The 71,669-nt window shown below is 46.1% G+C and overlaps 4 protein-coding genes across 6 annotated transcripts in view; all 4 read left to right on the top strand.

Moving 5' to 3' along the window:
* Window positions 1-13,079: 13,079 nt before the first annotated feature.
* On the top strand, window positions 13,080-27,797 carry LOC119448156 (alpha-tocopherol transfer protein-like). Its single transcript, XM_037711614.2, has 5 exons — window positions 13,080-13,332; window positions 13,779-14,030; window positions 23,187-23,380; window positions 25,869-25,979; window positions 27,545-27,797. Exons 1-5 carry the CDS (start codon window positions 13,200-13,202, stop codon window positions 27,734-27,736), a joined length of 882 nt encoding a protein of 293 aa, XP_037567542.1. The 5' UTR covers window positions 13,080-13,199; the 3' UTR covers window positions 27,737-27,797.
* A 5,805-nt stretch (window positions 27,798-33,602) lies between these two features.
* Window positions 33,603-49,035, top strand: LOC119450163 (alpha-tocopherol transfer protein-like). Its single transcript, XM_049665670.1, has 6 exons — window positions 33,603-33,636; window positions 36,644-36,777; window positions 37,336-37,587; window positions 43,654-43,847; window positions 46,849-46,959; window positions 47,856-49,035. The coding sequence occupies exons 2-6, from the start codon at window positions 36,648-36,650 to the stop codon at window positions 48,084-48,086; spliced, it is 918 nt and encodes a 305-aa protein (XP_049521627.1). The 5' UTR covers window positions 33,603-33,636; window positions 36,644-36,647; the 3' UTR covers window positions 48,087-49,035.
* Window positions 49,036-53,457: 4,422 nt separating this feature from the next.
* On the top strand, window positions 53,458-63,367 carry LOC125939690 (alpha-tocopherol transfer protein-like). Of its 2 annotated transcripts, none has more exons than XM_049665674.1 (6): window positions 53,458-53,624; window positions 55,453-55,547; window positions 56,547-56,798; window positions 58,879-59,072; window positions 62,270-62,380; window positions 63,119-63,367. In XM_049665674.1, exons 2-6 carry the CDS (start codon window positions 55,475-55,477, stop codon window positions 63,305-63,307), a joined length of 819 nt encoding a protein of 272 aa, XP_049521631.1. In that variant the 5' UTR covers window positions 53,458-53,624; window positions 55,453-55,474; the 3' UTR covers window positions 63,308-63,367. The 2 variants fall into 2 exon arrangements, with proteins under 2 accessions (XP_049521631.1, XP_037569465.1); XM_037713537.2 differs by having other exon boundaries at window positions 55,443-55,547.
* Window positions 63,368-68,570: 5,203 nt separating this feature from the next.
* Window positions 68,571-71,669, top strand: part of LOC119450162 (alpha-tocopherol transfer protein-like) — a 20,985-nt gene continuing 17,886 nt past the window's right edge. The window contains exon 1 of one of the 2 annotated variants that reach the window (XM_037713536.2): window positions 68,571-68,714. The gene's annotated coding sequence lies outside the window, so the exon portion shown is untranslated. Of the gene's footprint in view, window positions 68,715-69,314; window positions 69,593-71,669 lie in introns of those variants that run through there. The other variant, XM_049665672.1, reaches the window with a different exon arrangement.

The raw sequence follows: 71,669 nt of genomic DNA, 5'->3' as shown, positions 1-71,669 counted from the left end.
AAGAAGTGGACAACACAGGGCTTGTCTTGACTGCTTCATTGTTGTACGTTCCCATGTTTGTTGGACTTTTTTGTTCGTAAGCAAGAGTAAAATTAAATTATACGGTTTTACGTGCCAAAACCATGATCTAATTATGAGGCACGCCGTAGCGGGGGACTCCGGAAATTTGGACCACCTGGGTTCTTTAACGTGCACCTAAACATAAGTACACGGGTGTTTGCGCATTTCGCCCCCATCGAAATGCAGCCGCCATTACCGGGATTCGATCCCGCGACCTCGGGCTCAGCAGCCCAAGTAAGCAAAAGTATCTTTGCATACACAGATTTATCTATAAATTCCATCGTGCACAGTGTTTACACTGTCCTGCTCACGAGAGCGTTTAGGTGTTTTGCCGAAACAGCGTATACCGCTAATCCATATGAGTTCTTGTTTATATATTATGGGAACTCTGCTGTACCTGCTCCAGCTAATGTAAAACATTATGCCTTCGAATGAGAAATTCGGTGGGAAGGGCTTAAAAAGAGCTGACCAGATTTACAACGGTTACTCTCCGCCTTAAACAGTTCCTTCCTTTCAGTGGGTGGCACATTTGCCATGATCTCGCCTGCTCACGACTGGCTGAAGAAAGCTTCAAAAGTAGTGTATTAGAGACATCGTTTTCGTTTACAAGCGCTGATTTTTTAACACAATATAAAGCGCACAGAACAATCGCTACACACAAGTCACTGTTTTTATTCAGAGCCATCAGATCGTTTCCATATTCCCATGGTTTCACCCCGCGAAGCCTAAACACTGTCCCAACCCTATCAATGTAAATTATAAAGCTTGATCACCCCAATTTCTGATAATGAAGAGTACAGTCGTACCAAAAATAAAAGCACGATACTTATGTTATTTCAATGAAAATTATTTTGAAAGTAATTACTTAATTTCTTGACTACCCACAATTGAAACTTTGCTCGAGCGCATCAATAAGATTAACATGGACTTAACGTTAAAGGAACTCTGAAGGAAAATATTAAGTCGAATACGATTGAAAGATTAAGCTTCGGTAACAACGTGTTCGTCATTCAGAGCGAGAAGATAGCTTTTTTAAGAAACAAACATGGTGAAAATATAAAATCTGATTAGCGCCGTCTGTTGTGGACGTGGTACATCTCATGTGACGTCAGCACTTGCTGATTGACTGAGTGCTCTAAAGAAGCGTCTCGTGGAAATGACGTCAACATGTACGTAAAGACCGTCCGTTGTACCTGTCTTCTTTTTGTCCTCGTGTCTTGCGCTGCTTTTTTCTTTTTTCAAGTATATTGCCCCAACTCGCCCGCATCAAGCTCCTGCTGGTTCAAATTTAGGAGCATCATGAAGACAAAGGGATATATCGGCACAGAGATAACAATGACAGTTCATATTTAAAACAGCGCCAAAAAACACGGACAAGAGAGAACACAGGACGAGCGCTGACTGCCAACACCTTTATTGAAGCCTGCGCAAATATATACAATTCGAAAACTTCTGGACGAATAGCGTGTTCTTTCGTATCCCTTTATATTTCCTGTTTATAAATCATAACTTTGAGTTATTAAATTCAGGTATCAAAAAGGATACGTTGAGCTCTGTGGTGTCAATAAAATAAGCCGAAGCTTTGCATCGTGCCATTTTGTTATTCCGTTACATGGAATTCAATGTGTGTATAAAATTACTGTAACGTTCTTCCCACGTTCAGCTTTCCTTTTTCAGCTGTCTTTCTATTCCAGATTAAATATATTTTTTAGCAGCATACGTAATAAGGGGATTGAATACCAACTTCTTTTTATCGTAAAAATGACCAGTTAGCACAATTATACAGTCCATGCGTGCAGTATTTCTCAAAAGCTTGACCAATGCTTGTCAACAAAAGTCTTATGTCCTTTACCTTGAAATGTCCTGAATTGTATTACGGCAAACCTTTTACCGCTCCACGCTCTGTATTCCCAACACGTCTGTTCTATCTAATGTTTACTGCATGCAGGCATTCATTACGCAGTCGGTGCGCGCTCGTAGCGGAGTAATGTTTTCTTGGCGCTTATCGTGTTTATGTTTTCTCCATTTTTTGCTTTACCTGAAAAAACAGAAAAGTAAAGCGGAACCGCCTCTAGGAGCTGTTCTTGAACCCGAAAGAACATTGGCGTCTGCTTTCTTGGGAAAGACACACGCGACGTAATATGCTACGCCCCACTTAATATATATATATATATATATATATATATATATATATATATATATATATATATAGGTAATACCCAACGTATCATAAATGGTGCGCTGAGTTTGATACCGCGAGATTATGATATCCATGGTAAACTTAACGCTTAACTTATAGTAGCGTTCTTGGTATGCTGGAGCGAGTTTCCAGTGGTGCGGTCAGTTCAGCAAACCGATTACTAATTCAATTTTAACTCACACATTTCATTGTTCTTTTACAAATGCAGTCTCAATGGTAAGAAATAAAGACAAACAAATGGTTCTAACGTTTGTCGGTGTGGACCTGTGTTTAGGGTTTACAAAGTTAAAGATAGACGAATTCAGGAAAATAAACCAGTACAGAAAATCTTATTTCCTACTGGGAACTTGCGAATGAGGTAGGGGGAAACATAACTGCAAGAAATAAGCAGACGGCAAGGACAAGTTACATGCATAACGCACAGCCATTGTCACAGCTATCAGACAACAAAATAACCACCTGTACTGTAGTTTTTTTAAGCGAGGCAGTGCGTTTTTCACTCCCGTGCCACTGTGTCAAAAGGTAAGGTCGACATTTCAAGATGGTCGGTTTCGAAAGTGGTTGGCTATTGCGTACCGAATTCCGCAAGAACTTCGCGCAATGCAGGGATAATTAGGAACTGATGTCGGCCAAATGTGACAGCGCAGAATTAGTGAAGGCGGTCAGAAAATGACAGTTCTTACGTACGAAACATTTTGTGAATTCAGCTGATAATTCTCACGCAGTATCGAGAAAGTAGATCGTACGCTTAAACGCTCACTAAGAGAGGGTGCTGCGCAGTAGTAATAAGAAATATAGCATCAACAATGACGGCCAATCCTATGAGAAGTATATATCTCCAACATGCGCGAATTTTTTAGCAAATTTAACCCTTTCTTTTCCTATCAGCATGGTCGTGCTTTGCAACTTGCACGCAACGGGCGGAAGCAGCAAAGCGTGACGGGATTGAATTCGACTTATCCGTCGGTAGGAAAACAGCAGACACGCATGCATGTATTCTTGGTTTTCGTCATTCAGTGTATTGCAGACCTCACGCATGATGCGAAAGGCCAGTTGGGTAGATGTAAACAAGGCGGTCGTTCCTTGATTACCTCAAGTAAGCGAAAAAAATATGGATAGCTCAAGCTCTCTCTCTGAGCTTCACTTAGTAGCTCTACAGTTCTTTCACTGCTAAGGCATCCCCCTTCATAACTTGCTCGAAACCCGCTACTATAATCTACAACGGACACCAACAGCATACAGAGACATAACACTGTGTTTTACTATTTTCCTTGTCTTTCTTTAACGACTACGGTAAGGCCTTTCTTTTTTTTATTAAATGTAGTAAGAAGAGATTCGCGCCTCGTAGGGGCACCAGCTATACTCTCTTGCACCCTGGTGCATTAAAAAGATGGACCCTCCCATGATAACAAAGCTGCAGCAGCGCAAAAGCACTCAAAAAACGAGTTCGGGCGAGTTGTTCACAAGTCGTCACACAAGAAAAATTGGCTTACAATCAAAGTTCATAGTCTAGAACCCAAGTGTAATGCTGCCTCCGTTAATATAAAAAGAGAAGCTTTTGCGACAACACGTACACGACGAAGTAACGTTGACCTTAGCACTCTTTCTTTTTTTTTTTTTTTTCATTACACTGAATAAGAGATGTTGGCGCTGGGAAATGGAACTGGGTACTCCTTGCCTCTTGAACACACTATTAAAGATATTGCAGTTAATGCGCTCCGTAGGCCTGCTCATATTTTTTTGCAAGAATACCTGTGCAAAAAAAAAAAAAAAGAGAGAACAAAAAACGCAGTGCAAGAGGAATCCTCGCAACTATTTCGCGTATTCCCCGAGTGAAATAATTTTCCCTTGCTGAATGGTGGAGGAAACACGCTGAACAGGGTAATTCGAGAACTTTCCAAAATGCAGCTAGCTATAGATGAGCCGCCACTTACACACGCTGAACGAGTTGGCAGCCCTCTAATGGCTTCAAGAGTGCCGCATCAGTTAGCAAAACCTTCTCACCCGCTCTCTTTCTTTCTCACTTCCACTGCGCCGATGCCGGAGGAATAATGAGCAGGCTACTCTGAAAAAAAGAAAAAGATAAAAGAAAGAGAGAGAAAGTCGAGGAGCTGCTGCCGTTCGCTATTCCAGAGATAATCGAAGGCGGGTGCGCTTGTGCAACAAGCGAGGAGGCGCCACGAAGAATCGCATGCGAATGTGTCGGCATCAAGGTCGCGATGCTATAGCGCTGCTTGTTTCCCGATCACGAGCGTTTATTTTGATATTGGGGGGAAGAGGAATGTGACGCGTAATTGACTAACGCTAGGTGGCGCTGAATTGGAGAAATCGCGAGACCCCCCCCCCCCCCCTCAACGTTCGCAGGAAGAAGTAGGTACATTGCTTTAATACAAGCGTCGTTTGAGAAGAAGGTGGCTACTTAGAAGGCTCGAGAAAGCGGGACTATTCGGGGCCTCGTACAGAAGTGTGAATATATAAAATGCTTGCGAATTGACACTTGGGCTATACCTTCGAGAACGACGAGGAGTCTACGAGCAATTAACGACCGCCGGTAGGTTGAGTTTGGTTTGCTCGCCCAAAGCCTAGCTATTGTTGTTGATGGAAAGTTTTTTGCAGTGAGAAGCGCAAAGCGCGGTTGTAATTAGCAAACCTGTTTCATGATTTGTGTGTTTGTTTGATTTTCCTGGATGACTCGATGCACGCGATACCTTGAGTTAACAAGAACAACAACGTAAGTGTCACGGATAACGTAAGTTCTGTAATGTAGAACGTATTTTGCAAAACAGTTCGCTATTCAAACCGAATAGTAAAGGCCTGGGACGAACCCTTCTATCCTATAACTTTCGTGGTTGTTGTTGTTGTATGGTAGTAGCGGTGCTAGATGTGGTAGTAGTAGTAGTAGTAGTAGTAGTAGTAGTAGTAGTAGTAGTAGTAGTAGTAGTAGTAGTAGTAGTAGTAGTAGTAGTAGTAGTAGTAGTAGTAGTAGTAGTAGTAGTAGTAGTAGTAGTAGTAGTAGTAGTAGTAGTAGTAGTAGTAGTAGTAGTAGTAGTAGTAGTAGTAGTAGTAGTAGTAGAAGTTGTAGTTGTAGTTGTATTAGTAGTAGTAGTAGTTCTAGCGGCCATCGTCATCATCATTGGTCACCTTTTATTTATGGCGCGCTCAGGTGCATGAACATGCGCATGTGTCTCGTTCCTCGTGCCGCGTGCTGCGAGGTCAGAAAAAGAGAAGAAAAAAATATAGTCTCTTCTGCTCCTGCCATCGGCCTGACCGGTTCCTTGTTCTTTCGCTCGCCGACTCACGCATATTGTTATAGTGGACCTCGGTACCTATAACGTGGTGACCGGGACGTGATCGCAAGGCGAGCACCACAGCATGGAAGGGACCACGAACCGGCGATCGGCACAGAGGGCATCACCACGGTGCAGATTCACCTGCCATCGTTTTTGCCACAGAATCCTGCAGCCTGGTTTACACACGTCGAGGCCATCCTGGATAATGCCCTTCGGCACATTACTTCGCAACGAGCGAAGTTCTACCACGCTGTCACCGGGCTCTCAATGGAGGTGGTTGCGGAGTTCTAGGACGTTGTGGACGCGCCCCACGATACCACCCCCTAGGACCACTTTGATACGACGGTGCTGCACCGCACGTCTGTGTCTGTGCGCAGGCGTCTTCAGCAGCTTCTCAATGAAGAGGAGCTCGGCGACTGTCGGAACTTCTACGTCGCATGCGGCGGCTTCTCATTGACAGTAGGCTGGACGCAAACAGCCCGCTGCTGCGAGAACTGTTCCTTCAGCGCCTGCCGCAGAATGTGGTTATTGTATTGGCTACCGCACCAGACGACCTGTACCTCGACAAGCTGGCGGAGCTGGCCGATCGCGTAATTGACTATTCAGCAAGAGGTACTGTGGCGACGGCATCTACCGTTCCGCTGTCGAAACTCGAAGAACCGGTCAGGCCGATGGCAGGAGCAAAAGAGACTATATTTTTTTTCTTCTCTTTTTTTGACTTCGCAGCACGCAGCGCGAGGACCGAGGCACATGCGCCTGTCCATGCACCTGAGCGCGCCATAAATAAAAGGCGGCCAATGATGATGACAATGGGCCGCTAGATTAGTAATAGTAGCAGTATAGTATCAGTCATTTTGGCGCATTAACTCATATAGCCGAAAGATGAAATCAACCTGGTGTCATTTCCCCCAAGTTTTTAAAAAAGAGAAAATGTCCTTTAGAAACTTGACTGCCGCCTACCCAAAATCGCGAGCTGCCGTGATGGAAAACCCATAGTGAGACGGTAACTCTGGATAAGAGTGTCGTGGGGATCACAGAGCTTACATTAAGTGGTGAAGTTCTTGCTATTTGTTTGTTTGCTTTCTTTTCTTTTCTCTTTCTTTTGCGTTTCAATAGCGTCGCTACTGCAGGCGCCCCGTGGCCGCAGGATTGCGACGGTCGCACCACAAAGACCTGTCGACGCCGTCGAAGGTATTTTTTCTTTTAACCACGAGTCATGAAGGTCTGCCGCATGTGAAGGATCTCGACAGCGTGGTTGAATACACACGGTTAGCAGGAGTAAATGTACTAAAAAAGACGCAGTTTCGCTCGAAAGGCAAAGCATCAATTGCGATAGCAAATTAGTAGAGAGCTATTCGGAGTAGGGATAGTAGTTTTATCGGCTGCATAAACTTGGACACATCCGCTTACTAAAGCGTGGTGTCAGCGCGCACAAGCAAACATGAATAGATCACACTGAATGACCGCAGACAAGGACTGTCAAAACGCTGGCAGCAATCGCAGCCGCCGCAGCGGGCAAGGTTCGTGCGGTCTATCGCTTCAAAGGAAACTGAGCCGCGGATGCATAGCGCATACAAAGGTCAGAGTCGTGTGGAGATAAGAGACCGTGCGGGCGACGGCCACAGCCGGGCAAAGTACGAACGGAGTTGTTGGCAGAGTAGAAGCTGCGCCCCCCCCCCCCCCCCCGCCCCCTCCCTCCCGCGACTGCCTTACCGCTGTGTTGCTTTCGCGTGGGAGATAGAGTGGCAAGTTCCCCTTACGCCCGATTGCAAGATACGCCTTTGGTGCCGGAGCACAGCGTCGCCCCGCCTCCCTCCCTCTCCTACCCCCACGGTCTTTCGCGCGACGGTCGCGTTTGCTTTCGGCCATGCGTTCGCTCTCCGTGATAGCGCGCGTGTCCCCCCCCCCCGCGCGCTTTCGCTCGCGCATACGGCGCGCGGCGACGATTTTATCGCCCTTGGAATCTATACGGAACCTCACGGACGACGGCGACGGCGACTACGCGACGGCAGAAATCCGGTTTACGTGTCCATATAATTGCTATAGCAATAAAAGTAACCGGTCGTCTATTTGATCGGTCATTGTCGTTAAAGAAGCAGCGCTTCAAGACACATGGAAGGGCACATAAACAAACAGGCGCCGAATTCACAAGGCGTGTCGTTCGTAAGCGCTCTTCGCCATTGGACGGCAACCTCCGCTAATAGTGTGTCGAGCATCGGGATTGCCTAGAATTAGCTCCTACGAACAATTCTAGTGTAAAGACTTTTTGTGAATATGGACGCGAAAGTACAACGGCGCATGAATAGCTTTGCAACACTGAGTAAACACACCTAATATCCACCCGACTGTAGAGCGAAGCTATAAAATAAACCCATGCGTGTTTCTCAGATTACGGGTTATCAGATTACGGATCACGCTTGACAACAAGATTTATTTATTTATTTATTTATTTATTTATTTATTTATTTATTTATTTATTTATTTATTTATTTATTTATTTAGTTAGTTAGGTAGTTACCCTCAGGGCCTTTCGGCATTAGAGAGGGGAGTGGGTTACCCATGAAGTAGTGAGGATATATATTACCGCATACTAAATATTTTCTTATTACACAATGTTAGCTGAAAATTTTATGAATACAGTAATGTACAACATGGTATAATATAAGTAACATGAAAACAATCAACATTAGTTCGTACAAATGCTTGCTATTATACAGCATTAGCAAGTGCTTTTTGAAAATTTGCGTTGTCATTAAGGGAAACAATATCGGAAGGAAGTTCATTGCATTCATTCGACGTACATGGCAAAAGTGAGGGTAAAAAAACGGGTCGCGTTACATGTAAAAGCTCTAACTTTATGCAGATGGTCAGTATGGTGAGATAAGTAATACGGTCGTGACTTGAATTTCGGATGAAGAGTAGGGTGGTGAGTAAGCTTATGAAAAAAAAAATGAAAGGGGAGAAATCCTTCGACGTGCTGCCAGTGGCTGAAAACCCAGCTTTGATTTCATTGATTGATTTCATTTCACAACCGCTTGCACCACGGTTGTAGTTCCAAAGAATAAAGCTAGTTGCGTTGTTTTGGATTAGTTCAAGGGACTGTATTAGGTTTTCATGAAAGCAGTCCCATACAGCTGCAGCATATTCTAATTTCGGCCGTAACTGGCTTTTTATTAAGTACTATCTTTAAGGGAGGTGGACCCCAAGATAGTTACGATGGAAGTATCCCAGCAAGCTCTTCGCTTTGTTAACTATATATTCAGCAAGATGATTCCACGTAAATTTCTATGTTATATACATGCCTGAGTACTTATATGAACTTGCCGTTTCTAAAGCAAGGTATTCAGGTATTACACAGGTAGGTTGTTGTTAAATCTGGATACTCTTACAAATTTACACTTGTTAATGTTAAGTTCCATTCGCCACAATCTGCACCACTTGCTGACGTTAATAAGGCCAGCCTGAAGCAGGGTGATGTCATGTTCATTAGTTATTTCTCTGAATATTGCTACGCGATATTCGAAGACGATGATGCAGACACTTTGATTTAGTGGGACGTACTCATAAGTGGTCGCTGCTGCTCGACGCAGCACAAGATCACCACGTTAATCACCAACCAAGTTAATTTACTGATATATTGTTTAATATTTCACAAAATTCCAAGTTACGTTATTTTACTGATTGATTATTTATTAATTTCCAAAATTCCAATTAAACTGATTGAACTTTATTACCTTCTACCTTGATATCATTCCAAAAAGCACACTAATTCCCTATAAGATAAAATAATATACGGCTCTAACATCAGTTAGTTTCATTGAATAATTTCATACCACCTGTTTAACCGCCGGCTTCTTGGCCAATCCCCCGTGGTGGGTATGCGCCATGGTATAGGAAGCAAGCAAGCAAGCAAGATCACCACGTCATACCATCCCCAAACGAGCGGGCTCACCGAGCGCTTGAATCGGACTTTAAACAGATATGCTTTCCAAGTACGTGTCGGCTGACCACCCTGATTGGGACCTTGCACTGCCATACGTGACGTTCGCATACAATTCCTCCCGCCACGACACTGCTGGATACTCTCCCTTTTACGCTTTGTTCAGACGTGAACCAAATTTACCATGGGACACTTTCCTTCCTTCTGCTGAAACTTCAACTAGTGAATATCCACGCGATGTCATTGCCCCTGCTGATTACGCGTGGCAGATAGCCCGTAGCAGACTTGTTGCTTCACAAGACAATCAGAAGCGCCTTTACGACAAGTGACAACGCGACGAACGTTTTGCTCCGGGTGCCCTCGTGCTCCTTTGGACCCCCTGCCGACGTGTGGGCCTTTCTGAAAACTCCTTCCTCTCTACGCGGGCCCATACCGCGTCCTTCTACAAGTGACTGACGTCACGTATTTATAAGATTGTGTCCGCCAGTTCCACAACATCTTCCGGTCCGTTGCCCACCGACGTCGTGCACCTTTCGAGACTTAAGGATTACCACCCGTCCTCTGCTCTGGATCCTTAGTGGCGCTGGTTCGGCGCTTCTGCCGCCGGGGGTCATGTTACGTGCTATTCGAAGACGATGATGTAGACACTTGGATTTAGTGGGAGGTACTCATAAGGAGGTCGCTGGCTAATCTGAGGACGACGACGTGCCCTAGCTGTTTTGATTTTGGCTGGGTTCCATGTTGGCCAGTGCTTTTTACCCCTTTGTAAATACGCCTTGTAAATAAATTTACCTACTGTGCTTCCACGTAACAATATTACACAGCCATCTGCAAATAAGTGTATGTCAGATGTTATTGCTGAACGTAAGTCATTAGTACAGATAAGCAATAATAGAGGTCCTAGGACGGAGCCTTGTGGCACACCGGAATGAACGTCGCTATGAGGTTAGTTAAGACCCTTAGATGTTGTGAACAGGGACTATTGACGGGAAGTGACTCAATCCACCTTAGAATGTTACGATCAGAGTTTAATTTGCTTAGTTCATAAAGTAAAAGTTTATGGCGCACTTTGTCAAAGGCATTCGAAAACTCTAAAAAGATGCAATCGGCAAGATAGGAACGGTCAAGTATCTGATGTAGTTTGTGGGGAAACGTTAATAATTGCGATTCACATGAGAAAAATTGCGAAATCCATGTTGTGATGGCAAAAGAATGAATTGGACTCAAGAAAGTTCGCAAGGTTAGTAAACATGTGTTCTAGTAATTTGCAGCAGGTACTTGATTAACGTAATTTGCAGCAGGTATTGATTAATGATGTGGGACGATAATTTGTAGGTGACGTCTTGCTGCCACATTTGTGAAAAGGAATATTTTTTTCCAATCAGACGGAACAGTAAATGGGTCGGCAGATTGCTGAAATATTTTAGTTTTAGAATGGAACTATATGAGCAGGTGTTCAGGTCAGTAGGTGATTGCTTTGCGCAACGATAAGTCGTCTTTATTTGTTGAATAGCCGCTTTAAATTATTGTTGTACCAAGGCTCGCGCGGGTTGCAAGTTATAGTACGGGTTTGAATGTGTTTATTGATTAAACAATTTACCTCTGCGAAAACACATTCCAGTGCACAGTACGATTATCAACATCCTTCAAGATTATGTAAAGAAATGCACTCAGCTCGTTATTTATTGCTTGAAAGGTAGCTCTCTTATAGTGCCTAATTATTTTTTTACTTTTCGGAAGTTTCAGAAACAGAGCATTAAGGCAAATATTTCGTAATAAATGGTCGCTAACACTGGGTAAGTAATAGATGACTGACGCATAATCAGGAAGATCGGTTAAGGTCAAGTCCAGAATGCTCGCGGAACTTGAGGTTATTCTTGCGGTTTGGGTTACTAATTGAGTTAAAGAAAATTTTGTAGAAATACCCAAGAATTCTTTTGAATCAGAAGAGGATGATAATAAGTTAGGTAGACCGCTGTTCTAAACTATATTAGAAAAGTAGACTATTGGAGCATATTTTTCAGCTATCGGAATCCCGGCGTACTGAAGCAGCCTGAACACGTACGCAGCCCTTTTAAACCGTTTCGTGCCGCGTAATTCAAATATATGCCTGCAGAATCAACTGTTTCATTCCGCACTAGTGCTGTTTATAGGAACATCTGCGCAAAACAAGGAACGCCATTTCAACACTTCTTTTACAGGGTGTCCGGAACGTAAGGATCTCATACGTATGTGTTTAATTCCTACAAACTTCAACAAACTGTCAAACGATTAACAAACGTCATGCCACCCTAACACACCGCAGAAACCGACAATGTCGCATTTTACACACTGTGCAGTCATGAAATTACAAGACAGCTTTCCATGCACGAACGCGCGCAGCCAGCCTCATGGACCACACCTGTCACAGCCCTATAATTTGTCGCTGTGAGGTCCTTTGAAAAATTTAAAATACAATTGTGGGGTTTGACGCGCCAAAACGACGATATGATTACGAGGCACGCCATAGTGGGGTATTTCGGATTAATTTTGACCACATGGTTATGTTTAACGTGCACGCAATACATAGAAAACAGGCGTTTTTGGATTTTGCCTCCATCTCAATGCGGCCGCCGCGGCCGGGATGTGATCCTGCTCTACCGGGCTTAGCAGCGCAATACTATAGCCGCTATGCCACCACGTCGGCCACATTTATCGACCTTTCTCGTGAACACAGACTCCGGCGAAAATTCATTGAACTAAGACTGTGGTCTGCAAATCTACAGGAGAGAGGACTTCGAGATGTCCCCACAAAGGTTACACAGCACTTCATGCAGCAATCCAGTTCATTTGTGCAGACTTGCCGACAATACCAGCGCCAAGGCATAGTTTTACCGCAGCGTCGCGCAAGGCAAGATTATACACACTAACCTTGTATTTAAATATATTAACATATTGGCGAGTGATCGTCCACCCGCATCATTATAGGGCTCCAGGTGGCATTCCGTGCGCGTGTACAACCACATCGCAGAGTTTCGGAACAACGCTGCTGCCTCCACCTTTTCAGAACATCTCGAATTCTTTCAGTCTCTGACGTTAGTAATTTACCTAATTGCACACTTGGTTAACATAGATTCTCACTATTGAACCAAAGAACTGGGAACAATTTCATCCACTAGCGCCCGCCGACATTTATAGGAAATTATGAAAACAAATGGCAAAGAGGTTTGTACGCAGCGGTGAGCTAGTTCTTTAAAGTGTACTGTACCAGTAAAACATAATAGGCACCTGCGCAGCGAAAATGCTGACGCAGCCAGCTGCGGCTAATATGACCCACATTTAATCACAAAATAAGACAGAAAAAAATAGTGTTGGCACTTGTGTCTGCATCAAGCTTGAATAAGCTTTTGCCGCAAACAATCACAAAGACCCTCACTTTCATTTGAAGCTGCATGTGCACGGCCTAAATATCATAGTGGGGTCGCATAGAGCCACGTGGACGCTGCAGAATATCACGGCTTCAAGACTTTTCTCTGTGAAATCGGCATTCAGAAAAACCACATTTTTACTGCAGCAACATGAGGTTCGGCCCTAGTGACGGCGCAAGTTCAGGTATGCACATATGCTGAGATTGTGCTTGTGAACCACGTGTTAACAATATGCTTGACTTGGACGGCTCTTAACGTATAAACAGGGCGTATTTATTTTCGGATGCACAGAAAATTCTAAGATGTCCAACGACAGCAACGGAAACTTTCGGGATGGCTTGACTGGAGGTTTGAGAGATATTGCACAGCAAGAGCTAGGAGAAACGCCTGCAGTAAAAGAGAAGGCCCTGAATCAACTTCGGGAGCTAATTCTGGGTAGGTTGAACTCTTCGAATACATTTGTTAGAACGCCCACTTTTTTATCTTTAGGCTTGTCGGTTGCTTTCTTGGTCAGAATACGCATTCTGTTGACTTGTGTGGATAGAGCACCACCAAAAGACGTCCAGAACAAGATAAAGATTTCAGTTTCAACCGAAAGAATTCGTGCATTCTGTCAATCATAACTTATTGATAAACTTGATTGATTGGCGATTCGTGGCTTCGAAATGAAGTTCCTGCATTTATTGGCAAATGTAATTTCGCTCTTGAAATAAGAACATTGGCATCTTTCTTACCGCTTGTGCACATTCGTCGCGGCTAGCCGTACGTGGCTGTTTTGCAGTATTCGTTTAAAAATAAGCAGGTTTTACAGAAAATGAACAGACATTCTTTTCAGGCGACTCTTCTGGCCTCTCATTTTCTGAAATTTCTACAACAACCAGGTGAACCTTTACTCGACTGTCCTACGGACGAAGACTTCCTCGTCAAGTTCCTACGGGCTAGAAAGTATGACCCGCAGAGCGCCTTCAAGAACGTCAAAAAGTATTTTAAGGTTCGAAGGGACAATCCAGAGATGTTCGCAGAATTGACGCCACGCAACGTGCCCTTCAACGACGCCTGCCGTAAGCATCGGCTGGTGACGCTGTCCCGCAAGACGGATCCCAAGGGAAGAGCTGTGATCAAGTTCAGGACCGGTGAGTTCAACGAATCTCAAGTGTGTCTTATTTGGTTTAAGAGATTTGCGTATCTATCTATCTATCTATCTATCTATCTATCTATCTATCTATCTATCTATCTATCTATCTATCTATCTATCTATCTATCTATCTATCTATCTATCTATCTATCTATCTATCTATCTATCTATCTATCTATCTATCTATCTATCTATCTATTCTATCTATCTATCTATCTATCTATCTATCTATCTATCTATCTATCTATCTATCTATCTGCCGCGCACTCTCACTAGCTGCAATTCGTAGATTGAAATGTGTACCGTAAATTATTTACTTAATAACGTTAATTATCGTATTCATGTTAATTATTATATTAAGAATTTTAATTTCTCGTAGAAGCGATGGCTGCCTCATCGAGTAATTTATATCAAGGTTAGAATTGAGCTACTTGCCATAGGCAATTAAAGAAATGGTACAGCTTTTAAAAAAACAAATGACAGTCCCGTAAGTATCGTTACGTGATTTAAGCTCGAAAGCAATGCCTTCTCTGAGTTACCACCCTAAATTAAAACTCTTAATCCACCTTGCCCTAATTATACCATCTTATTTCACCGTAAACCACTTTATTGCACCCTAATCCATTTTTGGGAGTGGGCCAGGTCGGTTTTTGGGTGTGGCTGTTTACCGTGGGATTTCGCAGTGCGAGCCGCAGCAGTTCCAGCGCCGGGGACGTGACGTCATCACTTGGTCATGTGGGTTTTCTTGCCATCGGATGTTTATGCTGTACGCTCGCCAGATTTTTCGCTTCATAAGGCTAATTATAAGGCTTTCGCCTTAAAAAACACACTTAGAACTACGCCTTCCTCTATGATATAGATGGTTCCTTTAACAGCGATTATGTTTAAGCCAGCCGTAATTTCTGGTTTGTGGTTTGTAACAATAAGTAAGAGAATAGGCTTTCTTGCCGAGGTGGGATTCGAACCCGCGTACTCACGGTCCCAAGGCGAGCGTCGTAACCACTAGGCTATACAGCCTTTTTTTTTCTTTATTTCCAGCTTGGCTACAAGCCTGAACAGGAGTTTGTCAGATCACACTCGTTTTATATGTGCTAAAGCATCCCACATTGATATCACATCTTCATGACAGTCAGTCGTTTTGTACACATCACGTACTTTCACAACCATTTCAACAAAATAATCATGCACAGATCGGCCTTTAACATCACAGTGTCTATATGCCAACAGAGAACGCCAGACTGCGTGCAGCCCGAGTAAGAAGATAACGTCCATCTGTTCAAAATCGCGTTCAGGCGGTAGAAAACGAATGCCGTGTGGATTGAGGGGAAGGTCTATTCTGCAGAACATGCATTTATGCGAACCATATGATTGCGTTCGAGCGTGGTCGTCTTCGTCCACAGCTGGCGCGTTCGCACGCTCGTGCTCTGCGAGGTGAAGAGGTTTTGCGCGCTATGCTCGGGAGAGAAATAAAAAAAATGAGAGAGACAGAGACGCATTTAAGGAGCGCGGGTCTGCTGAAACGCGTATCAGTAAGTCAGAGACGCGCGAAAAGAAATTATCATCATCATGAGTAATAAGATGAAAAATTCGCGCGCACTCCCGGAAAATGCTGGGCTACGATCGCCCAGCTTCGCTGTTTCAAGCGTTGCGTGGTCGAGTGCAAGGTTAAGCGTTTTATTTTATTGCGATAGCAATTATATGGACACTTCAACCGGATTTCTGCTGTCGCCGTCGCCGTCGCCGTGAGGTTCCCTATAGATAAAATCTTCGCCGCGCGCCGTATGCCCGAGCGGAAGCGTGCGGGGACGCGCGCTATCACGGAGAGCGAACGCACTCAATCTCCCCCGCGCAAGCAAGGAAGCGGGAAGCCAGCGCCGGAGGGAGCGGGGGGGGGGGGGGGGGGGGGGGGGCTCACTTCTACTCTGCCAACAACCGCGCTCGTCGCTCGCCCCGCACCGTCTCTTATCTCCCCACGGCTCTCACCTTTATGCGCCGTGCATTCGCCGCTCAGTTTCCGTTGAAGCGATAGACCGCACGTACCTTCGCCGCTGCGGCGTACGCGCTTGCTGCCAGCGTTTTGGCAGTCGTTGTCTGCAGTCATTCAGTGTGATCTATTCATGTTTGTTTGTGCGCGCTCACACCACGCTTGTTCATTTAGTTAGTAATAGTCGGGCCACATTTTCCAACGCACGCTACACATGCAATGCTGCCCGGATCGGCAGTGCAGAGCTACAGGTGTGTCCCTTCGCACGCGCTGCCCACGGGAAGCGCTTCTCATCAACACCACCGTTTCACACGCGCCTTTCGTGGTCATCGAGTCTCTCTTCATGTCGGTCTACTTACGCCGCAGCACACCTGCTTACTTAATCAGCTCATGTTTACTACAATTCATATTGCTACCAAAGCCGCTCACCTTACTTCGTATGACATTGCTGTGTTGCTATCGGATTCATTGCTTCGCCCTTAGGGCGAAACTGTGACATTTTTTTCTGCTTCTTATTATAAGGAGGACGATGTCACATTTAATATTTAGAAGGTAGATATCAGTGGACATCGAAAAATCGTCGGAGTTGCCCTTTAAAGTACATGGAAAGGAAACTGCGAAAATCGACAGGCGCTTGGTTTTCGCCGTGTGTATTATTTGCGCTTTCAGACATAAGTATTTATATCTACCGGAGTCAAGGATTTTCCTCTTTCTGGCTCGGCTTTTAAAGGAGTACTGACGTATATTTTTTAAGGTGGCAAAGCACTACTACACGCTTCTTGCACGTATACAAGGTAGACGCGTATGAAATACGAAGGTTGGGAAACATAAGATATTTTCATTTCGTACTAAAGTCATCGACATCATCGCGACATCATGGCACCGAGCGGAATTTGTTGACCTCACCTAACTCTGAGGCTAGGTATGATGACGTGGCTCCCATAAACATAGTAATCAATATACGGCGCTCTATATATTCTTCTGGAAGTACTCGCTTATCGTAGCCACATAAATCACAGCAGCGAATCGAGCCAGTCTTTCGTGGCCTCGTGACGCATCCATCTCCTGGATACAGAAACCGAAACTATGGTCCGTAAAAAACAGCATTATAACACATTATTTAGGGCGTGGCGACGTTTGCAGAATTTTGGTCTAGAATGTAAAGGGCTTGAACCACCAATTAAATAAAAATGTCACAGTTTGAACCTAAGGGCGAAGCAATGAATGCGATAGCAACACAGCAATGTCATACGAAGTAAGGTGAGCGGCTTTGGTAGCAATATGAATTGTAGTAAACATGAGCTGATTAAGTAAGCAGGTGTGCTGCGGCGTAAGTAGACCGACATGAAGAGAGACTCGATGACCACGAGAAGGCGCGTGTGAAACGGTGGTGTTGATGAGAAGCGCTTCCCGTGGGCAGCGCGTGCGAAGGGACACACCTGTAGCGCTGCACTGCCGATCCGGGCAGCATTGCATGTGTAGCGTGCGTTGGAAAATGTGGCCCGACTATTACTAACTGTGGTGTGAGCGCGCACAAACAAACATGAATAGATCACACTGAATGACTGCAGACAACGACTGTCAAAACGCTGGAGCAAGCGCATATACGCCGCAGCGGGCGAAGGTATGTGCGGTCTATCGCTTCAACAGAAACTGAGCGGCGAATGCAGAGCGCATCAAGGTCAGAGCCGTGTCGAGATAAGAGACGGTGCGAGCGAGCGACGAGCGCGGTTGTTGGCAGAGTAGAAGTGCGCCCCCCCCCCCCCCCCCCGCTTCCTCCGGCGCTCGCTTCCCGCTTCCTTGCTTGCGCGTGGAAGATTGAGTGCGTTCGCTCTCCGTGACAGCGTGCGTCCCCGCACGCTTCCGCTCGGGCATACGGCGCGCGGCGAAGATTTTATCTATACGGAACCTCACGGCGACGACGACGGCGACGGCGACGCCGACGGCAGAAATCCGGTGGAAGTGTCCATATAATTGCTATCGCAATAAAATAACAAAGAAAAACATCACAGTTTCACCCTAAGGGCGGAGCAGTGAATGCGATAGCAACAGGTCAGAATATTACCCGAGGTATATGGCTCGTAGCTGTAGTGGCAGTATGGAGTTCAGTAAACGTAAATGTATTGAGTAAACACACGTGGTTTAGCACGTGTAGACACATGAACAGAGAAAAGACGATGACCGCGAGCAGCATCGGTTAGAGCTATAGTGTCTTGACGGCGTTGTCCCCTTGGGTTGACCTCGCGCTCCGGTACTGCGGTGTGCTCACGGTGGGCACGATGCTTGCGACCTCTTCGCGCTTTTCAACTGCAGGACTTGGTCGACGTTGTCGCTTATCCTTGGATTTCTGTTCCCGCTGCGCCACGTCTGGGCGCCTCCGGCATTGAGCTGCAGCGTGCGGCGCGCAAGCAGCAGCACATTGCTTCTACATCTGAACTAACGCAGGGATCTTTGCGCGCATGTGGGCTCTGTTTGCTTCATTGCGTATAACGCGTTTCGCTGGAGCTTGCCGGCCGCCGTCCTGACAACACACGGGCACATGTTTGCGCGATGTGAGGGAAGCGTTGCTACGCTGCCGAAACCATGCATGCACCGGCAGGTACTATTCTAGCCACCGTACCTTGGCTACTACGTGTGGGAAAACGATGATACAAGTCGCCGGGGTCTGCATGGTCCACATAGTCTGTGTAGGCTGCTTTACAATTCGTTCCAACAAGGAAAGTTGTCTAACCTGAGTTCTTAGAATACAGCTTCTTCTGTGCACGAATATCTGCTATTGGAACACAAACACGCCTATAGAGATCTTTCGCCACCTGGCGCTCAAGTTCTGACCCAAAGGGAAATCGTACAGTTAATGTGAGTAAAGGTCTTCAAAAAACATTGAACTTAAAGGAATCAGTATTTTTATGTGCAATAATGGACGACGGCGAAAAATCGCGGGGAGTGTTCATAAAACGCGGTAAGCATCTCATCGCGCTGGCTTGCACGCCGGAAATTCTTAAGGATGTTCTATTCCATTTACAGAGGTATATGCCCGTGGCCGAATGATTAGAGGATCGAGCTGTTGTGCCGGGGTCCTCTGTTCGGGTCCTGCCATCGAACAATTTCATTTATCCTTATTTACCAATCAAGGAGTACAAGAGGCATACATGAATATCTTACAAACATCTACAAGGATTCCACAGCTACCTTGGTTCTCCACAAGAAAAGTAGAAAGTTACCTATCAAGAAAGGGGTCAGGCAAGGAGACACAATCTCTCCAATGCTATTCACTGCATGCCTAGAAGAAGTATTCAAGCTCTTAGACTGGGAAAGCTTAGGAGTGAGGATCAACGGTGAATATCTCAGCAACCTCCGATTTGCTGATGACATTGTCCTATTCAGCAACAATGGAGACGAATTACAGCAAATGATTGAGGACCTTAACCGAGAAAGTGTAAGAGTGGGGTTGAAGATTAATATGCAGAAGACAAAGATAATGTTCAATAGCCTGGCAAGGGAACAAGAATTCAGGATCGCCAGTCAGCCTCTAGAGTCTGTAAAGGAGTACGTTTATCTAGGTCAATTACTCACAGGAGACCCTGATCACGAGAAGGAAATTTACAGAAGAATAAAATTGGGTTGGAGTGCATACGGCAGGCATTGCCAAATCCTAACTGGGAGCTTACCACTGTCGTTGAAAAGAAAAGTGTACAATCATTGCATTCTACCGGTGCTAACATATGGGGCAGAAACTTGGAGGTTAACAAAGAAGCTCGAGAACAAGTTAAGGACCACACAAAGAGCGATGGAACGAAAAATGTTACGCCTAACGTTAAGAGACAGGAAGAGAGCGGTGTGGATCAGAGAACAAACGGGGATAGCCGATATTCTATTTGACATTAAGCGGAAGAAATGGAGATGCGCAGGCCATGTAATGCGTAGGATGGATAACCGGTGGACCATTAGGGTTACAGAATAGATACCAAGAGAAGGGAAGCGCAGTCGAGGTCGGCAGAAAACCAGATGGGATGATGAAGTTAGGAAATCTGCAGGCGCAAGTTGGAATACGCTAGCGCAAGACAGGGGTAATTGGAGATCGCAGGGAGAGGCCTTCGTCCTGCAGTGGACATAAAATATGCTGATGATGATAATCAAGGACAAAGTATTTCTTGGCAACTGAACACAACTTTGCCGTAGCCTCCACGTCTCGAACCTCTTTCATGGGCCGATCCCGGAGATAGGCCAGCCTAAAAAGACCCGCGCCAGTGAAATAAAATCACTTTGAGGTTCGTGCTCTGATATTGTTTTGCACTTTTATTATGTAATAGTCTGAGAAGACTTAAGATAAAAGCAGGCGCTGTAAGTGGTATGTTCTATAGAGCGGTCTGTGTACAAGATTTTACTGTTGAAATACAAGCGGCTGCCCACGAGAACCTCGCAGAAATACACCATTTTCGATGCCGAAATTGAAGAAACCTTTACCTCTCTTCGCCTTCTCATTTCTTCTTTTAATCTCTCATTCCCTTCTGCCCTGAACGGGGTAGCAAACCCGACGTCCGTCTGGTTAACTTCTCTACCTTTCCTAGTTCCCCCCCTCTCTCTCTCTCTCTCAGCCAGTACCGCTCACCGGACATGACGCATGAATCAGATTGAGATGGACCTCGCCATGAATTCTGCGATTAAGCAGTGGCCGTGGCTGCCCGCAGCACGTTGAAAGATCTCCGAGGCGATGATCTGTGTTTCACCTCATATCCTCTGGCCCACAGGTGAACGCGCCATCTGCCTAGGTTCCATTTAAAGGTGGCTAGTACGAAAGGCCATTATCAGGCCTGCAGCGTTGGGAGGCTCCTTCCATAGAATGCACTATTCATTTGTAAGCAATTTAAGCAAAGTGAAATTTCGTTCTGCTAATTTATAAAAAATGTTTGCATCATTTCGTTCTGCTGTCAATAAAAAAATTACTCCATCTCCATCCATCCGTATCCATCACCACATATCCACGTATCCATACGTATCCATCACCACACAAGAAACTGAGCAAAGAAGAAGTCATCCTCCGCCGCCTACAGACAAACACCTATGTACACGGAATAATCATGCACAGACTATATCCCACGCAGTACTCATACACATGCACCCACTGTGACGTCCCAGACACCCTGCAACACATGGTCCAGGATTGCCCACTGCGTGACACATCCCCAGACCCCAGCCCACACGCTCAACAAGACGACACAAGACAAGAGAAGCACCCCAACTCAGCGCACTTCTATACAACCCCTGAAACGTGGGAGGCGAAGCTTTCCTCTGACGACCTGGACGATCAACGCAGTCTTGTCGCCCGGGCCAAGGAGGCAGCCCAAGCCAAAGGGTTCCTGGAATAAGGAATCCTCCCACCTAGGGTGAACCGGGTCCTGACTCGGATTACCATTTCGGAAAATAAAAGTTTATTTCTCTCTCTCTCTCTCTCTCCATCTCCCGCTAAAGGGAACCATATGTGGATGCGAAGCAGCGGGGAGATGGTTAGCTTGAGCGGGAGATGGTTTCGCGGCAGCGGCCTGAGCGCTCATCGCGGCGCTGCACAGGATAGAGAATGAGGCGCGCGCGCTCCGTCATTTTCATACCGCGGAACTACCGTGGCGCCCCCAGCGGAGTATGCAGCTGTCGCACCACCTGTCGTGCTCGCCGCTCCGGATTCCTAGAGGAAAGGGGAGGAACGTAGGAAAGGAGAGAGAGGGAGAGGGGACGCGCATGCGCTGTGGGGGTGTGGGACGCCGCCGGAGGGACGGACAAAGCCCCCGCCATAAGCTGCTTCGCATCTAAAAAAATGTCGCAGTTTCGCCCGAAAGGCGAAGCAGCAATTGCGATAGCAAATTAGTAGAGAGCTATTCGGAGTAGGGATAGTAGTTTTATCGGCTGCATAAACTTGGACACATTCGCTTACTAACTGAATTAACAAGCGTGGTGTCAGCGCACACAAGCAAACATAAATAGATCACACTCAATGACCGCAGACAACCACTGCCAAAACGCTGGCAGCAAGCGCAGCCGCCGCCGCGAGCGAAGGTTCGTGAGGTCTATCGCTTCAACGGAAACTGAGCGGCGAATGGCACAGCGCATACAAAGGTCAGAGCCGTGTGGAGATCGCTTTCAAGATACGGTGCGCGCGACGACACCGGCACAAAGCAGTTGTTGGCAGAGCAGAAGCTGCCCCCCCCCCCCCCCCCTTCCTCCAGCGGTGCCTTGCCACTCTCCTCCTTTCGCGTGGGAGATTGAGTGGCCAGTTGTTCTTGCGCCCTGTTGCTAGATACGCATTTGGTGCCGCAGCACAGCGTCGCCGCCTCCCACTCTCCTATAGTATAAACCGCATTCACGCGATCTTGTGCGCGACAGCGACAAGCGACGCGATAGAGATGGCTGTAGCGTCCGCTCGTCGCCTACAAGTCGTACCGCATGCGAGCGATGAGACGAGCGACGACTTTGAGCGACGTCTCCCCGGTGTTGCCAGTATGAGGGCAGCAAATACTCGCCGAAACTGGCGTGACGCTTGCTTTAGTGTAAAGAGCAGCATAGATATTTCTAAAGGTCTTGCACTACGTTATTATCCTTGCACGTATCAAAATCTAGTCGTTTGCTCGTTCCGTGCGACAATTGGTAGTACTTGACTGATGTTTATTCAGTTCCGGCTTCGCGCTTATTGGCTAGTCGCTCATAGCACTTCCGGGCGACGAGCGACGAATTCTAGATTTCTAGAACCGAGCGATTGAGCGAAAAGACCGAGCGATCTTTTCGCGCGACGGCCCGTTTCGTCGCTCGAAGCCGTCGCTCGTCGCCGTCGCGCACGAAATCGCGTGAATGCGGTTTGGGCTTATACCGCCACGGCCTTCCGCGCGACGTAATTGGCGTTTGCTCGCCGCCGTGCGTTCGCTCTCCGTAATAGCGCGCGTCCCCCGCGCGCTTTCACTCGCACATAGGGCGCGCGCGACGATCTTATCGCCCTTGGATTTTATACGGAACCTCACGGCGACGACGATGACGACGGCGACGACGACGGCAGAAATCCGCTTGAAGTGTCCATATAATTGCTATCGCAGTAAAATGTTTTCATAATCATCATTTCTCTCTAAAGCCACATTTTACTTATTATTCTTTCTTCTTTTTTTGCTTTTTTTTTGCTTTTTTTGCCAGGTGGCTGGAACACCGACATATGCTCGCTGGACGACTTCTTCAGGATTTCCCTAGTGCACGTCGAACACATCTTGCTTCAAGAAGAATTTCAGATCAGGGGCCTCGTAGCCGTTCTGGACATCAAGGGCCTTAGCGTATTCCACGTAGCTCACTACACGCCTTCCGTTATCAAAAAATTCATGACCCTTGTGCAGGTCAGTGGAAAAAGCAAGCGGTTTCTCGTTTCCCCCTTTTTTTCTTTCGCGACGGTATTTTTCTTACCACGCACGTCCTACCAATTCTTTCATTATGTCGCGCGATCACCGACGAGGCACGTGAGCGCCTTGCTGCGGGGTCGACGTGCTGCTGTAAATGAATAGCATACGACGCTCTGACTCGCTCGCACTTTAAGACCATGCGCGTATTCTCGCTCATTTAGCGGCGGCGTTCCACCCCAAGGTGCTGGCTCACTTGGTGGTAGGCGGTGGCGAGATATTATTACAGAATTGGGCAGCCGTACGTAATGGTACTCTATTAAATGTCTATGCATAAAACACGGAAAAAGCGCTTAGCGAATGAACCGTGCTAGCCACACGATTGTTTGTTGGCCTGTATTTAACTTTCTACGTGCATTACTGGGATACTGTGCTAATTTCATTATTTACTTCCTCATCAGTGTTAACTTCATTTCAATTTACTCGAATATATTTAGTGTGCTAGCTCTTTATCTCGTTTTATTTAATCTCTCATTGAGTCATATAGCATGACTGTTCAGCTGCACATTATCATCATTATGATTGCCCTTTTCAGGCACCACCACCTTTTAATTCTTCTCCGCATATAGTACCCGTTGATCTATCCTGGCTCCATATTCCGGCGAATACAGCAAAAATGCTTGCCCCTGTTGTATATAAAATACTACTACTACTACTACTACTACTATATACTACTACTCTACTACTACTACTACTACTACTACTACTACTACTACTACTACTACTACTACTACTACTACTACTACTACTAATAATAATAATAATAATAATAATAATAATAATAATAATAATCGCTGGTATTCTCATGGTCAGCTGATCAGAAAGTTTGGCCGAACCAGTCCTACAAGTTCAGTTCAAAATTTGCCTGAGCGCGTGTTCCATTCAGTAGGCTGCGAAGACACTTACAGATGGTGCGTTTTAGGTCTGAGTAGCTTGCCACTTAGTATTCGCTGCCGGATGGACAGCAGCTCGTGCTCGCTGCTTAGTCAGTGACTTCAGGAAAGAGTAGTAAAGCTGCCACTGGTAAGCACGACTTTATCCAGCAATGTCAGAAAAATCGCGGTGACAGGTAAACAAAGCCGTTAAAATTGGACAATGTTGAGGCAAATTCTTAACTCTAGCAATGCTTCTTATATCACTGTGCACAACCTCATGTTTTTTTTTTCGTACATGCACGAGGAAATTACATTTCCGCCAAAAGAACTATCGGCTGCAATTTACCCTGGCTCCTTAGTACATCTCTTCATTATACGTACAGACGTAGGGCTGCATTTTGTGCCCTTCAAACTGGTAGAAGTATTATCTCAAGGACGGCTCATTCGTGCTAATGTTTTTATTTCTATAATAATCGCAAGAGCAAAGCGCCAACAGAGAAGGGACGTAGTCAATGAGCAGACTGGATAAGCACAGTTTCGTTTTCTCCATTAGATATTTGATAGTGGCGAGTAGTGTTGACAATTGCCTACTTGACTACTTCCCTTGTCGATTGGAGCTTTGCTTTAAAGGTAAATGTATACCAACTGGCCCCTGTTTCGGTTCTTTTAATGATGCCAGTTTTCATTCAAGTGGCACATTACGATTTTCACGATAACAAACTTTGCCTCATCGAAGTTTGTTCAGTGAGCAAATGCAACACGGCAGTCTTGATTCATTACTGCACAAGAGCAATAAAATCTGATTGGTATTCCTGAAATAGGTGCTGCAATTTAAGCCATGCGTGGTTAAGAATGATTTTCCGTTTGCGCTAAAAGATTATTCATTGAATGTTTGGGCTGTAGTCGCAACTGTCTCGGCAAAATTATGTTGTAGCTCCTCTACTGCACTGAAGTTCCTTTAGACTAATTGTGACACCCTCACTGTGAAGGTCCCCCTTATATTTACTTAATAAATGTTGCACCTTACGTATTGTCCTTAAATCAGGAATCAGGTAGTGGCGCCCTGTTTCCATATCGGATTTATAGAGGGCAAATTTTGGTCCACAAATGTCTTAACAACAGATGGCGTTCTTACATTTGCCTACTTCGCCGTCCTTCTACAACACTACTACTACTACTACTACAATGCTGGCATTAGGGTCAGTAGTTAAACAGTTATTTGACAAATATTTGCTTGAATTGAACTAACTGCGATGGCTACTGAACCATCATTGTCTGCCGTGATGAAATAACGCAGACTGAACAAAGCAATCATGTCGGTGAAATCCGATTTCTTGTAAAATCTGTTTCCATTAAAATAGAACACCCGGTATATATATGTATAATAGAAGGGACAGTTCAGTGGCTCTGCTAGGTATCCAGGTAAAGAAGTGGCCACCATGTTCGTAAAAGCAACCTTCAAATCGCTCAACAAAAAGTAACGAAGTAAGGTTAATTTTTCGTACAAACCGCCACTTCTTTATATATACGTATATATGATTACACAATTCCAGGACTGCCTACCCTTGCGGATCAAAGGAGTCTACATCATCAACAACCCTGCTTTATTTGACATTTTATTCACTATTGCAAAGCCCTTCATGAAGGCCAAGCTGGTGAAAAGGGTAAGGGTCCCACAATACATTTGCTGCTTTCTTTCTGCTTTTATGTTCTGACAATGTAGCAATGGCTAATTAAACACATAACATGGCCTAAAGATAACGAACATCCTAAACACAATGCCACAATAAATATAGAAAAAAATTTCAAGAGGTCATAAATCCTACAGATACGCAAAACACAAAATGTTGGAACAGAGAAAAATTGGCGTTATGACTGCTTCAAAACAGACATTACAACGTACAGTGCCATTCCTTATAGTCAAAAACGTTACATACACTTTCTATGCTAGTACCTGATACACAGATTGCGATTAGGCGTCGCTTTCACGCGTAGATACTTGCGCATCATTGGACAGGCAGACTCCCCGGACTATTCAGTGTGTGGCGTCGTAGAGGCTATAGACCATGTGCTGGTGGTGTGCCCTGAGTATGTGCGCGAAGGACTGACACTGGCAACTATCTTGAGGCATTTATACAATAGACCACTGTCGGAGGACCTCTTGCTAGGCGCATGGCCACAGAGTTGGCAGATGATAGAGGCAATGCGTGCTCTTTCATGTTTCTCAGGCGACACGGGCCTGGACTCATGCTTGTGATAACATTTCTGCAATGTGTCCTTTCACCTCGTTTCTCCCATTATCATCTCCCATTGTGACCCTCTTTCTTCCCCTCTTCCCCTTCCCTTACCTAGAGTAGCAGGCCAGATGCTCCATTTTCTGGCTGACCTCTCTACATTTTCCAATAAATAAACTACTTCTTTTGTCGATGTGTGATTGGTCTCCAGAAACATTTTAAGGCAACAAGTGCCCGTTTTTGAAGAATTGTTGTTGGTTATCGGCACAGTTGACTTATGCTCATTGGTCTCCGATCAAACCATACCAAAGGATTTGACATCCAGGTCAGCTTCTTGGCCCATAGTGTTCGCCGCACTCTAGCAGATGTTCGAAATTATCATCTGTTCTAAATCCTCATGCGATAATAAGCTCTCTTGGAAGTGATACCCAGTCACAAAATAAGTGTTTCTAGACGTCTGCTGAGCTCAATCGGTACAGGAAATCAATGGGGCAGATCGATGTAATAGATATAAGCTCTAGAATTCCCGCGTAACAAAGCTTTGCTGTTACGAGGACATGTTTCTTTTAAAAATGCAACTATTTAAAGTAGAGTTAAAGGGCGTGTGGTCACCATATTATCTTGCTCTGCCTGTAGCGCTGCTGCGCCAGCTGCACAATTTCCGGGAATGTCACAACGGCCCAGTATTCACGGATAAACAATGGTATGGTGCGTCTAATTGAACTTAACTTCCCCCATGAAATAGATTACCCGATGAAAGAGACATCAAGGAAATATAGTTGGATGAAGCTTGGGCAAAACGAAAGAGGCTGTCACCACTTACTCTGTTCTAAGTATTTTTTTGGTTGTGAGCGCACCAAATGCAGAATAGATAACACTCATACTGCCTTCCGAAGAAGCTGCATTAAGTGTTTCCCGAGAAGTCGTTGGTTTAATAATTGAGGGGAAAAGCACCATTATAAAGGGGTCCTTTTTTTTTTCATTTTGGCTTGCAGGTTCGCTTCTTCGGCTACGACTTGGAGGAGTTACACAGTCTTGTGCCGGATGACGTCATTCCGGAGGAGCACGGCGGCACCAACGAAAGCTACGACTTTGACACGATAGAGGAGGAGCTTAAGAGGGAAGGGAAGTTCTTCGAGAAAATTAACGCTTACGGTTATCGCACGGAGGCGAAGGACGGCATTTGAACTGAGCAGCAGATGGCTGGGATAACGAATATCACATTCAATCATCTTTTTATTTTATTTGACTCTTGCGTGCTACTTTCGGTTGTGTTTGTTTTTGCTGCGCCATGCAAAATACTTCTAGCGTATGCTGCTGAAGCTTTTTTGCACAGCGCGAGCATATTCGCAGGGGATACCCAAACTTGAACCTGCACAATGGTCTGTCTGTGCTTTAGATGTCGGTACGAATTTATGACTGAAAAACAGCCGGAAAACGAGACAAGAAAGAGGACACGACTGGACTGGGCGGAATCGTATATTCCGTGGCCTCGCAAGATGGCTCATCGTGTTCAGTGGCAAGCTCGACAGATGAACGCGGCTCCAAACATGCCTCATGCAGGTACTGTATCGCTAGAGGCAATATGGCGTGTCACTACATTGATTCAATGCTAATCACAATAACGTCGACAATCACCATGAGATGAATCATCGAGGACAGCACCTTTAGAAACAAAGACGACTTGGACTGAAGGTTGATTCCATCGTGGCACACACATACGAGGAGGATTCGCTACAAGTCAAACGAGAAGCACCACAAAATATTCCTGGAAAGAAGCAAGAAAGGAAAATACCTGCTAAGGAATTATAACAAAATCTAAAACATTCTAATTCAGAAAGCATGTTAGAAAAAAAAACAACAGAAAAAAAGTGCTTGCACCGACAGCAGCGTAATTTGCTTGATGCTATAGACTGACGAGGTACACTGCAAACTGCCCCGTTGCTGTTGCCAAACTTCATAGTTCTGAATGATAAATGATTTGGAAGAGTAAACGAAAACGTTGCTAGTGTCGTTGCTGAATGAATTTTTTGTCTTCTCGCAACATGAGCCAAAAAGCTCCACTCCGCTTTATAGCGGCTATCGCATCCAGGAACATTTGACATCCGTAATTAAAGTTCCCCCGACATGAGATCGGGTAGCTTTCTATATTTTTTTTACGACCACAACTGCTGCAGAGCCAGTTTCCTGAGCGGACCATGCACATGTGTCGCAGGCCCATACATCTGCAAAATTATACTCTGCTGTGATCTAAGCTATCAAGCGGGTTGCGACGTTACTTGCCACGCTGAATACCGTCCTCAGCGTTCAACGAACGAGGCTATGACATGCGAGGACACGGGGCGTAAGGCACACATGCTTTCGCTTCCCTGATTGACTGATGCCAGCTGCAGCTAGTTGCACTCCCATGTGTCATTATTGCGAAACCAAGCATAAATCGGGAGCAGTTATGCTGTGCAGTACAGGAAAGGACGAAAGGTCACATGAAACCTGAGTTTACCCTCTCATATCTTGATTCAAAATGTACGCTCAACTCTGGTTACTTAGATGCGTATATACTCTTGTTCTTGTTCCCCAATGAAATGGCGCAAGCCAATCTGGGGGATCGGCCTGGTTGGCCATTATAGTTTAACAAATTGAAATGCGAAGGCTCTCTTTCTTGGGTTCATGAAAATATATAGCCTTCTTCACTACAATGATGGAAATGAAAGCACAAAGTTGCGCATACTTATGAAATATAATTATGCTTCGGTAAGTATCGTTATACGTTCAATAGGGGCAGCTACAAGTGTTGAAACAACGCTTAGGTCCTGTGCATCTAACTCCCAGAGAAAGGACCTCGTGGGTCGCTTCCAGTCACCGATATTGCACCATAAAAATGTTCAAGAAGGATTAAAAAGCCAGGAGTTAGGAGTTCTGATAGGCGTTTAGTCTTACTCATATAATGGAGCTAGGTAGCTGTCAATTCACACGTATATTGGCCAGTTCCTGTATATTCGGTGGTGTAAATTTGGAACTACAGATAATCTACTGTTGGCTTTCAGTAACGTAAGTAGTAACACACGTATTTGAACACGTTCTTTTCCTTACACTCGTTCCTTGCCTTTTATGGAGGAGTAAGGTGTCGCAATAGAACCTGCATATTGTCACGCTCGATCACAGATAGAGGATGAGGGCGTAGAAGTTCGTGGTTAGTCTCGCTGAAATGAGGAGCAAGCAAGTAAGAAAGAAAAGAAAGAAAAGAAAGAAAGAAAGAAAGAAAGAAAGAAAGAAAGAAAGAAAGAAAGAAAGAACGGAAGAAAGACTGCCTTGCCCTTTCCTCTGGCAACAAGCTAATACTATTGTGGTTACTGTCACTGAAAGTAGGGAGCAAGCAAGTAAACAGCCGCTGCTTTTGCAAAAATATTATACGCAAATAACTCTACCTTACATCTCGATATGTCTAAAGGATCGAAAATAATTAGTTCAAGAAATCAGGGGATAATGAGTTCCCTGCTTTTCTGGTACAGGTACTGTAATTCATTATAAGTGTGCCCCGTATTCCCTTTGCTCTGCGTACCACTTACATGCTCAAGTGATTGATTACACGGAGAGTTACGTTCTCCTTCCGCAGGTGAACCCAATTTTGGTAATTGTGCTTAAAGGGCCCCTAAACTACCTCACATATTTTTTTTTGAACATTGCAAGTAAACAGGCGCATCGAGTTCAGAATGCCGTCACGCGATCAACGATGCCAAACGCTGCAGCGCTAGGCGCCGCGGGCGCGCCACAAAACCAAAAAAACAATGCCGTCCTCCTCCCCTCGCCTTTCCGGTATCCCCAGCGGTCGTCATGATGTCAGCAGGGGGAATCTGGTGATGTCAACGGCGGAAAAGATGTCCATTCGTCGAACAAGAACCTACGACTTCCGGTTTGTCTGCTAGCAGGTACGCGCGCTCCTTGCTCGTCCTCGCCGTGTTGCTCACTTGTGCGCGCTTGCGCATATAGGTAATTACAGCCCGCAATGCAAGTGCCAAATCGCTCGTGTTCCAACACAGTCATGCTTAGCGGTCTCATTTGCTGCGCGACCAGAGTGCGACAGTGTTGGCCTTTCCAGACGTGCGCGCAACACGCTTCGCATAACACGCGCCGGCACCGCAGCAACAGCGAGTAGCCGAGAAGCGCCGAGTTCACGTCCATGTTACCGGCACACAATTATCGCCGCACGCCGTTTGCCATTCGCGGGCCGCCATTCGACAGGGGTTTTGCTCGCGAGTGACGAGATTTCCTTACCGTACGTAGAGAGGATGAGACCGGGACTCATTTGTGCGGCAGCCTCACCGCCGCTGATCGCTCGACGGCGCGGATATCGTTGCTAGGCCTTTTTCGGTTCCCTTCAGAGCTAAAGCGGACGGCGCTTCGAAATGAATTACCGACGCTCACAAGCCGCATTATTTTATTATCGTTCTTATCGCTGTTCGCAATAATTGTACACAAAGAAGAAAAATACGCTGATATTAGTGGCGCCGTCGGCTACGATGCGAGCACAGCCGAGCCGGTCGTCTCCCGTCGGTAGCCGTGCACTCAGCTGCAGCCGATGTTTTCGTTGCCGGTGGCAGAGGCGCGCAGCTTCGCGGTGGTCGATTGGCCCGTTGATCGTGCAGCGGGCGGGGCGCCGGCCGAACTGTCGTCTACTTTGGACACCTCTCGAGCGCGGCAGACTGGAAGCTGTATCGTCGTCCGCATATGGGCCGCTAACATGGCTAGCGTGGACGTGCCTTAACCGGAAGTAGGCAGTGTTTTGAGAAGCGCATTGGCGATGACGTATGTCACGTGACGTTTGGAGCAGCAATCGGCGAGGAGGAGAGACCAGCCGTAGCGAAGGAAAGAGCGAAACGAGCGAGGGCCGTTTTTCGATCATCAAACGCGCGTAACTCCGCTATTACGGCACCATTTCGAAAAATTCTCGCGGCTACGTGTACGTTGTAGACTCGTGCACAACTGCAACACCGCAACTAAATTTCGACCTCTGGGTGTTTTAGGGATCCTTTAAACTAAATTTTGAACATTCTCTCTGGTCGCATTGTCTTGTCAATGTTATTGAATTTTTTGTTTGCAATCACCTTTAGAAGACACTGGCTCGTGCATTTTTGTTGCTGCCGATTTCTCATTTCTGTCCTTCGTCGCGTTGGGCCACCTGCTGCCATTTTGATTTGTACTGGTCATTAAGGCTAGCCAAATCGGTGTTTAAATTTTGGTGAAATTTATGCTAAAGACTCGGAATCAGTGCTTTCTTATGGAAAAGAAAGTTCATAATTGTCTGACTGACTGACTGACTGATTGATTGATTGATTGAAAATTCGGGACCTTCCAGGTCACTCAAAGTGTAGCATCTCCCGATTGAACACCCACGAAAAGTGTTCTGCAGTAGAAATACAGAGCATGGTTAAGGCAACAAAATTTCCTTAGGCCACGTGCCTTGCTTATAGACAGCACTTTCTTTTCCTTCCCGCTGGGAGACTCCGCACTGCCTCGAGCTGCACCATTCCCGGGTCTCATTCAGCCCATTTATTCTCAGGCTACTGCGTCGTGCGTCGTGAACCTACAAGTTACGTACACGTATAAGCCCCGTATTTAGAAACGATCCTATAGTCGGAGCTCTTCCTCCACTTCGCAGAGTGTAGGACATTGCGGCTTTCGATTGGTACATTCAATAACCATAACAATGGCTTCCGAGATCTGGAAGTGTGCAGGGAAAACGGCGGTGCACGTGGCCAGAGAGACTATGAACAAATGTTGCCCGGCAAATCGTGCAAGATAAGGAGCTAGCTGCTCGCCGGCCTTCGGCTAGACGCTGTGAGTGGCTGGTTACAATATTTTAAGCTAAGTAACTGGAGAAAGGCGTTGCTCGGGTGCTGTATAGGTGGAGCTGAATTGATTTCAAATATGTCTGGTGGAGGAACTTTTGAAAATAGCGGCAAGCATACAGGGAGTGCCACGTAACTTGAGCCAAACTTTAATAACATGCAAATGGCCACGTAGCTGGGTAATGTAATGTAGTTTGCCAAAGTAATGTAGTTTGCCGTCTCTTGGAGATACTCAGATTATTTTTTTGCATTTCGCATATTTGCATAATCAGTCTCAATTATTTAGTTATTTAACTTCTCATATTATAATTAGATGAAAATTGTAAATGAGAAAATTGTACAGCAACATGAAAAACTCCCTACACACGTTTCTGTTGCTCAAAGTTTGATGCATAAAGGTGCTTTTCCGAGCGTATACACAAACCCGCGAATATCCGCATGCAAGATTGCCGCGCGACTGGCCGCTCGAGGCACTCGACTGGCCGCTCGAAAACTAACGATTACGTTTTCTGATACGTGCAGCATGCCAGATCATAACACGTTCGAACAACAACAGCGTCGGGAAAAGCGAGCCAAGGACAACCGCTCGATTACAGCATTGCATCCAAACAACCGACATATGCATGCACCGAAACCGTTGCCGAGTCGCAACAAGGTGGTCACTTTGTTAACGTTGGTATTGACGTTGGACGCTTCTCGAGGTGTCATTAGGGCTTCGCCTAGGCCAAATTGATGAGCTAGAAATCGGCCAGACAGATGCAATGGCCCGAGGGTGATCGAAAGTGATTTTCATGTTTTGCATTAGTTAACACAGAAGGGATGGGAATTGCAACACACACACACACACACACACACACACACACACACACACACACACACACACACACACACACACACACACACACACACACACACACACACACACACACACACACACACACACACACACACACACACACACGCTTACGCGCGCGCACGGCTATGCACATGTAAATTGCGCAGTTTCGCTTGCACGTAACCACTCGCCCTACCTGCCTGCCCGCCAATATACATTCGCACATACACAGCAAACAGCACGTAATTTTTGCACCTATGGCCTTGAGCATTAGCTCCAGCGAGGAGAATTGGGGAGAGAGAGAGAGAGAAAAGAGAGAGTGTATAGCGCGTATACATCTCCGCGTTAACCGCCGACGTAATGGTGGTAGAATTGTGCACCATCCACCACCCTTCGCGCTGATCAGGTACGTAGGAGACATTTGTTGCTGTATTGCGCATGCTGCTCTTCGCTCAGTTGCACACGCTGACTTTAACTAAAGATGCGAAGAAAAACAAAGGATGGTGCCTGGAGCAAGGTTGTGTTACAGTCTTTATATGCTTCGCCCGTGGTTAGGCTTACCTTTTGCGCTAGGAATAAGTTATACTTAAGGTCAGAACAACCAGTCTAGGACCATGACCTTCTGTTGCGATGTAAATGTAGTAAATATATAGTTTAGCTGTTGACAACATGACGAGATAACGAGATCAACGGGCTCAAAGAGGTTGAGAGGCAGAGGAGAGGGAGGGCCCGACTTCAAGGCCACAGCGTTAGAGTCCAACTATCGCGCGTTAACATCGATAATAGGATCGCCGGCTTCGCAGTTGGCCGACACGGCTCGACGCCCGCAGCGTCAAGAAGCGTGTACGCTATTCTTACCAGACAGCGCGTTGGCTAACTGAAGTATAGGTTGTTATAGCTAGGAAACTTCGTCCCCGATGTGAACGCGTTAAGACCACGAGGCCACATACTTCAACTGTGCTAACAGGACAACGTGAAGCGACCAGGAGACAAAGAATATTGACGGTATGTGTACTTTCCTGTAACCATGGTAGAATCTGCTAAATAATTTTTTATTTGCTCTTTAAAGGAGTACTTCAGACACGGTTTTCTTTCGTCATGAAATGTCTATGCATTGTTAGAAGAGTGATCGGCTGAGTGGTGCGTAAATCGAGGGCCATTGTATGTATCAGCGACCGTAGTACGCGCAATGTCGTCTTAGCTCTGTTCATCCGTGTTATATAAAGTTGGGTACACACTCAGATCTTCGGTATATGTCTCCGGATATATTTCTCCAGATATAGACAAAGCTTATATTTGTTCCGCATGCAACTACCAGCTAACGGGCTTATATAAACCCTTTATGCTGACCGTGAAAAGTAGTGCGAGTAAGCACACGTAATGTCGGCTCAAAGGTATCTCTAAAGAGCACCGACTGGTTTGATTCACTTCATATATTATGGCTTACTTATCAAGTATGTGCCACAGTGTGTGTGCCCACTCTTGGCTAATCCCCAGTATTGAGAATGTGCCACTGCAGGATGGTAATCTTCCACATTGAAACAACAAACAGTAGTTAAAAATCCTCAGCGCTACAAATATGCTCATTCGAGAGCATAATTCATTTAGTAAAGCCAGACTTTCGACGCCTTCTTTGGTGCTGTGTGGCGTGCCTGCTAGGTCGACTTTCTGCAGGGTAATGTGGATCGTCCCTGGACACACACACACACACACACACACACACACACACACACACACACACACACACACACACACACACACACACACACACACACACACACACACACACACACACACACACACACACACACACACACACACACACGCACGCACGCACGCACGCACGCACGCACGCACGCACGCACGCACGCACGCACACAGACACGCAGCACACACACGCACGCACGCACACACACACGCACGCACGCACGCACGCACACACACACACACACACACACACACGCACGCACGCACGCACGCACGCACGCACACACACACACACACACACACGCACGCACGCACGCACGCACACACACACACACACACACACACACACACACGCACGCACGCACGCACGCACACACACACGCACACACACACACACACACACGCACGCACGCACGCACGCACGCGCGCACACACACACACACACACACACACACACACACACACACACACACACACACACACACACACATATGCGCGTAAGCACACTACACACATAGCACACACACGCACGCACATGCACGCTCTACGCCAATTAATTAAAGGGTACAATGAGGAGCCGAATCTAGGGAAGCCGTTCATGAGATGATATTTGGAACTTCGCCAACCATTTCTTGTCTTCGGATACCGCCACGCTTCCGCTGTGACGCGTGTTTTTATCGTCGCGCTGCAAAAACACACATCGTTATTTTTGCATACTACATGCTAAGATGGCCGACAATTCACAGCGTAATCTGCCCTGCACACTTCCGACGAGAACCTGTTTTACTCCGTCTTATTTTGTCATCCTCTCGTGGTGCACGCGCATGTAGCACGTGTGCACTGTTCCTACGAAACACGCGGACCTGTCTTGTGATCTTCAAGTTATCGTTATGATGAATGTTTGGTTTTAAAACACGTACACAAATACAACAGGGAGAAGAAGGCGGTAAGGATCAGGCTGACAACTGCCACATAAAGAGACCCAACAGAAATGGCAGATAGGGTGAAGGCATCGAAAGAGAGAGCAAATAACAACATGACATATGACGAAGGAAACGTGTTTAGATAACGAGGTTACGCCGCCGCCATCCCGACTCTAAATTTCTATACACACTCGACCGGTCTCACGGCATCCCCTGCCTGTATACAGTGCGGTGAACCGGAAACAACTGACCACTATCTCCTTGCTTGCCGACGATTTTTTTCATTAGGAAAATGATTGTTCGAGGTCCTTATAAGCAAGCTTGGCCTCGGCATGAATGTCCCCGTCCTGCTTTCCTTCGGAGTTTTCACAAGGAGCACACTCACCGGAATGCTTCCATTGTTATCGAAAACTTTATTACTGATGCCCATTGGCTGCCTTTCTAAAAAAAGTAAATTTATAATAATTACTTATTTACTTTGCGATTCTTTCTAACATGATGACCATTCCTCTTTGTAAACCGAACATTAATACGTCTTTTCCCGTTAAAACTTTCTTTCTTCTCCTTTCTAAACCTCTACACATTTTCTGGAAACCGCCCAATTCATGACCGCTCCCCGCGGTGAGTGTGTGCCACTGGCGCAGATGAACGTCAACCATAAAGCTTTCCAGAAACCAAATAGTGTATGGTGAAATAGTAGTCTAGATAACACTTACTGGGGTTATAAATATGTTATTGCTCTTGCCAAATTAACTTGACAAATGCAGTATCTTTACATTCCAGTGCAATGAAGGATAAGAAGAAGAATGCTTCCACTGATGCGCCTTACGCACGTCAGGACGGCACCATTAGTAGTTTAGAAGAAATGACAAAAACGAAGCAAGACGCCATACTACAACTCCGCAAACTCATTGAAGGTGAGTCCTTATCTGAAAGTCCCATACCTGATGCCCAACAAGTGGTTCGTAGTCTATTTTCGGGCATACACGTTCTTGGGCGCTGGAAAGTGTGCGCACTGAAGCTAACTCGGTTTCTGCTGGCCATTTCAGCTCGCGCGCAGCGTTTGTTGGTTGTGTAGCACCAAGAGGCATGCGATGGCATTTATCAAATCAGATGTCCTCCACAACAAGACGCTACGGCATCAGGTTGCGGCTAAACAACGCTGCAGACGTAAAACATATAATGAACGGAATCTAACTGACGGAACTCTCGGTTCTAACATTGGAATCAGTCACTCGATTGAGTTTCGAACTTCAGAGCAGCTGTAACTATATTTACTTCAGCCATCTTTGCTTGAAACCTTTACAGATCTATCAATCAATACAGGTGCCAATCACTGTTTGAACAAAGATAATACTAATATGAGGGGAAGAAATGGAACCAGCGTAAGATTGCCCAGAATAATTATATAGTTGCGAATAAAAAAGGCACCGTGTTTTGAGTTCACATTTTAGGTGAAACTGTTTCAATTTTAGGTGAAACCCGGCTCCATTGCCCCGCAAACGACGCTTTTCTCGTCAAGTTTCTGCGAGCTCGAAAGTACAACGTCGACTCCGCGTTCAAGAACGTCAAGAAGTACTTCAAAGTACGAAGAGACCACTGCGAATTATTTGACGGGCTGGATCCAGACTCTGTTTTGTTCAACACTATCTGCCGTGAGCACAAGCTAGTCACGGTGTCTCGAGAGAAAGATCCCAAAGGAAGGGCCGTTATTTTGTTGAATCTGGGTAAGTACTGTCTTCATACTCGTTATTTTAGTATGAGAGGTGCTGTTTGACTGTTAAACTTGCCATTATGTGCCAGCAAAGTTGAATCTCTGGCACGGTGTAAGATACATACTCTTTAGGTGAGGATACTGGCAAGGCGCTATTAACCAGATAAAGTAGCAACAGCGCGCGCCAGTCGGTCCAGTGACGGCAGCGGATATCTATCGGCAGGACGACAAAAATTCCAGACCGCAAACGTTTGATCTACCGTTGCTATAGCAACCGGTGCTTCGTGGGAAATCTGAATTCAAAGACAGGCGGGCTCTCTTTCCGCTCCCTCAACTCTCAGATGTATAGCCGCTATTGTCGGGAGCACGTGATTGGCGCCTTTTTTCTCCGCCACTGACCTACTTTCACCGCGTCACTCAATGATTTCGGATTTCCCGCGAAACGCCGGTTGCTAGGCCAACGGTAGATAAAACCTTTTGCGTCTTCAAGTTGCGTTGTACCGCCGACAGGTAGCCGCTGCCGTTAGTGGACCGACGAGCGCGCGACGTTGTTACTTTATCTGGTCGATCCCGCCTCGCGATCAAGCCGAGAAGAGTTCCCTCCTGAAGAGTATACGAGTACATCTTACACCGTGGCCTTTGGAAAGACAGGATTAGCGTGGCCTCACCTCAAATAAGCAATAATATGGCGTGAGGAAAGAAAATGCACCGATGATTACGATAGTCCCTAATGCGAAATTTGAGGGCAGCTCTATATGTGTTTTCATTTCGCGATATTTTGGCTGGCGTGGACAATCTGTCTCGTGTGGCATGTTGCGAACGGAGCCAAACGCGGCGCGACTGATCACGAGGGACAGCGCGGAGATGACGCGTGGGCTCGTTTCACAGCAGCCGCCGCAGACGGACATCCACTCATGCAGTGCTTTGTTTTTACGCACTCGCTTCATGCCTTGTCGATGTTGTCATCGGTGAACAGACGACGCGCGCTACTCTGGCGCTATCTCGTTGTGATCGCCGCCGCAAAACACATCTTGCGCGGCACTCCGCTTTCCCCCTGCTACCATTGCGCCCTCCTCCTCCTCCGCTTTTCTCCTCGCGCTCTCTTCATTCAAGCCGTCTTTCGTCTCCCTCTCCGCGTTCGCTCTTTCATCTTTCGCTGTGCTCATTGGCTCCGTTACGCCGAGGTAGGACGAGGGATGCCGACGCTCAGCGCAGGAACGGGCGCCTAAGAGCTGCGCTGTAAAACAAGCGAACAAAAACTCAAACTTTGTATAAAACTGTCACATGGAGGACTTGCCAGCACAGCATCATCATCATCATAATCAGCCTATATTTATGTCCACTGCAGGACGAAGGCCTCTCCCTGCGATCTCCAATTACCCCTGTCTTGCGCTAGCTGACTACAACTTGCGCAGCTGCAAATTTAATAACTTCATCACCCCACCTAGTTTTCTGCCGTCCTCGACTACGCTTCCCTGAACAGAGGATATATCAAACAAAAATTTTTATTGCGATACGATTATATGGACCCTCCAAGCGGATTTCTGCCGTCGTCGTCGTCGTCATCGCAGTGAGGCTCCGAATAAAGGCGAAGGGCAATAAAATCGTCGCCGCACGCCGTATGTTGTATGTGCGCGTGAAAGAACGCGAGAGACGCGCGCTTTCACGGAGAGCACACGCACGGCGGAGAGTTAACGCGACGTCTTCCGCTGCGCGAAAGGCCGTGAGGGGATAGGAGGGAGAGATGGGGGGTGGCGACGTTGTGCTGCAGCACCAACTGCGTATCTTGCGACCGAGCGCAAGGGGGACTGGCGACTGTCTCGCACGCGAAAGGAGGAAAGCGGGAAAGCAGCGTGGGAGGGAGCGTGTGTGGCTTCTACTCTGCCAGAAACTGCATACTTGTACTTTGCGCGGCTGCGGGCGGTCGCACGCACCGTATCTTGAAAGCGATCTGCACACTCCTCCTACCTTTGTATGCGCTGTGCTGCACGAACCTTGACTCGCTTTCGCCGCGCTTGCTCGCGCGAGCATTTTGACAGCGGTTCTCTGTGGTCATCGAGTGTGATCTATTCATTTTTGCTTGTGCGCGCTATAGCACCATGCTTGTTAATTCAGTTAGTAAGCGAATGTGTCTACGTTTATGTAGCCGATAAAACTACTATCCTTACTCTGTGTAGCTCTCTACTAATTCGCTATCGCAATTGATGGCGGAACTGCGACCTTTTCACGCCACGAATGTTCGCAATCACCGATAGGTTGTTTTCAATCCACAATCGGTCACAAACATGACAACTGAAGCCAAACGTTTTGTCCACGAAGTCTCGGCGAAATCGTGCATCCGCAGCACTGCAAGTATCAGCCTTCCGTGCGTGGTACCACCGTCGTTGCGCCACATTAATCGCTTCACGATCTGGGTGCCTTTCCGCTCCAGCCCGCCGATTACAGGCAGCTTCCTCGGTACGCTCCTCGCTGGTTCGTGCCGCCCGACGCTCTTGCTCACGGTCACGTGTACAGTCCCGAAGTCGGACTTCCTGAGCAGCTTGTATGTCGGTCCAGAAAGTCCCTCTGAAATTTCGCATACGCACCGTTGTGCTCGTTCAATTTAGTGGTGTTGTACCTGCGTCGCTTCGCCGCATTCTCCGCTTCGCGGCATCCTTCATGTTGCGTGCGCTGGTATGGGAAGGCCGCGTGTAGTGCGTACAGCCGAAGAATAGCTCCGCTGTTAGCCCACATTCAGAGTGGAATGGCTGCGATTTTAGAGCTCTACTACGCCATGTCTCGCAAGATCATTCATTGCGTCGCAATGACCTTGAGCGGCCGGAGTGCAAGTGTGGCAGGTGTGACGTCACGCCACGTAGTCCGCTGCGGAGAGGTCTCGCAGCTGCGCTCGCTCGGAGCCTCGCCGCAGCGGTACCACGTGACTAAGTGAGGGTTTAATGGCTGCTTCGCCGGCGCTTGGTTTTTAAGCATTACCAACTATCTAGACCGCAGTAACACTGTCAAAATCTATGACGTCCGGGCGTTCTGGTTCAGTATCTTCAGGGCGGCGCTGCCGCTTGCCGCTTGCCTATCGCATTTTGTATCTTTCGTACTCGAGCCGACACCTAAGGCCACTAAAAGCAAAGTGCCGGCTCTTTAAGTTTATTTCTTCTTCTTCTACAGCAGAAAACCAGCCTTTCCCTTGCGGTTAACATCACCACGTTTCACCTTTATTTCGTCTTTCTTTCTCTCTCTTTTCTGCCTTACTACTGGTACATTAGAACGCTCTCACGGTGCGATTTCCATTCGGCTTGTCCAAATCAAGCGTTTGGTGTTAACACAATCCCCTGGTTCACTCAGAGCACCGTTCTTCGGCTCAGAACATTCGGAGGCGATCCCACCTTTAACGTAGATGCGCCACCGAGATCCGACACAAACTTGATCACGTGGCTACTACGGCTACTTTGTGAGCAGCTAGCACGCTCGGCGCGCGTTGGCTTTCTCTGGCTCATATCTCGAGAGGGGAAGGGGTAAGGAGACAGAAAGATAAAGAAAAATTCCCACACATAGAAAGAGAGGGAGATCAGAAAAACACACACACATACGCACACACACAAAGGAACTCACGAGTGTCACAGTCGTTCAAGCTAAAACCCCTCTATACAAAAAGTAGCGACACGCTTTGAAGAATGCCGCCTCCTCCTCGCACGCACTGTCCGAGGCGGACGCCGCGTAGGTATTGGCCTAATGGCATCACGTGGGCCATCGCGCCGCCTCGCGCTGGCTGCGTTTGTTTACGATCGCGCTCCATCGCCATTTTCGCCCGAGAAGCGTCTACCGACTGGCGAGGAGCACAACGATAGCGGCGAACACAGTCGGCGATCGTCGAAATCTCATCAGGGGCGAAACGCGTCGGCTTTTATACATGAGTCATCGAAGGTTCGACAGTAATCCGTGGTGCCCGCGTGTCTTCCAGAAAGTACTACACAATTCGCGACACTCAAACAATCAGATTACATAAGCGTCTGTGACAACAGACAACGGATAGACGCATAGATAACGTTCGAGAAACTTCCGATACATGCAGGCGCGTCCTGCGCCGAGCGATTACATTTAACATTTGTTAGCCGGTGAAAAGCGGTCAACGGTGAAAGATAAACAAGTGCGCGTGTCTCAAGCGGTGTAGGCGGCGCCACGGTCGAGAAAGGAGCGCGAAAGAAAGGAGAAACGAGGAGGAGGGAAGGCGGAGGAGGAGAGTGTCGCTACTTTTTATACAGAGGGGCTTTAGTTCAAGCAGATCGCTTGTCCGGAGGAACCTCAGCATAGGGAGGCTACATGCAACGCTGTTTTAAAACGGCGTTGCATGTAGGCTCCCTACCTCAGCAGCGCGCTCATCGCCTTCTGGTGAGAAGACCGCGCCAGCTCTAAGATCGTCTGCTCAGAAAGCGCCTTCTGGTGAGAAGACCGCGCCAGCTCTAAGATCGTCTGCTCAGAAAGCGGCCGGTCGTCGAGGCGCGCCAGCGTCGTCACGAGCGTCTGTCTCTGGGAGCTGTAGCGGGGACAATGACGCAAGATATGTTCGATTGTTTCCTTGCTGTCGCAACTATCACAGGTAGCACTGTCAGCCATTCCGATGCGACAAGCAAACGCATTCGTAAAAGATACTCCAAGCCACAGTCAGCAGAGAGCAGTTGTCTCGATTCGGGAAAGTCCAGATGGAAAATGTAGTCGGAGGGATGGATCCAAGCGGTGCCGTCGAGTATATCGGAAACCTAGCGTGTTCCACATGGATCGAGGGGCATCACGCGCGAGTATACGAAGCTTTGCTGCTGCATCGGTTCTTGAAAGTGGAATGGGTTCCTTCACAGCATTTTCGTGAGCCCTCCTAGCAGCTTCATCGGCCTGTTCGTTGCCCATGATGTCGCAGTGGCCTGGGAGCCACTGAAAAGTAATATAATGTCCTTCTTCTACTAGTTGGTGATATATCTGTCTTAGTTCAAGCACAAGTTGGTCTTGTGGTCCACGACGCAGAGTGGATAGCAGACACTGCAGGGCTGCCTTCGAATCAGTAAATATACTCCATTTTCTTGGTAAATCTTTCCCATCTCATTTATCTCTCTCTCTCTCTATCTCGAGAGGGCCCCGTATAGCTGCACACCGAGTTGAAGCATGCTAGGCACAAGTCGGTACCATAGGTCTCCTTACACGTTCACACTGTCCGTTTGGTATTGCAGAAGCGTAGTTCACCAATGACGCCAAATATTGTATACCTCTTTAGTATACCTTTAAAATTTACTTTGCAAAAGTAATAACCACTACGCCACCGCAGCCTGCGCGCACAATAAGCAAATCAAGTACAAGCACAGAAAACGCGAGCAGGGCATTAAACTACAGAATTTCGACCCACTAAGACATTTTCACAGTGAACGGTACTCTGCTTTACATTTGAGTGAACGACGAGGCTGTCATCACAGGTGTACAAAGACCCATGGCTGAAAAAGTAATGCGTTAAGGTCTCAAAATGGGCTCACCATAGTGTGTGCCTTCTTTTCGGTCTGTAACAACACTGAAGACACTGACCAATTAATGCTTGCGGGCTGTCAGGAACGATGTTTGTTAGGCATATTGACAGACCTGACAGCATGCCTAAAGGTCAATGTTTCCGTATGCTTGATATTTAAATAGAGAGCGCTAATTATACAAGAAGCGTCTCGATTCAGGAGGCGCAGTTGTCATGTGAGTGAGTCTGAAAAGGTGTTATCAAGGATAGTGATGACATAGAAGAGAGATGCGTAACGCTGGAGATTCGGCTGACCATTAAATTATCAAGCGTCTTCCTTAGCGCACGGATGCAGCATTTCCTACAACAGTGGAGAACACGCAAATGAGAAGATTTTCTTTCAAAAGTCGAAGCTTAGGCGATATGCCATGCCCTTCTCTTGCGGTGAGGAACTAGTGCCGATGAATTTACTTGGAACAATTATGAAATTCAAAATTCATTGCTTTCAAAAAAGAAAGCCGAGGAAATGTTTACCGCATCCAGATTCAAAGCAAGCACTAAAATAATCTACGTTTGCACGTCCCCTTTTTCTCCTTCTAGGAGCCTGGAACACCAACATCTGTTCACTGAACGACTTTTTCCGAGCCGGTATAGTTCACGTCGAATACTTGCTTCTTGATGAAGAAGTTCAAGCCAATGGCGTCGTGTTTATGATGGACTTTAAAGACCTTGGCATCTACCATCTGACCCAGTACACGCCACCGGTCATCAAAAGACTCCTCAGCCTTATTCAGGTGAGCAGTTGTTTTGTAAGCGGTAATTCGACATCAGAGCTGTTTACTTGAACGTAACACAACGCACACAAAAGGCAACCTGCTGCAGTGGTGCGCGACTGTGACGCGTCAAATGGGCAAGCACGGACTCAAGCGGCCACCATACACTGTACAAAGCATCTCGACCTGCGGCGCTGGACCAGTGGCTATGGCGTTCTCCTGCTGAGGACGATGTCGCGGATTCGTTTTCCAACCACGGCGACCGCATTTATACGAGGCCGTAATGAAAAAAATATCGTGTACCGTGATTTGGATGCACGCAACAGAACCTCAGGTGGCCAAATTATTTTATGAAAGTAAACTTAATTTAATAAATAAATTTTAATTAAGTAATTATGATTAGTTAGTAACTATTTATCTAATTAAATAAAGTCCTCCACTATGGCGTTCCTCATACCCACATTGAAGTTAAGTTTGGGGGCGCTAAACCCTCGAATTCGCACATCGTTGGCATCACACATCGTTGGTGGGTCTACTCAACACCGCGCGATATCCTCCATCTGATTGGGCTTGTGCGCCGCTAGTGGTGGTGGCCCTCCGTTAATCGTTTGCTCCCACTCGTAATGTGTGCACGGCATTTTTTAAATATTTTTAAATGTCAGTATCATTAGGTCAGCAAACTTTACCCTTTTTAAATTTAGTGGCCATTGTGTGTGTGTGTGTGTGCGTGTGTGTGCGTGTGTGTGTGTGTGTGTGTGTGTGTGTGTGTGTGTGTGTGTGTGTGTGTGTGTGTGTGTGTGTGTGTGTGTGTGTGTGTGTGTGTGTGTGTGTGTGTGTGTGTGTGTGGTGTGTGTGTGTGTGTGTGTGTGTGTGTGTGTGTGTGTGTGTGTGTGTGTGTGTGTGTGTGTGTGTGTGTGTGTGTGTGTGTGTGTGTGTGTGTGTGTTTTCATCCTCCTCAACAGCCTATTTTTATGTCCGCTGCAAGACGAAGGAATCTCCCTGCGATCTCCAATTACCCCTACAACACTACCACCATCCAACCCATTTTTATTCTTCGGTAAAATTTCTTTTCGTGATCAGGGTCCTCTGCGGGTAATTGATCTAGATAAACGTACTCCTTTAAACACTCTAGAAGCTGACTGAATATTATGAATTCTTGTTTCCTTGCCAGGCTATTGAACATTACAATTGTCTTCTGCATAATAAGCTTGAACCCAACTCTTGCACTTTCTCGGTTAAGGTCTTCCATCACTTGTTGCAAATCATCCGCAGTGTTGCTGACCAGGACAACGTTATCTGTAAACCGAAGGTTGTTCATATATTCGCCGTTGATCCTCACCCCTAAGCTTTCGCAGTCTAATAGCTTGAATACTTATTCTAAGCATGCAGTGAATAGTATTGGAGAGATTGTCTCCTTGCCTGACCCCTTTCTTGATAGGTAATTTTCTACTTATCTTGCAGAGAAGCAAGGGATCTTTGTAGAGATTTCCCAAGAAATTCATGTATGCCTCCTGTAGTCCTTGATTATGCAATGCCTCCATGACAGCTGGTGCCTCTACTGAATGAAATGCCTTTTCATAATATATGAAAGCCACATAAAGAACTTTATTGCACTCCACAGATTTCACAATCACCTGATTGATGACAGGGATGTGATTAATTGCAGAATATTCCTTCCTGAAGCCTATGAAGCCTTCCTATGAAATGCCTTTTCATAATCTAATGAAAGCCATGTAGAGAGGTTGATTGTACTCTGCAGATTTCTCGATTACCTGATTGATGACATGGATATGATCCATCGTAGAATATCCCTTCCTGAAGCCAGCCTGTTCTCTTGGTTGGCTGAAGTCAAGTGTAGCCCAGATTCTATTGGAAATTATTTTGGTGAATATTTATACAATACTGAAAGCAAGCTAAAAGGCCTATAATTCTTCAATTCCTTAACGTCACCAATCTTGCGAATTAGTATAATGTTGCCTTTCTTCCAGCTCTTCGGTATACTTGAAGTCGTCAGTTATTGCGTATAGAGGGCCGCAAGCTTTTCAAGCATATCTCCTCCATCTTTGAATAAATCGACTGTTATTCCATGTTCACCTGTCGCATTCACCGGGACATATCTTGCAAGGCCATTCTCACTTCTTCGTTAATTATAAAGGAGCCTGTCCATCCTATTCATCACTTTTAATGAAGGTAGCGTGGTGGCTCTGGGTACTGTACAGGTAAGTAAAAAATTCTGCTGCTGCTATTACTATATCATCGAAATTATTTGTGTCATTACCCTGCTTGCCCCGTCTTCTTGCTACATCTTGCCCTGTCCAATGCCAAGTTGTCTTCTCACTGATTTCATGCCGCAGAAAATTTTGTACTGCTTCCTCAACCTTGCCGACGTTATATTTCCGAATACTGTTTACTTTCTTCTTGTTTATCAGCTTTGATTTCTTGAGTGAGACAATTTCATGCTTTGTCGTTTCTTTATTAAGTCCTTTGTTACTTGACTAAGGACGTGCACTCACTCACTCACTCACTCACTCACTCACTCACTCACTCACTCACTCACTCACTCACTCACTCACTCACTCACTCACTCACTCACTCACTCACTCACTCACTCACTCACTCACTCACTCACTCACTCACTCACTCACTCACTCACTCACTCACTCACTCACTCACTCACTCACTCACTCACTCACTCACTCACTCACTCCATGTGTATTCATTATAAATTCTCGTGCACAGTAATAAGAAATGTGTTTATTTAGTGATAAATTAATTTTCTTCACTTAAGTGACTTCTTATTGAAGGTTGGCCACATATTCCTAAGAGATTGTTTAAGCTTGTGCGCGACTCGTTTTTACGAGAGCACTTTAATGTTACTCATGTGTCGCAAATTTTTAGGATATATAAACATGGCGTTTAATGTTTGGATACATTGTTAGAAATTTTATCTTATATTATCAATACTGCCTTTTGCTTATGTTGAAGCCTGTTAGAAATGATTAATAGAATGATTCTGTTTCAGGATTGCTATCCACTGCGGATAAAAGGAATATACGTCACAAACAATCCAACTTTGTTTGATATCCTGTTCGCAATCGCCAAGCATTTCATGAAAGCCAAGTTCGTCAGCAGGGTGAGGAACTTTTGATTCATCTCCTGGCGTGATAATATGTGACATACACGCGTAAATTATATGAAATAGTAAACGCTAAGACTGAGCAGAATTCTTCTTCACTGCAGAAAACGAAGAAGTGATCAAACATGCCAGAACGTGCACAGAATTTTGGTGCTTCGTATTTTGAAGGCTGAATAGAGCCATGAAACTAATAACGTACAAAGCGTGGCGGGGTATATTATCCCGTCCGTAAAGATTGTGCTGGCATCAAAATCTGTATCCTTAACTTAGCCATGGTATGTAGCATCCGGTATAAGGGTCATGGCTTAATTCTGAGCAATCGAACCAGCGGAGTTTCTCAGGAAAAGACACTCGTCAGTTGTGCAAACGGCAGCAGAATTTCTATTGCCGAGACTCAGCATTGACTACCGCTGCCCGGGCAGGCCTGAACACATGTCACAGCCTCTTCTGGAGGGAGAGGGAAACAGTTTACTCACCAATTACATATAAATTACAAGCCCTCGGTCCGGCCTCTCACTGTCATTATTTCTCAATGTTTCTCTGATAAATTCCGACACGTACGCCTAAATTTTGCCCCGATAAATGATAGCCTGAGTCAGTCACTGAAACGTGGGTGTGGAGGAGGCGAATGAAGCAGGAAGGTGAGCGTTGTGGGAAGTGGTTGGCGTTCCGCACTGTAAACGTATGCGGTGTTAGGATATCCTCTGCAAGGCTGACTGCCATTACGATGAAACGTTTGCCCGAGCGCCGCTGCAAGCAGTAATCTCTGGAATGTACAAAATGGTTGCGCGAGATGCGAGAGACACGAGATGACTTCTATGCGAAGGTTTCTTATCACTCACTGACATTACAAGAACCACGCTCACTCAATCCTATCGCATTCCTGCTTCCAGACTATACTTTTCGGCACTGAGTGGAAGAAGCTGCACTGCCTGGTACCGGACGACGTCATTTCCGAGGAAGGCGGTGGCACGCTCGGAACCTACGACTACGACGCTATGGAAAGGGACTTGAAGAGCCGCACCGAATACTTCAGGGAAATGAGTAGCTACGGCTACCTAGACAAGCCGGACGATTGTTCCGATCCTGAAGGCTACCAACAACAGGAACATACTGCGTTGTGAACAGGATGGCGGTGGCTTTGTACAAAGACCAACTAGCGCCTTTTTCCGGCTCTCACATTCAACAGGCTGTGTTTGCGCACGCGTTTGCAGGGTAAACCTGCTTTCTTGGGGGCGTGATTTGTTTACGTGTGACCACAAGCTTTGTGTAAATGAATAAACGTACAGCCGCAGCTAACATATGTCACAGAAAATAACGAACCTATCTGAAACAATTGCTACTTCATCTCGCTGCGAAAAGCGCGCGTTTACAAAAAGAAAGTGCATGGTTGACATCATGACACTAGAAGGTAGCACTAGAAAGTAGCGTCTTCGCATTACGCGTGCGATGCTCTTACCAATTGAGCGAAAACGTACGAAGTAATGCAAAGACGTGGGACCATTACCCACCTGCGGCAAGTTGTTTTTTTCATCCACTTTCATTTCCATTATTCTATCATTTCTTTTATTCAATTCTTGAGTACAAGTAATTTCCCCTATGTTGTCCATGGTGTCTATGTTTGTTGGCTTCTTATGAAATGATTAATAAACAACGGGCCCCTTGGTTCCCTTTCTTCTCGTTCATTACATAACGAGGGTCTCGAATCCGGCAACATTGATGCCATCAGGTAGCATATGTGGGTTTATTGACCAGTTGCCATCCCCCAAAAAGATCACGTGCTCGTGACGCCTGCGGCAGAAAGGATGTTCCACATCCGCCCCTAGGTTTGTGAGTGGTGGCGCTGGCTAACACTCCGAGGTCCCAGGGTTAGTTCTAGTTGTAAAACATAAATACCCCAGAAAGTGGATGGGAAAAGGGCTCCGCGGTAGCTCAGTGGTGAGAGCATCGCACGCGTAATGCGAAGACGTGGGTTCGTTCCCCACCTGTGGACAGTTGTTTTTTCATCTGTTTTCATTTCCATTAATTTATCCTTTCTTTAATTCAATTAGTAAGTACAAGTAATTTCCCCTATGTTGTCCGTGGTGTCATTGTTTGTTGGCTTCTTATGATTATATATATATATATATATATATATATATATATATATATGTATGTATTGTATAGTAATGAAGAAAGAGGAGGACAGCCCAGACGCAAGCAGGGTGGCCAATGCCATGCGCGAGACCGTGCTCGACCACAACCAGTGCTCTTCGCTGCGGACCTTTTCTGGATTCACGGCCCACGTACCAATAAGCTTCTATTCAAGTGGTGTAGGTGCTGCGGTCTTCACAACGCCTGCACCACTTCTTTCTTCGTGGCCTGCACCCTGGACCATGCCAGGCAATGCGGCCCAGCAGACGTCACCACCACAGGCCGCACTATGCCCCGGCGCGCTTCGCCAAAGAGACGCCGCTGTGTTCAGGGGCAAATACGACCACGACCATGACGTCGAGGATTGGCTCATGTCTCATGTGGTATGAGAGAGTGAGCATGATGGGATTTTACCATGAAGTTGAATAACGTCATATTTTACCTCTTGCACGTGGCAAACGTATGGTATAAAAACCACGAAACAGACTTTCAGACCTGTTCGGCTTTCAAAGCGTCGTTCGTGGACGTTTTCGGCCATGCGGCAGCTGCGCGCCGAACAACGTTTGCGCGCTCGGCGCAACATCCTGGTGTGACATTTACGAGCTATATCGAGGAGGTCATCGACCTGTGCAAACGTGTCGACGCTTCAATGACAGAGGCTGCGAAATTCAGCACATAAGGAAGAATATTGAGGATGACATCTTTCAGCTGTGCTTCTCGCGAGGTCCGCTCTCAGTGTGGCCGAAGTTGTACGTCAGAGTTACGATCAATTGTGGAAGCAACGAGCTTTGAGCGGCCGTCCTTACCAACGCGACGAGTCCGTTGCGGGGCTGGAAGCCGTCCTTGACCAGTCATCCCTCTTTGCACATATCGAAACATTCGTACGTGAAGAGGTGGCTCGTCAGCTATCAGTCGTGTCTACCATCATTCAGCACCCGGACCCGCCACCGCCATCGCCGCAGCAGCAGCCCACTTATTTGGCTTCTATTCTCCATCCCTTGATTCAGGAGCAGATCGCCGATGCCCTGGCGATGCCCGTCCAGCAGCAGCTTTCGCCGTGCCCTTGAGCTGCGCCGAAGCAGCGAAACTGTGGACCGACCACAAACCTACTTGCCATTTGAACAATCGTCGCACGACAGTCGCTTCACCACCTGTTGCCTGGCATCGTCCTGTCGTGGCTGCAGATGCTTAGCGTACGCCCGATAAGCTGCCGATCTGTTTTGCAGGTCGCGGCCCCGGCCCCATGGCCAGACACTGCGGTCGTCGCGTGCAAACGTTGCGGGACGCTCGTCATCCAACCTACTCTTCAGATCCGCAATCCAGTATGTTCCTAAGTGGCCATCCACCATCTGTGCCCCGTCGCTCACCTTCGCCGCATCGCCGCTCTTTGTCTCCGATGCGTCGTCGTTCTGCCTTTGGAGAAAAAAAAGCTAAACAGACTGCAGCAGTTCAGGAGGCAAGAACTGCACTGCTGTCGAAAGGCCGAAGTCCTCACCATTTTCTGTCGAACATTGTCGAAGTTTTTATGGAAGGTGCCCGTACATATGCTCTTGTAGACACTGGCACTGCCGTTTCCGTTATTGACGGAACCCTTTACCGTACGCTCCAAAAAGTGACAACCTCTCTTAATGGACTTTTCCTGCGAAAGCAAATAGAGTAATTGTTCAGCCCTTAGCCGCGTGTACTGCTCGTGTAATTATTGAGCGTGGTCACTACATCGTTGAATTTAACATCCTTGCAGCCTGCTCTCACGATATCATACTTGGCTGGGACTTTCTTTTGCGTAACAACGCTGTAATCAACTGCGCGCGCGCGGAACTTGAGCTCTCTCCGCTTTATGACGTGCCCATCAACAACAACCATCACTATCTAAGTAAACTCGTCATCAAGGAAGGTATATATTACTCCGATAGTGTCAGTTCCGTATTCTGCAGCGACATTTCCGACGAAGTCGTATTCTTTGAGCCGTCGAATCTTTTTCCGACTCGGAAAGCTCTTTTGCCTTATGTGACGTACCCTCGCCGTTCCGACCGGCTCCAACGCCCTCTTTATCACGAATCTCTTTCCTGCTGCTTCAAGGTGAATGTTTTGGATGCGTGCGACCCATTGATTCTCGGGACATTTTCAACGTGCAAATATGAGTCGTATACAGCCGACCTCGATGCGCGGAGTGCCATCAACTTTTCCTACTCCTCAGCTAACGATCTGTTCTGTTCATCTATTCCCGACGGACTCTCTCCTCTTCACCGCTCCGAACTTCTCCATCTGCAGTGCCAGTTCCACAATTCTTTCAACGCTGCTCAGCCTCCACTTGGCCGCACCTCAACTGTTCGCCACTACATCGACACTGGACCTAAGTCACTGCTGCGCCAACGACCCTATCGTGTTTTCGCCAAGGTCGCGTTAATGCAGAGGAGATCGACAATATGCTATGACGAAACGTCATCCTACCGTCACATAGTCCATGGGCCTCTCCAGTTGTTCTTATAAAGATATTTCCATCCACTTCTGCGTGGATCTTAATCATAATGACGGGGCAATATAGTTCGGACAGAAGTACAGATATCAGACAGAAGTTATTTTAACTAATATAAAAGCTAAAATGCTTACATTAGGCGTATCTATACATTTTTTGGAAGCTATTAATAGAGTCAACTATGAAACATTTCTTGAATAGTTAATTTGTTATTGTATTCGGGGTGTTTTAGATTTCATTAAGAGTTACGTGACGAATCATCGGCATCGGCGTCTGTCTATTTAAAGAGAACGGTATGCATTAGAGATATGTGTGGTGTACCGCACTGTAGTATATACTTAGTCTAGTGTTCGACAAAAACCCTTCTGGCAAGAAGAAACTATAATTGAATTAAAACATACACTCACCAATTAAAAATAAAATATAATGTCGATTGACCTTCCAGGGCCTATACGGCTCCCGCGTTCGCAGTGCAGATCGGAATCTATGCCATTGTCAAGTGTCTTTTTTTATTGACGTACTGCATACTTGGTCCGCTTTCATTTATTCATTTAATAATAAAATTGCAAACGACACTAGCTTTTCTTTACTTTTTGAGGGATTAAATACTGACGCCTCATTGTATCGACTAATGATGCATTAAACAAAATATTACTCGCTGCGTACTAACTGTTCTCAAACAAAATCTGCCCATTTCCGGGTCAAGTCTACGTTATGCCTAATGTCTCATTCACTAAGACTAAAGAAAGCCAAAATTGAACTACCTCAAACTGCAAGGAGTCAGCTTGTTTCAATTCACAAACTGTTGCCTAGGGAAAACCATAAGGACTACATAAACAACAAAGTGAAATGCAAGATGAAAACGAAACATGGGTCGTGGCGCCGCAATAAGGTTGCCGCACCAGTGGGCCGTGACGTCATGAGTTTTTGACAGCACCTTCTCCGAGGGGGGCAGGGAAGGAGTGTTTTGGTTAAAAGTCCTTTTACACACAATAGGAATCTTGACCAAAAAGTTTCGTGAATGTATGCTGAACAACGCAAGTACGAGAATATACTTTGAAATCAGTGGCGTTACACCGACGTGCCGGGGCTGAAGCTTAAGCAAAAAATTCAAACACTGGAAAACGTGGGCCTTCAAGTCCTCCCCAACCTAGCCTGATCTAGCCAAACAATAATAATGATAACATAATAAACCAAACAATAAAGTAACACCACATTAATGAGCATATGGTCTTGAAAGAATGTTTTAGCAGTCTTTTAATATTGTTCCGTTAAGACGACACTGTATTTAAGTGTCGACGTGTAACAATGCACTCTAATGTACGAGTATCACACTCGAACGACGCACGCCAGAAATATCAACACTCCTCGTTGACATATTTTAATTAGTCGTGATTGTTTTGTCACGTTATGATTTTATGAAGCGGTTGCGTATGCAGCTGACGCATTGAAAAAAAAGTATATATATATATAAGACTGCCCGTGTTGCAAGTACCCTCCACCATCCCGGCATCCTTTCGTTTTCTTTTCGCATTGCATTTTCAAGGCATTGGACAGAGACCAGACGACTGGCATGTCACGACGCGAATGGCCATTTATAGAACAAGAGAGGGACTTCCACAGTGTGGAGGCCTTGAGTTCTCCAACAAGCAAAACATCGCACGTAAGAAACGAGCACGATGCCGATGAAGCAATAAATAACAATAGAAACCCCGGAAAGTTGGACAATGCCAAAAGGAAAAGAAACTAACGAAAAAAAAATAAAATCAGAATAAGCAAGCAAGCGAATTGGCAGCTGTTCAAGGTGCACGCAACTTCCTCCTCCGTTAGAGAGGAAGAGAGTGAGAGAGAGAAAATGAAGGTCACCGCCGTCGCGCCGATTTTATGAAGTCGTGCCAGGCAAAACAACTTGCTGCTTGAGGAGTGCGTGTGTTATCCCGGTCCGTTGATAAACAGCATGCCCTGATTAGGGGTTCAGCGCGTTCCCCAGCAGCTAGCAAGCGAAGCTGCAGGAGCTTTTCTCAAGCGACAAGCGGAGAAATTCACTTCAAAGGTGAGCGGCTAGAAAAAAAGTAGTTTTTTGCCGAAAGCTTTGATGTCATTTCTCGATTGACATAGTCAGTCTGCAGAATATCAACAGCCGTTTCTGTAGCACACCCGGCAATTCCAGCTCGATATAGCTAGATGAAGCGAGCGTCTACTCAACGTGCAGCCCGGCCAGTGGTTCGGTCACGCGAGCGAGCAGTTACCTGGAAACGTTTCGCAAGTGTAGTGCGTATTGTTGTTTTCATAGGACAGTGAAGAGGATATCTATCAATTGGTATCGCCTCTAATGATTTCCATAGATGACCGGTTGCGCTTAACCTAGGAGTCAAACTCTGACTGCATTATGCAGACCATGTAAGAACACTTAGAAAGTATCGGCATTGTTATGTATACTTCAATGGAAACATTTAGAAATAGTCCGAGTATACCATACTCTAATTTTCTGTACTTTGTCAACATGACTGGCTGCTTACAAACGATTGTTATAGTGCGTGTGCGAGTCACGCAGAAACATTCAATGAACGTGCATTTTTATAAACCTACTGCGGCTATATTTGTCGTCATATGCATAGTATCTGGTGTGATTATTCAAAGTTGCATAACGTTACTTGATGGGCCAATGCGAAAGGCTGCAGCGGTCCCTTGTTACAAACAGTCGTCGCGTAACGGTTAAATAATCGCAGCAACTGGCCAAAGCCAGTGAACGCACATTTTACTTTACTGCTTTATAATTGAAACATGTATACTTTCGTGGAAACCCAAATGACGTTGTGAATTTAACTCAGGAAATGCAAAGTATATCACCGCTGACATTGAATAGTCAGGTCAATTACAGCAGTTTTCTGGCAATAAGTTTATAAAAGGAGATGTGGACTGTATGAGTACTGCCTCGATGTATCTTACTCACTGCATTGCCTTACTATGCTATAGGAAGAAACAATTTATTTATTATCTTTAGCGAACGGTTTGCAAATAGCTCATGACCTGTAGGTAGTCTACGGAAATAGACTGCTATAAAGGTTTCCATACCGGCTGTTTCAGACAACACTTTCAAAAATTTTTAACGGTTTACTGTGGCAGATAGCACAATCCTAGTTCATGAGCTGATCTGCTTGAAGAGGCGGACATCACTTGCACAAAAAATGGAATGCATAGTTGACTAATTGCCGAAACTAAATATTCAATTTTTAACTAATTACCTTGTGGCAAATATTGCAATTTACGAATTCTGGCCGTGGAGTTCGGAAGGTGGAACCACTTGGGATGAATTCTCCGGATAACAACAGCTTCGGAATATTAATTCCCGAATTTAGCAGATAAATGCATCCGCTAACCCAACGATATATGGAAGCAGTTGGCGTCGTTTGTGGCCGTGTGAAACGAATCTTTGTCACAGAGACGAGCCATAAAGAGGCCGGAATTGTTGTCTATGCATGTATACTGACGTAAACAAGAACCACGTATACGCGCTTACAGGTCGTTTGCAGTGAAGCAAGCAAAAAACACAACTGCTTTTTCACGTCATTATCCCGGCGTCCTGCAAAGGACCAGTGGTGATTACAAATAAGTTGAAGCTTGTTGCCGTTTGTCTATTGTCCCTACTGTAGAACAGGGGCCGAATTCACAAAGCCTTTTGTTCATAAGTGCCATTTGTCATTGACCAGCAGCTTTAGCTAATAATATGTGGCGCATGAGGGTTGGCTGGTATTTGCTCTTATCAACAGTTCTAGCGTAAAAAAAGATTTTTGTGTGAGCGGCCTCAGCTTATTGATGTAATGTTTTCCTATCTACGATGCTCAAAGTGTTACTTCGTTACATCTTTCAGCTTGTTTCAGGGCACAAAAGGAAGCAATCAGCATGGAAGAAATATATGTGGATGAATCTGAAAAGATCGCTGAGTCTCTAAGGAATTTGGAGAAGCTTATTCGTGGTATGTTTTCCAGCGTCGTACGTATATATGCATGCATTCCATTCATGTTTATGTAGCGCTGTGGAAGTGCCACTGCCGAATGTATCCGCCAATAAGCTCATATTGAATGTTGCTGCTAGATAGATATGTGCCCATGTGCCCGCCGTTTGCAAGTCATCAATAAATGAGACATATTCTGAAAGGTGGTTTAGTAAAAAGAAGCTGTAACAGTAAAAATAATGAGTCATTATTTTTATGCTACCCACGTTCCTGTGCAGATCGCATCAGAATGTCGTCTAGCACCATGAAGCAAAAAAAAAAAAAACAAAAAACAAAGAAAAATAATAGAAACAAGACACACTTAAGAACTACTTCTAGGACGAAGGGCTCTCACGTTTATGAGGTGAGACCTAAAATATTCATGGCGTTCTTATGGGCCTAACTATGCGATGTTGTTTCACAATACGCGTATTCACTTTGATTTTATTTTCACTTGTTCTACGTGAAGAGAACTTCAGTTGGCCTGCCTTTACTATTTGAGTCACCGTTTTGACTTATCGCTGAAGTGGTTTGCTTTTTGAAGTTCATCCAACATTTGTCATGCCTGTGTGTACGTGTGCCCGGATGTGGAAGTGTGAAATGATCACAATGAAAAAAGCAAACAACTCGCTTCTTTCTACCGCCTAATTAAGAAAATCTGCGTTCCTAGTGTTCGACGAGCACTCTAAGACATAAGTACGAGATGAGACTGATAGTGGTTTTAGTTAATACAACGTCCGAGAAGAACACACTGACCCGTAATTACAGCCATTCATTAATTGTTTAATACTAGGTTTAAGCCCAACTTCGAAAAGAAGACATGCCAGGCCATGGCTATACGAATACTGTAGCTTTAACAACATGAAAGGCTAAAGCGCTGAATGAGAGAAAACAGAACAGAGAGAGTTCTCGAGGTCCATTTCCAAAGTACAATTTTTCGTAATAACGTTCCCTCTTTTCTTTCGCTCCTGCACATTACAGACGAAGAACTGCTGGACTGTCCCAAGGACGAAGTGTTCTTGCTGAAGTTCCTGCGTGCTCGAAAGTACGACGCTGACAAAGCGTTCAAGATTGTTCAGAAATACTTTAGGGCGAAGCAAAGCTACCCTGCAATTTTCGAGGGTTTCACGCCGTCCGAAATGCTCTACGACACCATTTTCCGCGAAAACAAGCTCCTCGCTGTGTCCTCAAAACGGGATTCGCTGGGGCGAGCCGTCATGCTAGTCAAAACAGGTAAGACACCTCGCCGGTAGTGCACGGCTAACTGAACTAAACGTAGCTTGCCATCGTACGGTAGATCTCAAGGGTGTAAAATCTACGCCTTATAGCGTAAGCTTCAAGGCTCTTAAATGTTAATATTGAAGACTGCGCTATTTGGTATGGTATTCTTGCCGACAGAAGGCCCATTAACTGCACAACATAAAAGAAGTGGGACAATCACACAGACATAGCTGTGCGCGCGCGTGTGTGTGTACACTGGAGCACAAATCAAATTGAACTGTATTAGTTTTAAAGCTTCTACAACACCAACACTACCACTCACTGTGAGAGCAGGCTTGATAAGCCAAAAAAAAAAAAACGCAGTAACGAAAGACGTGTGGCAACGCCACCTTCCAGCCCTATAGCTCGCCGTGAAGTCACAGATTTCGGCGGCGTCTAATCTAGTCTTTCTATTCTTTATCAATAAACGCGGGCTTCAGCGTATTCTAAATGTGCCAAAGACCGAACACAACAAGAAGTATTTTGGTGCGCCACAACGGCCCAAACAGGAGGAATTACTTTGAAATCCATGACGTTACATTGACGCGCCAAAGCTACGGTTCCGGCGCCCAGTTTAGAAGGAATAAATAATAAACCTCATCCTTTCTTTGTTTCTTCTATAATGAGTCTCCTATAGCGCAAATACAGCGATAATACAATTTCGAAAGAATAATTTATCAGCCTATGCTGACTTACTGCTTTTCTTTAGTGTCACTTTAAGACCAGCTAAAATCATTAACTTGACACCACCAGAACCACATCCGCCACGGTGACTGAGTTGCTATGGCGTTGCGCTTCCGAACTCGAGGTAGCAGGTTGGACCGCGGCCACGATATCACTGTCGTGACCGGCCACATTGACTCCGGCCCCAGTCTGCTGGGAGTGGAATGCAAACAAGGTCGTGTACCGCGCATTTAAATGGCCGTTAACGAATCCCATGTGGCCAAAATCAATCCGGCGTCCCCGATTACGGCAAGCCTCGTAATCATATCGTGGTTTCTGCGCGCAAAACTCCAGAATTATTTTTTTTAAACTGCCGTGACCATCTCCATCATTACCAGGAGTAGGAGTGAAAATCAGCTCACCACTGGCACATGATACTAATAAAATTAGATAACATTATCATATATTTCGTTTGTTCAGTGATGAGAAAATGTGCCCCCTCGCCTCATCTAACAGTGGTTAGAACAGATGACTATCGCTGTTTTTATTGCTTACAAGTTGAGTTGCATTTAGGGCCAACTAACCACTTCAGCTCAAACTCGGACGGCTCATAGTGGCAGGCTTTGTACTGGTATAGCCTAAACTACTAACTTCAAATTAAAGTATTTCCTTCTGTCTATTTTAATGCGTTTTTTTTTCACGTTTACCCTTACCCCAAAAGTGACATGCCAGGCATACGGCTTGGCTAATTTGTTGAGTTTGTATCTCTTCAATTTATTTTATTTTTCCTTGTCATTTCTATCTTTCATCCTAGACATCTGCAGTAGCATATCAGGAGTACGGATATCCTAACCTGTCCAGCGCTTATCTGTACAGTTCTGATTGTACTTCGTACAACATTACTCTGTTATTTATTTTAAAAAGCAAAAATACCTTTTTGTCGTAGCTAAGATAATATTCAGCGTAGGGAGGACACGCATGACATGTCTACTGCACCCTATCGCTCCTGTCCACGCTAATCTTTATCAGCTCTACTTTAAAATAGACGAATTGATTGATTCGAAATTGACCTTATTCCCTTTATTAAATAAAAGGACGGCACTGTGGCCATACTCTGGCAGAGGCGATAAAAACAACAGAGATTCTTTTTTTTTTCTTGTTCTGGGGAACTGCAGTACCAAAATGACGGTTCAATTATTCGCTCCTATATTAAAAAGTGCTAATGGTTTGAAGGGCACTAATGCTCTCGAAATATAAACGAATAAAATAGCGTAGTAATCACGAATAAGCTGCCCTAAATACAGGGGTTACGGAAAGTGCGAAGACAGAATAAACGAAAAATAAAACTTGGGCGAAATATGAAAAGTAATTCACAGCACTGCTCTCGCAGGAGCCTGGGACGCCTCCGTCTGCACGCTCGACGAATTCACAAAAGCGTGTATGATTCTCGTCGAGTGGATGCTCTTCGATGAGGAAGTCCAAAAGCATGGAGTCGTTTACGTGCTCGACTACAAGGGTCTCGGTCTGCACCACCTGACGCAGTACACGCCTTTCGCGATTCAACGGCTGATCCACGTTGCTCAGGTGAATAGTGAATAGAGATAGAGAGAGGGAAGGAAGGAATGAATGGGAGGGAGGTTAATTATACTTCATCTCACAAGCCGTTTGCAGCACTGCTGAAGCTACAGGACTCCTTAGCCAATAGGAAGGCCGAATGTTCCTGGAGATGTGCTCGTCCGCGCCGCATCTTCTGCTCAGCGGATGCTGAATTTGCTTTATACGACGTGCATGCGCAAAGGTCATCAGGCCTTACAGTCACCCTTCAGTGGAGGGAGGGCTTCATAGTGCGGCGACCAGTATATATTGTTATTCGCGACCACAAAATTCCAACAGACAATGAAGCCAAAGAAAGCATAGATAAAATCAGCTGCTGTGGTTGAAATTGAAATCGAGAAATCATCTAGAACAACCTGGGGGCACTATGACAATATATTCATGGCTTCACACCTACTTGCCTACAAAAGTGGACAAAATGCATGCGTCTTTCTTTAAACACGGCACCAATAATGCACAGCTAAACCAATCAAAATGAAGTGGTAACCTAAATAAACCAAGGCGAACTTTCAGTAATTCATGAGAAGGTAGCTTCACGCTCAGCTAGCTCATGAAACAGTATGCTACAGCTGTGCCAAGAATATTAGTCGAACAAGGGTGGTAACCGTCAAGTGCCTCGGAGAAATGCATGGCACATCAATCGATTAATCACAATGAGATCATTATTTGAAGAATTGGAGCGCTAGAATTGCCCTGAACAAGGCGCTACTGTTGATAAAATCACCTCCAGCGCTTGTCAAATGGACGCTACAATGCTACAGTTGACCTGCCGAGGGGGGGGGGGGGGGGGGGGGGCTGACTTCAAGCATTGGTCCTAATATGTCACGTATCACTGTAACGTGTCTTGCACACAGCAAAAATAAAACTTTCTAATCCTGCCATTAATCAGACAGTTACGCCCAGCACTGTATTCCGCTTGCTCAATGCTACTGCCCGTGTACGCCTTCTATACTTCGGCAGCGCTGCAAACGACTTGTGATATGGAATGTGGACTTTGTCCAGTTTGCTGTACGATGGGGGAGTGACAGAGAAACAGAAGACAAGAGTTCAAATTATGTGTTAGCACTGGACAATGTCGAGCATTTCTGCAATCGGGCACACTAGTCTGCCGCCTTGAGATATTGGAGAAGAGCTCGTTCGGCTTTCTGGGCTGATGAGCTATGCGGCCATCATCCCAGGGACAAATTCTTTTGCAATGAAGATGTTATTGTGACTTAAGAACAGCTAGAAAACGTAACTATAATTAAAAAAAAACAAAGGCTGAGATGAAACTTTTGAAACTTTTTGCACGTATCCGTTAGAACCAAAAGTCGTGCCACGCACTAGAAGAGGGGTGAGATGATCAGGGTGGCGTGTATTCGAAGTTACAATTCATATTAAACCTTAGCGCAAACAGGACAACTCAGGAAGGAGGCAGGAGAAGGCGTGTCCCCTTCCTGTCATTCTCTTTGTGCTAATGTTCACCATAAATACACACCAACTATACTCCGTTTCATACATCAAGCTCAATACTGTGGAGGCTAGAGATACTTTTTGCAGTGGCTGCGTTCGCACTTAGAAATATGTTCGGTGTTTTTTGACCTATTTCTGTGAAAATGTAGTTTATCTAAGCACAGTACTGACGGAAACATAGAATTTACCCTTACAAACAAGGGAACCGTGTACTCATACGGCTGCTAACACGATCAATCAATTTGCTTTTCATTGTTTTTAATTTACAGAAACGCTGTTGGTGGGCAGCGAAGCATAGACGGAGCGCGCGGAGTGATACATTTTAATGACCATACTTCTTACGTAGCTTCTACAGCGTAGCACCTGATGTATGAAACGGAGTGTAGGCCGGTAATGCATTGTGCTGAAGTTACAATTGCAGGGGTTAATTATATGCTTGGTGCGAAATTATCAGTCTCTCGTTAACCGATTGCCCAAGTCATTTCAGAAACTTTAAACAAGCGTCGTTAGGGAGGCACTCAGTGTGTCGTATTCACATTCAGCGTATATATGATATGCACCTTGAAAAGCATGATGGGAAAGCTTTTGAGTTGTCGAGTGACCGACAAAGCCACGGGAAATGGCAAACTTTGTAATAATTGAGGTGGGTCTCGGTGTTTAAAGCGCTTGTTGTGAAAAAAAAAAGTGACAGTCACTTTAGCATACGCCAAAGAGAGTGAAGGCGAAAGTCCGCGCGCTCAAGAGAGAGAGAAATAGAAGAGAGGAAAGGCAGGGAGGTTAACCAGATGCACGTTGGGTTCGCTACCCTGCACTGGGGGAAGGGGGTATAAGGATAAAAAGACAGACAGAGAGGAGATAGAGAGAGCACAGTTTCAGGCGCATTTGAAGGTTCGCACTGAGTCTACAAACGAGACATTCATTAAATTACTTGACATTCTCATTCAAATGCGTTGTTACTTCTTATTACTTGTTTTCTCCCTCCAAAGGTCATGGCTCTGAGTGCCTTTATTGACGCTACCTTAAAAAACTATGCCTTAATTACCTTCACTCTAATTCACAGCAAAGGTCGTGGGTTCGAGTATCTTAATTAACTCTACATAATTAACTGTGTTTTAATTAACTTCGCTTCAACATTGAAGGTCGTGGGTCAACTCCCACATAAGTTCGAGGGTTCGACTTCCGCCGAACGTCGTGGGTTCGAATGCCTGAATTCATTAACTTTGCCCTTTTTTTTGGCATGATGAGCGGCATCGGAGCCAGCTGTGGAAGACGACGACGACGACGACGAACGCGAGAGCAGTGGTGCGAGCGCGAGGGGCAGTATGGGAACGCTGGCGTGATGAGCGGCGTCGGAGCCAGCTACGGAAGATGACGACGACGAACGCGCGAGCAGTGGCACGAGCCTGGCTCGGCGCGAGGCGAGCTCACATGACTTTCTGTTGTACCGCACGCCGCGTTTTCCAAGGCCACCGTCTGATGAGGCATTTAAGGCTTTCGCCTTGAAAAGTACGAGACATATCGACTTGAGAATTTGCAGGAATATTGTGTGTACCTAGAATTACATGTGCTTGTAAAATTCCGATATTTTGTAGCAGTTAGCGAAATCCCCATACATTAAACAAATTGGCGTGATAGCGAATGTGGTGTACCAGCGTGTGTACACGTCACTTAGGATACAATAATGCTACCGCTAATGCAATGTTTCTCAATTTCAGGACTGCTACCCTGTAAAAGTGAAAGCTGTTTACGTTGTCAACAGCCCGCCCATATTTGACATATTCTTCTCAATTACAAAGACTTTCATGAAATCCAAACTAGTAGAAAGGGTACGTATACGTCTCACTTGTCACACCTCATGTAGTATAGTAACATGCACATAGATGTGGCTACACTAACACAATGCAGCGAACCCACAGACTGACGAATGTGCAAAACTATAACACTGACACAACTAGCATTGCTGGCTCAGCATTTCGACATCTCTAAGTGCTTCACAAGCTCCCGCTAATGAATCACCAGGTACAAATTTATATTGCGTCGTTTTATGCCTCAATACGCCGTCTGCGTGTTGTGCTCTCAACACAGCGAACTTTCATAACCATTGTACAATTAGGAACAGCGTTGTCACTCGTAGTCTATAAATGGAAATACCAATCAGTTTCTAATGTGATGCTGTATCCGCTATAGCGATCAAACTCTAGGTAACAGCAGCACAAATTGTAAACTAGAAAGTTACCCTTAATGTCACTTTAGTCTTTTCTTCCACGAACCGGAGACACACTTCAAGGATGTATTTTGTTTCTTTACTGCTCACAATGGTGGGCTCCCTGATTAGAGCAAGCCGTACAGCTCATGCATGACATTAAGCAGCAGTATTAAAGCGTTGTATTATAAATAATAAAATGAAACAGCGAAATTATTCTGATATTAGATGGCTTAGTAGGATAATAGTGAGCTAAATAAGGAAATAAATATGGCCAGGTGGATAGTCACGTGCTCGACGTGGGCATGCGCTTCTACCACTATGCTCTAATTCTAAATCTGTTATGACGTCTTTTCTTCAGGTTAAGCTCTTCGGTACTGATTTGGAGAAACTTCACGACGTTGTTCCTGACGATGTCATCCCAGAAGAAGCAGGAGGAACACTGGAGAGCTACGACTACGACAAGCTGGAGAGGGACTTGCTGAGTCAGAGTGACTACTTCGAAGAATTGAGCCGCTATGGATACGGCAAGGAAAGTACTCGCTGTTAGCCCATCAAAATCCACCTTTGTATATAGTTCCACTTATAAAGTTATATCTTTTTCTACATCGGGTGTGCGTCATCCTTGTGTCATAAACGTTGACATCATTAGGCCCACGGAGATTATTCATGATTCGCAATATGTGCAAAACAAACCATTGTTTTCTTTTTCCTTTTTTCACGTTTTATATACAACACTTCTTCAAGGACTTTAGTTACGGACCTTTTAAACGGATCTCAACTTTCTCCCCTATACCGTTGTTCAAGGCTCAAGTCCTTATATCAATTGAATAAAGGTCATTGTAAAATTGATATAGCTGATATTTTTTTCGTTTGGCTACTCTGCTAGGCAGAAACACGGCCTTGCTATAACCCCTTTTCGAACACGCAATAACTGCGTTCAATATTCATTATTTCCTCGCGCGTAGTGGACTGCAATAAGCTAACTCGTGCAATTGTTTCAGCACTCTCATTGTTGTTGCTTTCCTGAACATAAACATGAACTAAAACATGAACTTACTAATGGAATTATGTTGAAGTGAACTGTACCTACTCGGATCATAATGTCATTACTTTCCTTTGAACAAAGGGGTTAAATACACCCAAACGGACCCCGCATAACGTAAACCTTGCTACTTTTATTGCATCGATATTTCTTGTGCCCAGGACAGCTTGTATGTATCGTATCTATTGTATAACCTCTATCTAATATATATTCATGTAGTCTTCATTTTCTTTTTCTATTCAATAATGTCATTATGTACCACCCAGCTAAAATCACCGATAGGTGATTGCAGTATGTCTAATAAAATAATAACTAAAAATACTATTTCAAATACACAAGGAATTGCTATGCTTACCCAATGAGAAAAACCGCCCGTCCGTCACGTAAGACGAACGCTCTCAAAATAGGGCCCGCAACAGTGACCGAATTGAGCTTCGTGCTTCCTCTCGCTTGAACGCGAGCTAAGCGGCGAGACGCTTTCAAGGCAGGGGCCCGCGCGGCCGCGCCATACACAGCCGCTGCCGGAGTGTACGATTGATCGCGGTTCATAATGGTTCGACGCCGACGGATGATAAGGCGCTAAATATAGCAATAACAGGTTATAATGTTCGGAACGTCATCAGCGCACCTGGCACCGCCACCTGCAGTGGTTTGCTTGCGTCATCGATTTACCTTGCGCCGCCGTTCGCCGCAGTTCGTGTCGCTGCAGCACTGTCGTTTATACTGGTCGGATCAAGTTTCATAGCATTCATAATGCCAACGGGAAGCGTGGACATGAGCAAGTGGCGCAATGCTTACGCATACTTGCTTTTCTTAGGAGTTTCTACGTTACGTTTTTTTTTATTATTTTGTAGGCATAGAAATTGCATAAATAACTCTTGCTCGGCCATGGCGACCCTGCGTTCAAGACGTGCGGTTCTGAAAAGCCGAGAAGGAACTCCGGCAGAAAGACAGACGGATGTCAATCGTCGCCCAACTTTGACAACGACGGAACGTGTCCGTCTCCATAAAGAGCGCAAGCGCAGGAGGCCCAAGCAAACTGCATGCGCGGTTATCGCGTATAGCGACCCGTGGTGCACACTGCAGGCTGCGATGCACCAGGCTGTGATGCACTGTAAAGTAGTCTGTCTGATGTTAAACGTCACGCGGAAAGTGCGACAAAAATACATTTCTTAAGAGACCGGCCGTCTGCTGCGGCGTTCAACGGTCTATTTTTGATTGAATCCTCACAGATATTACTGGAGTTTGATGACCTTAAACTAAGGCTGAAGCTAATAACCACACGCAGGAAAACTACACATCCTGTCTGCACATGCAACGGGTACCAAGGCAATGTGCACTGCCTGTGATCAACTGTTCCTACTTTATCGGTGCAAATTGAAAGGCACAGTGAAGGCCAAATCATGAACACATTTTACACGTTCGGTTGCATGAGAATGTGACGGGCGATCTTTATGCGACCGCCAAGCGGTTCCCTTCTGCTTCTGGACACGGTCAATGACATATGAGGATAGGCGCATTTATTATGTTGCCTCTGTCTCAGAGTCCGAGTAAGTACTACATACGTGACGTTGTATATGACTTATAGGAAGATTTCCTAGAAATCTTCCTAGAAGTCATATACAACGTATATACAACGTAGCCGTTGCCAAGAGCAATGGCTACGTCATCAGAAGCGTCACCTGGGTACCCATCGAAATGCAGTCTCTCACGCTCACCATTGACCGCAAGGCCGGCATTGCCTGCAAGCGAACGCAGTTTCCCCTCGTCCAGGCCAGCGCCATCACTGTTCACAAGTCTCAGGGGGGAACGTACGCCTCGGTCGTGTACGAGTACGCCAGGACGCACCCGCAAAAGCTCGTCTACGTTGCGCTCTCGCGCTGCACCAACCTCAACGGCCTCTACCTCACAAACTGCGACGGAGACCACGCCTTCTACCATCGAGAGGCCAACCCGGACAAGCCCATGGTGGACGAGTTTCGCAGGCTCGAGAGTCACCGCCTGCACACCGTCACGCAACGATACCTCGCCGCGTTGAAAGAACAGGAACTGTCTCGAGTGTGCGAAGGCGGCTCCAGAGAGCTTACGCTCGCGCTCCTCAACGTTCGCTCTCTCTCCGCCCACGCGCTGGACGTTGCCAGAGACCCCGTGCTCGGCAAAGTTGACCTCCTGTGTCTCACCGAGACTTGGAATAACGGCACTGCTGCCGGTAGTGGTTGTGAGGACGCTGTGGTTCGCGGGTACGACGCTGCTGCGTGCGCGCGCGCCGTTGCCACTCGCCGAGCGGGCGGTGTGGACGTGTTCCTCAAGCGATACCTGCCCTTCAGCGAAGAACTGCGACAGCAACGGCAGTCCTCGCTTCTCGTCCTCGATCGCCGCGTCTGCCCTAGTGTCAGTGGTGGTCTGTGTGACGATGGTGCCGACGACGCCGTGAACGAGTACTACTTTGCTCGAAGCGGCAAGGACGGCGAATACTGCGGCGTTAATCTCGTTGCTAACGTGTATGGGAACCTCATATCGCATGCCGTTGCCACCTCGCCCATTCGAGACACGTCTCCGTACAAAGACTTCTACACCCTTGCCTACACCGGAGACGGAGTACTTTGTGGTGACCGTGTACCTCGCGCCCAACCTCGCTCGTGACGCCGTTGCCGCGCAACTGGACGCGGCTATGGAAAGTGTGTGTGTGCGCTCCAAAGTATCTGACCCCGTCGTCTTGGATGGTGACTTTAACGTGGACGTGAGAAAGAAGAGCGGCGAGTGGTTGGTGGAGTACATGCGGACAAAGTACTCTATCCAGTGTGCCTCCGCCGAGTCCGACAAGTGTCCGACTACCATTCACGGAAGTTGCATTGATCTCGCCTTTACCCGAAACTGTGACGTGCGCAAGCTTCTCAAAGACCCTTTGACTGTACACTTTAGCGACCACAAGGCTGTGATTATGGCCGTCAGGTACAATGACAACACAAACAGGTGCTGATGTATGTGTAAATAAATGGTTACGGTACAAGTCCTCGTCTCGTCATTAATTTACGCCATTAAAATTACCTACGCCGTGTACTCTCGGCGCAAGAAATGCATTCGCATTTCCTCACGATTCCCTTCGGGGAGGTGGGGGCAATTTGTTTTTAGGGGCGAAGCTCCTAAGGTTGTGGGTCTGTCCCTCCTCTGTAGTATGTAGTAGTAGTCGTCGTCGTCGTCGTAGTAGGTAGCCACGTCTACTTTTATGAAAAAAAAAAAATTCCGAAAGTTGTGTCCGTAGCGCGGAATCGAACCAGGGACCCCTCGCTTCCGAACGCGCGGCGCTAGCCACTACGCCACGAAGCTTTTTTTTTTATTTATTGCCATTTCACAAACACAAACAAAAATTATCAGATACACATGCACATATTCTAAATACACCAGCTAGAACTCGGCCGGTGTATGTGGCTTAAAAATCTTTCACAGAAGACAATTGATCCAATACAGGTAGCCATTCTGGGGGTTCACATTGGGCTCTGAACAAGTCTCGGGTGTAGATAACACTCTCAACAAAATAGTGTCTTGCTGTAAGACACTACGCCACGAAGCGCACATGGACACACGCACCACGATGACAATAAATACCCAACATTAACGAAAGACTGCGCGTTTCTAACGCGTTTGTGCTAGCGCGTTACGGCCCGTGTAAGAAGCTGGTGTAAGACGCTGTGGCCTCTCCGCCTTACCCCCGTATTCATAAACGCTCCTCGACTTGAACTTGACTTGCCACCGCCTTGGGCAGCGCGTTCGAAACGCGTTGAAGGCGGTGGCAAGTCAAGTTCAAGTCGAGGAGCGTTTATGAATACGGGGGTTATACTCTCTCAGCAGTCATGTGATGGCGTAGGCAAACGCGGTGCACGTTCCGGCATGTGTAAACGGCTGCGTAAGACGGTGTGGCCTCCTCTCCCCCTTACTAGAGAGTACTGCACGTTTGTAACGCGTTGGTGCGTTTGTGCAATTATAATGAAGGGCGCTGTTATAAAATAGGAATGACGTCACATATGGCGCGTGTCATTGGTGGAAGTCAATCGTTCGATTTAGTGCGGCGAGACTGGACGATTTACACGGAAGATTCACGGTTTACCGATGATTCCCTCCGGAGCTTCGCCCACTCATCATCATTCACCCCGTGGATATGCGGTGTTTTTTTTTTTTTTTATGTAGCGGCACCTTTTTTTTTATGTAGCGGCCGTGGTTCAGCACACGCAAGATATATTTAGCGAAGTCCCGCATGTCGGGACGCTATCGGCACTTGATCTCGAGCAAATATATGCGCAAGGACAGCGTGCACCAAAACTGGCGGCAACTTGAGTTAGAGAGGCAGGCAAGGCGTATAATCGCTAGTCACACGCGGACCGTCGCGAAACCTTCAGCTTCGAACATTTGTATGCTGTTAGTGTAGCTCGTCACCTATGCTTCGGGGCATTAATTTAAGAATTCACTGCTAAACCCCTGCACTGGTAGCAGAGAAGGCGCGCTTTTCACCTCCTTGCGCACACGCCACATTTCTTGGGGGAAACACCGCATGTCTGGAATGCTATAGGCACTTGATCTCGAGCAAATTTATACGCGAGGACTGCGAGCGCCGACACTGGCCGTAATTTGTGTGGGAGAGGCTCGGCTGGTACGGCCCGTTGGTTTCTTATGTCACAGCGTTCCAGCTTTATCAGTTGTTTTTTTACAGACAGTTATCGGTCAAAGATTAACGTCTAGCGCCGACAAACGCCCCCCGCGCTATCTCTGATGCGTTCATGGGAGCTTGAAATCTGCGACTGCTTACGAAACGTGGAGCAAGCAGAAAGTTCATTAGGCATGCGCTCGCGTTTGGTAACAAACTGTGATCTATTTTAGGTGCTCACAAGAATCGGACAAAGCGGTAACGCTACGTCGGGTAAGTGCAGCTGTTGACCCTCGCATTTACTTCAGTCACAGTTTCAAGACTGTTCCTATATGTTGTTGTCGTTCTGTTGTTTATTACTATACATGCCATTTCTGGTTTTGGTATCTGTAACGACCCGTATCTTCTCACGAAGCTACTCCACACATGTTGCTGTATACAGTAGGAGGAGGTGCTTCGCTGCTGCCATGGTGCCAGCAATATTTCTTCGCTATCTAGGCACTTGTTGCTGATGGAATAGACGGTTCTAAATAAAGCAATAGAAATTCATAGTGATCCGTCGCTGTGCTCGAAATGGCACGTCAGAAGGAGTGACCCACTCTCTCAGTTCATTGCGTTTGTGTTATAAAACACAACTTCAGAGACAGAAAGCTCCATGTTCGCAGATGGCTTTCGGGAAATCAGATCCATTTATTTATTTACGGGACAGCTCGGCATTTCAGCATTATGAATAATTATTTGAGCATTATTGCTCAAAAAAACAAAAAAACAGACTCGTTTCAGTGCAAGTTAGCGGTGATGCATGTGCATTTTTATGCAAACTAGAAGACGTAATATTACAACAGATATAAACAGCAATTTATTAGCTTCGCCAGACGCTCAATTTTTTACCAGGCAGGCAAGCTTCCGTATTTATTGAAAGGCGTGTAAAACAAAAGGGCACTTTTCGAGACACTGCTTCGTGAGTAGGAGATGGCGTTGCGCCTTCTCGGTGCGCCATAGCCAGAAATGTTTAGAAATCATTTTATGTCATTTACCGTTTCGGATACATGGACGGTATTTTTTTCTTATCTCTTATGTACTGCGAGAAACATAATGACGTCTCGACTTCACATTACAACTCATTTCCCGTTAGCACATTTGACTTAAAAGTATACGTTCTTCCCCGAGCGAGTACATTTTTAATGAGTTATAATGAGTGTGGCCTTATATATTGACGCGTGCTCTATGTAGACATTTAGACTACGATGACGATATGTGCTTTAACGTGCTCCGTGTAGTGGGACAGGGGGAACTCGAAGACGAAGAAGACGTCTGTTGTTCTGGTGTTTCTAAAGCTGTTTCGCCGTCTTGTTCAACGTGTTGTCTCTTGTTCGCGTTGACACGTGACAATATACTAAACGCCACGCAGGTATATTGAGCACATATTGAACAAAAACAAAAGTTGTTTGGAACGCACAATTGGTTAGCTGCGCGGCGCACTTCCCGAGGCATTTTTGTGAGCTGTACAATTTGCGGAAATCACCCATTTGCACTCCCTGCTGCTAGATATTAGAAAGTATTAGCGTGAGTGTACATGAATTAGCGTTTGCGGAACACCGAGTTATGGACCCTTTTCGCGGTGTAGCTTGCTCTAGAGTAACTAGATGGCGCTTTCGGCGGCACGCCGCACGCTGCCTCAGGCGAAAGCGCGAATGCGAAACCATTACCGCTTTTGCACTTCTACTATGTATCAGCTGTCTGAAATGCAAGTTGGCGATCGCCAACACCGTGTGCTTCATTCATACTGCAAAATGTGGAACGGTAAAGGGAAGATGTCGGCAGTACTTGGCTGCAAAAATAGTGACAGGCATTAAGGTTTGTAGTATCTATGTGGCCAAGTTGACGGACCCCTGCTGCACACAGACTGCACTTGTTGCCGGCGCTCCACAGTGCACGCCTTTCCTCGAGGATATACAAGTACATTCATCCGCCAGCGTTGTATTGCTAACCTCCAAACAGAAGACTTCAACCCCAGAATGGCGACAAGAAGGAGTACCGTTCATTATGCCGTGGCAAAGAGAGAGCAGCACCGCTTCCTGGCATAGTAAGTTTCTCGCACGTTACTTACACACATCCACCCCAACTGCCACTCATGCGTACGCGCATTCTGTCGCCCACGTATCAAGCATATGCGTGAACGGACTCACTCTCGAATCAATGCGCCGAAGCACACACCGACAGCTTAAAAATGTGCGAAGCTCAACGTTTCCTGACGGTCCACAGAGTAAGCGAGGGACTAGCGATATTGCGTATTCGATATAAGCTATTGCAAAGTACAGAACATCTACGTTCTAAGCCTAGTGCGCGGCAAGGACAAATCTACCGCAACTGAGCACACCCGCCAGCGATTATATAGGCAGAAACTTAACAATCAGAGATTGACCGTATCGACGAAAGTTACTGAGTCAGAAACACGAGAAGCCGCTACTTCATGGTTCAAAGTGATTGGCCAATGAAGAACGAAGGACACTGGTCCTGATTTTTCAGAATCGGAAAGTTTGCACAGCTTGTAATATATTTCTAGACCACGTCTTGTGCAATCACCGCATACGCTGCTTGCTCTTTTTGGACAAGGCGTAATGAGCTCCAAAAGCGCTTACATGCCTCCGAAGCTGTGGTCAAAGCTTCGTGCCCCCAAAAAAGCCCCCAGTCACTGTCAACGATAACTGTTGAAACAGGAGTCTGATGAGCCGCAATGGCGTCATGCACGTCTATTGCAAACACGCAGGCAACGGAGGAAGCTGAAGCAAGCCACACGTCACCACGTGATCAAACATGGCGGCGCCCACGGAATTGCCATGAAGATGTTATATACCCGAGGGAAGCGGTTGTTTTTAGCAAGTCCATACGGTCACGGCAATCTGGGGACCTTTTGCATGGAAATCGTGTTTATAAACATCAATTCGGCTAAACCTGGCGACATTTTGCTCAGGAATTTTAGTTCGAAAGGTGCCTTTGCCTAGACACTACGGAGTATGACGTGCTTTGGCGTTCCGCCGCCTAAGCTTCCACCCAAACGAGATCATTGCGGCTGTTACGTTGTTCGCGATGGCGAAGCGTAAGTTTTTTGTCTTAAGTGGTTGGCCCGTGTCACATGGAGCGGGCACGTAACATAAGGTATTACGCTACACAGTGTCAGGGCTTTCAGCGACGGGGGGAGTACGTGCTACATATATGCATGCTCTG

The sequence above is a fragment of the Dermacentor silvarum genome, chromosome 4, assembly GCF_013339745.2.
Source record: "Dermacentor silvarum isolate Dsil-2018 chromosome 4, BIME_Dsil_1.4, whole genome shotgun sequence".
In the NCBI taxonomy this organism is placed as follows: domain Eukaryota; kingdom Metazoa; phylum Arthropoda; class Arachnida; order Ixodida; family Ixodidae; genus Dermacentor; species Dermacentor silvarum.
The sequence above is the reverse complement of the archived record's forward strand: the minus strand, read 5'-3'. Positions and strand labels throughout refer to the sequence as shown.

Excerpts from the sequence above, each read along its gene's own strand:
- LOC119448156 (XM_037711614.2), top strand. The coding sequence starts at position 13,200 with ATGTCCAACGACAGCAACGGAAACTTTCGGGATGGCTTGACTGGAGGT. Across the intron at positions 13,333-13,778 it reads ACTTCGGGAGCTAATTCTGG|GTGAACCTTTACTCGACTGT; the intron begins GTAGGTTGAACT and ends TACAACAACCAG. Across the intron at positions 25,980-27,544 it reads AGGCCAAGCTGGTGAAAAGG|GTTCGCTTCTTCGGCTACGA; the intron begins GTAAGGGTCCCA and ends TTTGGCTTGCAG.
- LOC119450163 (XM_049665670.1), top strand. The coding sequence starts at position 36,648 with ATGAAGGATAAGAAGAAGAATGCTTCCACTGATGCGCCTTACGCACGT. Across the intron at positions 37,588-43,653 it reads CGTTATTTTGTTGAATCTGG|GAGCCTGGAACACCAACATC; the intron begins GTAAGTACTGTC and ends TTCTCCTTCTAG. Across the intron at positions 43,848-46,848 it reads GACTCCTCAGCCTTATTCAG|GATTGCTATCCACTGCGGAT; the intron begins GTGAGCAGTTGT and ends ATTCTGTTTCAG.
- LOC125939690 (XM_049665674.1), top strand. The coding sequence starts at position 55,475 with ATGGAAGAAATATATGTGGATGAATCTGAAAAGATCGCTGAGTCTCTA. Across the intron at positions 55,548-56,546 it reads TTTGGAGAAGCTTATTCGTG|ACGAAGAACTGCTGGACTGT; the intron begins GTATGTTTTCCA and ends TGCACATTACAG. Across the intron at positions 59,073-62,269 it reads GGCTGATCCACGTTGCTCAG|GACTGCTACCCTGTAAAAGT; the intron begins GTGAATAGTGAA and ends TCTCAATTTCAG.